This window comes from Schistocerca gregaria, chromosome 3 (genome assembly GCF_023897955.1).
Source record: "Schistocerca gregaria isolate iqSchGreg1 chromosome 3, iqSchGreg1.2, whole genome shotgun sequence".
NCBI classification, from domain to species: Eukaryota; Metazoa; Arthropoda; class Insecta; order Orthoptera; family Acrididae; genus Schistocerca; species Schistocerca gregaria.
In genome coordinates, this window is record NC_064922.1 from 371039704 (window position 1) to 371111792 (window position 72089).

The window sequence follows — 72089 nt, forward strand, 5'->3', positions numbered from 1 at the left end:
TTTCCTGATGGATTAAAGCAGGAAATGAATACATGAGGAATTCCACAAGCCTTCATTGTTTCCTTCCACGCTTTATTTCGAGATTATGATGCATTATCTGATATGTCCGCGATGGCCGAACGGTTCTAGGCGCTACAGTCTGGAACCGCGCGACGGCTATGGTCGCCGGTTCGAATCCTGTCTCGGGCATAGGTGAGTGTGATGTCCTTAGGTTAGTTAGGTTTAAGTAGTTCTAAGTTCTAGGGGACTGATGACCTCAGAAATTAAGTCCCATAGTGTTCAGAGCCATTTTAACCATTGTCTGAAATAAGTAATCCAGGTTTTCCTACATTCATCAAATAATCATCCATAATCTTTCTCAGCATCAGTTTTACATTGGTTGTTCGCAAAACGCAAAGTCATACATACTTCGTGAATAGATCATACGTTGCAAATATATATTTAAAATTTCTTTTAGCTATGGGAAACAGCCCACATATATCACATGAGTCGATACTCAGTGATTACATTGGTATTATAGGACGTAATACACCTTTAATACAATAATTAACCGGCTTTGTTCTTTGACAAATTTTACATCTCTTGTGTATCTCCTGAGCTCTCCTTAATAAACCCAGATAAAAACACAATTGTTGTAATTGCATCAGGTATTTGTGAGCTCCAAAATGTCCCCCTCTTGCATGTGTAAACCACAATAATATTTCAACACATCGTGAGGGAATGTATATCTTCCACTCATCCTCCTCGGTTTTATGATAAAATAATACATCTGCTTGCAATTGGTAATGGGCTTGAACGTTACTATGAGTTCCTTCTCTTAATTCACTCCTAAGTTTTTCCCATTTACTATATGATTTTTGCATTTATCTTATTCGCGAACACATTTCTTTAACTTCTCTCCTATAAGGAAGCGTTCCGAACATCATCACTTTGAAATCCGTTACCCTTTCTTCTTCGAACTCATCTACCTTTTTAGTTGGTAACCTTGACAAAGCGTCATCGGCAACATTATCCCCTCCTTTGACATCCTTAACGGTTGTGTTATATTCTTGTAGCGACAATGCCCAACGTGTTAGTCGGCCATGCAGCATCCTGCTTGTCATTAAAAACGTCACCGCTTTATAGTCACAATAAATTACAATTAGTTTCCCATATACGAAATATCGGAACTTTTTAAGCGTCCAGACAATTGCCAGCATTTCCAGTTCAGTCGTGATGTACGATCTCTTGTAACCTGATAAGGTTCTGCTAGCAAAGGCGATAATTTTTATTGTTTCTACATTATTCTCGTCACCCTTTTGGAATAGTGTACCACGTAATCCTGTTTCAGCCGCATCTGTCGCTACATAGAAGTCTTTATTCATTTGGCAATGGTGTAACAATGAAGCATTTATCAAAGCAATTCCAATATCATCGAAAGCTTTACTACACGCTTCCGTCCATTGCCCTGGAATATTTTTCCTTAACAGATGTAACAGACAATCTTTATTTAATAACAGCTGCGGTACAAACCTTCTAAAGAAAGATGCCAGACATAAAAATAACTTTACTTGTTTTTTATTTTGTGAATGCGGACAATTTTTAATGGCATCCATATTTTTAAGGTTCGGTTCAATTCCTTCTGGAGTCATAATATGCCCTAAGAATATTATTTGATTTCTACCAAATTTGGATTTCGTTAAATTGACCGTACCCCATACTCAAGAAATTTATAAAATATACGAGCAATTAATTGGACATGTTCGCTCCAGGTCTCTGTGGCGATCTGTAGATCGTCTACAAATTCAGTGACACGTTCTAATAAATCAGGTCCGAGCACCATATCTAAAGCGGTTATGAAAACACCACCGCTAATATTAAGACCAAACGGCATTACCTTAAACTGGTAACTCCGTCCCAGAAACATGAATGCCGTATATTTTCTCGATACCTTTGATAATTTGGTTTGCCAGTAGGAACTTCGGAGGTCGAGGGAAGACAAAAATTTCACACTATGAAATTTCTGTAATAGCTCTTCTAAGTTTTCAGGGCGAGTTCTTACTGGTTTGATAATTTTGTAATGTCACGCGCATCAAGAACGAGCCGAATAGCACCGTTCGGTTTAGTCACAGCTACCATTGGACTTCAGTATTTAAAAACTGAAGTCTCAATTATTCCCCAATCTATCATCTTTTTTATTTCTTTGGCCACGACTTCTCTTTTTGACCAGGGAACTGAATAAGTGATTTTACAAAACGTAGAGTGTGGATAAGTTTGAATACCATATTCAAAATCTTTAATCACACCTGGTTTTTCTATTAAATTCAGGCAAATATCGTTGTAAAACTTTAACCAGCACATCTTGTTGTTCTATTGATAGACATTCCAATTCGCGTACTTTTTCTATGGTGCTTGATACATCTATCTCAGCATCATTTCGCCCTACACAATCAATACTTTTCAAATGCTAAGCATTTACAACCAGACGGTTAACTGTTACATTTTGGCAATATTTCCCCAAAACAATCTTCCTTTTTAGTAAGGTTACCCTTAATGGCTTAGTTTTAACTATGAAAGTACATACACCCTCCTTAAAAATCTGTCACTGCACTGTAGCCCCACAACAAATGCGTTCCCCAAATACACAGCGTTGACATTCAAGATACTACTAAGGAAGTGCATTCAATGGATACACCTTGTAGTTGTACCGTCACTTTTATCTGTTTAATGATGCGTTGCGCTTTTGCTCTAAACGCCCCTGACACAGTGCAACCCGTTACCGGTAAGGTGAGTACCTTTCGTTGCTTACTAACCACATTTAGACAACTCATCGTCATCACATTAACTGTCGCTCCTGTGTCTATCAGCACGTCATTAATTTTTTCTTCGACAATTGCTTGCAAAATATATCCACTCTTATTTGTTTCCTTTTCCGGTTCTAACATTAGGTCCTCACGAATATCACATTCCTGATTATAGTCCAGTATATTTTATTAACTTGCGACGTTTGCCTTCCCCCTCAATACTAGCCATCCGAGAAAGACCTAAAATGAGTAACATTAGTTTGACCGTCCATCCTTTAGGTCCCTCGGCTGTTCATGCACCTCAACTATATGAATTTCAGAATGAGATTTTCACTCTGCAGCGGAGTGTGCGCTGATATGAAACTTCCTGGCAGATTAAAACTGTGTGCCGGACCGAGACTCGAACTCGGGACCTCGCAAGAGAGCTTATGTAAAGTCTGGAAGGTAGGAGACGAGGTACTGGCAGAAGAAAAGCTGTGAGGACTGGGTGTGAGTCGTGCTTGGGTAGCTCAGGTGGTAGAACACTTGCCAGCGGAAGGCAAAGGTCCCGAGTTCGAGTCTCGGTCCGGCACAGTTTTAATCTGCCGGAAGTTTTATATGAATTTCGTTTCCCGTTTGTGGATACAAATTATCCACGACTACACATCTTTCATCTGACAAAGGTGCAGGTCTATTGGACCCGTAAGATGCACTTGTAGTGTTTGAATTTACCCAACCTACATTGTACATTGGACAATTTCCCCAGTTCGATTTATTCTGTGGATTTATAGGAACACAATTGTTACTACTGCCATCATTACACTATTAAGGGTCCCCCGTACTTCCTCTTCCTGTTAGTGGTTACAACATTAATTCGTTGAGAACTTCCCGTTCCAGGCACTTTGTTGTTGTTTCCCACAAGATTCCCTTTTGAATACTGATAATTCGTATTCCAAATCTGATCCTTCTTTTGCGAGCGATCATAATGATCATTGCCGTTCTTAGAATTACCGTTATTTCGGTTAAATTCTCCAGAATGACTATTAATTTGATTACCACTATTCCACGCGTTATTACTAGCGTTGTTCTTAGCATAATAATGGTTGTTGTTATTATTATGCCATTGTTTTGCATCCTCTATGAGCATATCGATTGAATCGACCACGGATAAGAACTGTTCGTCAGAATCGGGAACATGAATTAATTTCTCTCGAATATTTATAGGTAGCCTACCTTTCAATATTCGAATCACTTCTCAACTTGATATTGGTTCTGTCCAATAACGAGTTTTGTTCAAGTAGCGTTCAAAATACTGCCTAAGGGTTTCCTTTTTCGAATTAGAAAATTATGGTTTATACTTCGTTAGGCAGTTTATCTTGTTTACTTAACGACCAATATTTAGCTAGAAATAATCTCTCACATTCAGAACATTTGTTACAGGTTTCGCTAACTTCAGCGGCTCATAACGCAGCTTCTTCTTCAATCTTTGACGCTATAAACTGAATTTATCAAATTCCATCCAACTACGGGTAAACTGATATTATTCTTTTCATTTGATAATGTGGGAAACTGTCGACTTTTGAAAATACTATGTTCGACTTTTAACGCCGACAAAAATCCTCTCTGAACGTAGGGATCGTCCTCCTCCTCTGATTGACTATTCGTTTCCCACGGTTCACCTACACACGTGCTACGTTGCATTCGCGTACGTTTTACGTCGCAGTTAGATTTTACGTTGTTGCGTATTTCATCGTTTTACTGCTTGGTAATGTTCTCCGACTGTTGCTCAAAGCACAGGGCGTTATTAACTGCTAATTTATAACCCTTTGAAAATTCGTCATATATTTTATCTTTAATTAGATGACATTCACTAACAAATGTCTCTATCAATGGATTATTGTTTTGTCGCCTGTCCTTTAACTTGATTTTGCATACTCCCAATAGCCGAAACTTACCTTTCTGTTAATTTCTACTGTTTTGTTTCCTATCAGTTCGGATGGATCCCTGTCCAGTTTCTTAGTTTGATCTAGCACTTTACACAACGAATTTTTCTCCAAATCATTTATACAATCTGACAGTCCCTCTACTCTTTCCGTGATACAAATGTTATTCTCAGCCAAGGCATTAACCTTTTCAGACATAACCCCAAATTGTTCTGAAAAAGTATTGACATTTCCATTGATTTCATCGACACGATCAATAATCCTCCTTTTCTCGGTTTGCTAAACTTGACTCAAACTTGTCAAACGTATAAACGACTTTGGCCTGTTGTTCGGCTAGTTTAGCCTCCCAAATTGCAATTAAATTACCCTGTTCTTCAGCAAACTTACTTTCAAAAGGCTGTTGTTGAGCAATAAATTGAGCATCTATAGATGCTTGCTGTGCAGTTAACTTAGCACATATGTTAGCAAACTTACTGTCCATAACAGAAAACTTTATATTTAAGGTTACTTGCTGTTCAGCGAACTTACTGTCATTTCAGACAATTTAACATTTAATCATCGAAGTCAGTCAATTTGGCTAATATAGCACTAAGGATATCTATATTTCCTGATCCCGCTGGTGTAACATTCGTCATGTATTCATTGACGGCTTTATCCTTAGGATCGGAAGTATTATCATCAGCTATCTTTTCCTTACTTTCTAGCACCTTGTCAGATACATTAGGGACGTTAATTTTGTCTGACTAGGCAAAAGATTCTACTTCCACATTGAGAATCGTCCTTTTGATATCCTCATGGTCTGATACTTCACTTTATTCATCACAAGATTCGGGAAGAATTTTGTCGAAATCGCTACGCAATCTTCTCCCTCTTCTTGACATGATTTAAAATCTTGTTAAACACTTTTACTAGTACCCACACTATGGTCATAGTCGTCGCACAGTATTAATCTTACTCTCTATGTGACACCAGCAAAATGAAATTCTTACAACTACCAATTTGGTAAAGCAATAAAATCTACCGTACCTGGGTAATCACTTATTTTGAGTAGTGACTACTATTTATCGTCTGCTTGCGTGCTGTTGCAGTCTCGCTCACGTCACTGCCGGCAGCCGATGTCGCTGTCTCGACCAACGCTCTGCTCTGGTACAATTCTCCGACGTGTTGCGTCGCTCCCTCTGCAGATGGCTCGTGTGGGTCATAGTCGCGAAGCGTAAACCGGCACGTTGCAGTCCTTGTGGCGTCGAACTCCGCACGTTGTGGCACCAAATAATGTGACGTCTCGTTTTTTCTCAGCTCGATGATGATGATGATGATGATGATGATGATAATGGTGAAGATGATGGTTGTCCCAAGCGAGATGACGTGGAACGGCGCCCGTCGATCACGACAACACCAATCTGCAACTATTATAAAAGCAAATTCCTCGCGCGGTTTAGTTATTTTTCAGATACTGTCTGTCAATACCGATATCAACGTCTCGATGGAGCAGCACGCCGGAGTGTGTGCGCCGCCCTTGCTTGTAATTAAAGCAGTGGTTCGATGTCTATCGATCTTCTCCACTTAATATAACGATTGCACCACTCGATAACGCGATGACTCCCGTTATCTGAAGTGATAACCAAAAGTCCTTTGGGAGTTCGCGACAGACTTTTCAGTTTACATGAACTTGCTAACTGTAGATCTCATTCCCGATTTGTGAATGGGTATTCAAACGTTGAAAATATAATGCCTTGAATCATCAATCCATCACCCAAGCCGATGCCACATCATGATTTTGTAAGGATATTGAGTTGTTAATTACTACTCCGTCGTCAAGGCGTTGCTACGTCACGTATTCAACAACTACACGTCGTAATTCCAGAGATAACATACCCTTGAGCAATGTTCAGAATGCGTCGTATTGCGATGTTAACGTATTTCTGCTTACAGTTAAATTGTCAATAAATCACTTTTCACTTTTATGTTATCCGAGGACTCAGTTAATTCCACAAATACACTTTAAGTGTCCATTAAATGATCTATGAGACACGAAGAATTAAAGTTGGATTAAAGTTTATCGTTCTTCGTAGTTTTTTGTCCCTACACTGAGCGCACACAGCGATTTTTCATTCAGGGAATTGCGTCTGTTAGCATAAGCAATTCTAGCTTTGACGATAGCTTCTGTCAACACGGCGAAATTGTAAGTTCTTCGCGATTGCACCTACTCGAGTCTAATAATTGAGTTTATGTCGACGATCAGTCTCTTTCCGTGTCCTTTGATGTTCGTGACTATTAAGTATCACGAAGGCTAAGCCCCATCACAAATAAGGAATCACATGAGTTATTTTTGTGTCACATATATCAACTATCCCGTTATCTGTGTAAACGGTAAAGATCATTTTACTTCAGTCCGACTTCTGAGTAATACTTCCAACTCCAAAACTTTTAAACTTCAAATCGGTTTTAAAACAATCTAGTAGCGCTTAATATGCGTACTACTATTGCAAGAATACAAGAGAGAAGTGAAGTTATCATCTCCATTGTCGAGTTACATTAGAGTCACAGCGAACTTACAGCTCGATGCGGCTACAGCTCTCTTCTAGGATGAATGTTATCTTTGGTCAGTTTATGGTCTGGGCTTTAGTCTTCGTAAATAATAATTTTTTGAACTCTTTCTTTAAAGCTTCTGTTTTGTATCATATGGTATTCTTTCATTCAGCCCTTTCCTTAAGATAAGCATTAGTATTTACATAACATTCTTGTTAATCAAACTGTCAAGAGTGTACATTTTGTTGTCGGTAGCTGAATCACTGTCAGGACGACTGATTGTTCTATTTCTTTTCGCAACAAAAAGGAGTTCATTATGGGTTCTATAATTGGTGTGTTACATATCGTTAGGCAATTTTCAAGTACTTAGGGACTATTTTTGACCGCACAAACAAAAAGAATCTGCGCTGCGAAATATTGCCACACTCGTCTCTTGCACGTTAATCGAGACTTAAGAAACATGAAGATGCGTTCATAGGATTTGTCATCTTTGAAGAAACACTCGACGATGTAAAATGATACGTGTCATAAAGTCTGAGAAAAATAGGAATACGTTATAGCCAAAGATGAATAACACAGCGCCGAAGAAAAACAACACCCTCAAGAACTGTGTTCGGCAACAGGAGGGAATAATATATACTCAGAGAGGGATTGTAGCGTTAGTGATCGATTTATCATTGTCGTCACCTACATGTACAACGTACTCTACAAGTTAGCTAGTGGTATGTGGCGGAGGGTACTTCTGGTACAACTAACTGATCGCTTCCTACCATGTTCCACTCGCAAATGGTACGTGGGAAGAATAATTGTCGTCGAGGCTCTGTACTGGCTCTATTTTTTCGAATTTTCTCGGCCTAGTCATTGTGCAGGATGTGTATGAAAGGAAGTAATATGTTGTCCGACTCTTCTCATCTCAATAGCAAACCTCTCCGTGGAGCACAACGCCTTTCTTCTTGTAATGTCTGCCAATGGAGTTTATTTAGCATCTCGGTAAGGGTCGTGCCCCCACTAAACGTTCCTGTGACGAAACGCGCCGCTCTTCATTGGATCTTCTCTATCTCTTCTACCAGCCCTACCTGTTAAGGATCCCATGTTGATGAACAACACTTAGGAATCGGACGAATCAGCGCCTTGTAAGCCAATTCCTACTTGAATGAGTTACATTTCCATAAGATTCTTCTATGAATGTCAGGCTGGCATCCACTTTACCTACTACACTGCCGGGAAAAAAAATAATCACTCTTTTAGAGGTTTCCAATTCACTCCAGATTTATTGTTGCGACAGAGCCCATAGAGTATATGAAATGATTACATTTACACATCAGTAGCACAAGCGTTTCTGACGTACAAAGTATGGATCCAAACTGAAACACCCTTATTAGTATGTGTGTGTAGACTCTGGCATCCAGTCAATCGTACAGATAGCGAATAATATGCCAGGATACGTTATGCTACCCCAGCTCGACCTATTCACGTAATTCTGTAAGAATTGTTGCTTAACAGGTCGGATGACTCAGTTCTTGTCCTAGGATATCCCACACTTGCTCGACTGTAGACAAGTCCGGAGATCGTGCTGGCCAGGGAAGTTGCTGCATGTTCTGAAGGGCATGTTGGACTTCACGGGCCTGTGTGGATAGGCATTATTATTTTTGAAAACAAAAAAATTACCTGCCTGTTGCAAGAACGTCAAAAGAACGATGTAACAACATTCTGCACATATCGAGCTCTGGATTAGCGTCCGCTCCAGAAACAGGGAAGGCGGAAGAGAGTTGTAGCTTATCGCGCCCCAGAACATAAGGCCAGTGTGCCTTGCGCTCCAAGAACTGCGCTCTACGTTTTACGCCCCATCACTTCCGTGCAGGCAGAATCTGCGTTCATCGCTGCAGGCCACGGCACGCCATTCCATCTTCCAAGTGATCCTCTGGCGGCATGGGTTGAGCCGTACAAGTCTATGTTGTGGCGTGAATGGACAGGCTAGAGGTGTCCCACAGCTAACAACCGTTTTGACCAATCTGGGCTGTTGTAGCTGTAGGAACTGCCACTGCTGCCCTTACAATAAGGCGATCCTGGCGGGCGTCTGTGTTACGTGGACATTCAGAACCTCGTGTATGAGTGTGAGGATGTTCACGTGACCAATGATACCAGCATCGTTGGACAGCTGGTGCGGCACGTCCAACTTGTGCGGTAATTCTCCGAAAGGACCATCCTGCCACCCGGAAGGCCACAATTTGACCCCTCTGAACCTTCTTTAGTTGGCTGTTGGAAGCACGAGTGCGTGTCCACGGCATGGATACCTGCTTGGTTTACATGTTTGCATCACACTGAGTCTTCTGGCTTTGAGCGTTCCCTATTAAAGAGAGACACCGACGGCTCTCTGGAGGCTGCACCACTACGCTATCTATTGGCGTATGACGTTTAGACCATTATCAGCACAGTTATTTTGCGCCGGGTGGCATACGCTGTCATCAGATCAAAATCGACGTCGTCTTTCCAGATAGACAGTACTATTTTCTTCCTGCAGTTTATTTGTTTTCTGAGGCATCAAGGGATCACAAATTTAGAATTGAGGGTAGCGTGGAGGGTAAAATTCGTAGAGGGAGACTAAGAGATGAATACACTAAGCAGATTCAGAAGGATGTAGGATGCAATAAGTACTGGGAGATGAATAAGCTTGCACAGGATAGTGTAGCATGGAGAGATGCATCAAACCAGTCTCAGGACTGAAGACCACAACAACATATGGGCTTTCCAGTTAGGCTCGTTCTGGATATTTACTCCTAGATACTGTTTCCAGTAATTTCTCATCAACAGTGAGTTGTACAATAGTGACTTCCTTTCCCTGTGTAAGCGCAGTATGTTACATTTATTTACGTTCAGGGGTAACTGCCGAAGCCTGCACCACTGATCAACCGGCCGTACGTTATTTTACAAACTGTTACTGTCTTCAGGTGCTGCTTCTTTTTTGTAGACGACCACAGTCGGCTTTCGGCCGTGGTCGCGTGCGGACCGGCTCCGCGCGCCGGACAGCGCACCGTAGTTTGTTTACTTCCGCGTCGCGGTATTTCGTGTTGTGTAGCGTCCATTTCTATTGCACCTCATGGCGCACTGTTACCGCCGAGCGACAGTTAAAGTAACATTCCAAGCCGAACATGCTAGACCACGCGCTTTTGAAATTGAGCAATTCATTCGCGAAGAGCTACGTCTGGACCCTCAGGAAGTGGTAGGTATTCATTTCTCTATCACTAGCAGCATCGTCTATATTAAGATGACGACGGAGGAAGCGTGTGCTAACGTAGTTCGACAACACGCACGCGGACTCAAGTTCAAACATTCTGACGGGCATATTGGAGAGGTGACGGTCGATCACGCTGGTTTCGGACTTCGAACAATCCGGGTTTTTGAGCTCCCTTTCGAAGTGCCGCAAGATGTGGTCGTCGAAGCTTTCCGACCCTATGGCAATGTTGTGGGGCACATCGCGGAGAAATGGCAGACATTCACGACATACAACGTGTTGAATGGTGTCCGCCAAATCAAAATCGAACTCTCCAAACATGTACCATCCTATCTGCTGATAGGTGGCGTGCGAGCCATCGTTATGTATGATGGCCTTCCGCGGACGTGTGCCGGTTGCGGACAGGAGGGCCATGTTCGGTCAGAATGTCTCCGCCGACGTTTGCTCCAGGTCCCGACCAGTGACTCAGCTCCCAAAGTGACGGCCGCTTCTTTACCAGATAGCTACGCCACAGCCGTACGCAGCCCCGATGCGTCACTTCAGGAAGCACCTCTTCTCCACCCGGCACTCCCCACTGGAAATGACGGTGCTGCCATGGCCTCACCGGCACCATCTCCTCTGACGGCTACGACACCACCAACTCTCCAGAGCTCGATGGACATCGACGCGAATGCGGTGCCTACCTCTGCCTTTCTTCAGACTGGCGCGACCTCGCACATCGAACATCCACATTCTGATTCAGAACAGCACCTCCGAAAGCAACGGTCGCCCAGAAAACGGAAGAAGAGGAGTCAAACGCCATCTGACGACACACTTCTTCATGTGGCATCACAGGCAGTGGAGCTGATACACGACAGTGATCTCCCTTCGAGCGTTCTGACGACAGGAGAGGCTGCTCCTGATGTCCCATCTGAAGAACGATCTCACACGAATATGACGGATTCCAAGGAGGGTGCCTCCCTGGACCCCACTACAGCAGCGTCGCTACAACTCGCCCTCGAGGAGTTTGACAGTCGCTCACCGTCTGTTCCAGTCTCCTGGGCTGATGATATCGACGAAGGAGCAGTTCGAGATGGTGGTCCTCCCATCAGGCAGTGCCCCATGGAGGTGCCTGACCCACCTTCCAGCCAGTGATTACGACAACGGTGACTACGTCAGATGTTACACGCCAGCCAGACATCTCTGCCGGAACATCTGTGCCAATGGTGGGAGCACGCCCCCAACATTACCGCATAGCGACGATGAATCTGGCCACCATTCGGGCCCCCCATAAACTGGCAATGTTCCGTGAGACCATTTATGCTGCTGATGTCGACATTGCCCTCCTCCAAGAAGTGTTTGTCGCCGATTTCCATGCCCCCACTGGCTACGTGGCACACATCTCCCATGCTTCTGACAACGGTAGTGGAGTTGCCATCCTCCTCCGTTCTGGACTCCCTGCTGAAGATGTAGTGTACCTTGCTAATGCTAGGGGTATGGCTCTCACGCTGTTCGGCGTCCGTATCCTCAATGTATATGCGCCGTCCGGCTCCAGTCGACGTCATGATCGACACACTTTCTTTGCTGACGAGGTAACGCCGCTGTTTGAGGGTCCCCTAGATGATATGGTCCTCGGTGGCGATTTCAACTCCACGCAAAGGCCTGAAGATCAATTACCGCATCATTCCCCTTGTGCGGCCCTCTCCGTCATCATCGACAGACTCCAGCTTGTTGACACATGGACAAAGGTGCATGGCACCCGTGCAGGTTTCACATATTATACGGCGCATTCATCTAGTCGTCTCGATCGTATATACCTCACACGTTCCCTTGCTGCCGACACTCGACATGCCGAAGTATGGCCTCTGGCTTTCTCTGACCATGACGCCTACATCTGCGATGTCGTCCTCGCCCGCCAACAAGTGTGGCACAGCCGCGGCTTGTGGAAATTCAACGTTTCCCACCTGACTGTCCCTGACTGCCGACGAATCGTTGAGGATGCGTGGGCCCTCTGTCATCGTCGTCGCCCCGCCTACGCATCCACCTTTTCGTGGTGGGTATCATGCGCGAAACCAGCTCTGCGCAGGGCGCTGATAGGATATGGCAAAGACTTCAAAGCCTGGCAAGCGAGCACCATGGACTTTTATTATGCAGTCCTTCGTGACTGCACTTCGATGGCCTTCTCTCCTGATCGTCAGATGATGGTGCATCGTGCTAAAGCGCAGATCACTTCCCTCACGCGACGGCGCTTAGAAGGGACTCTTGTCCGATCCTGCACCCGTGACCATAAGCCTCATGAAACGCCATCGATGTACCACCTTCTCAGGGAACGCCGACGTCGTCGTCGAACCCTCATCCACGATCTCACAGATGCGGAAGGACGACGACACACTACGCAATGCGACATTGGTCACGCTTTCTATTCTCATTTCCGTCAACTGTTCGCTGTCGTCCCTCATCCCCCGACCTTAATTGAGGAGGTGGCAGCAATGACTGTCAACACCATGCCAGAGGATGTGGCTCAAGAACTTCAGGAACAAGTGACCTCTGATGAAGTCCTAGATGCAATCAAGGTGGGAGCTGCCAACAAGTCCCCTGGACCTGACGGCCTCCCCCTCGACTTTTACAAGTATTTTAGCTACCTTTTGTTACCTGCTTGGACGTCCATCTGTCGTGAATTGATGTCACCCACAACGATGATCCCAGCCACCTTCCTTGATGGGGTCATCATCCTGGTCCCTAAGCCACATGGGCGATCACGGATCTGTGATTACCGGCCCATCACTCTACTCAACAGTGACATGAAAATTTTCACCCGTTTGTTGGCCTCACGCCTCAAGAAGGCAGCAAGATCCGTCACCTCCCTTGATCAGACTTCGTTGGGCGGTGACAACAACATCCATACGGCCCTTTGCCGTTATAGGGACATGATTGCGCTCACGCGCTCGCGACTTTTACCTGGCGCATTGGCATCGCTTGACTTCCGTCAAGCTTTCGACCGTGTCGACCATACTTTTCTGAAATCGGTCCTCCAACACATGGGTTTTCCGGTTCGTACAATCACCGTGGTAATGCGGCTCTTGAGCGGCGCAACTTCAAGAATACTCTGTAATGGTCGCCTCACCGCGCCTCTAGCGATCGAGCGCTCTGTCCGACAGGGATGCCCACTTTCCACGATACTGTATGCTTTGGCATTAGAGCCCCTCCTACAGGGGCTTCGCCAACGCCTGGTGTGGGCCTGACATTGCATGGGCACCGCTTCTGTTGTACAGCCTATGCTGACGATCTAGTCCTCTACCTCCGCAATGAAGACGATGTTCGCGCTGCTCTGACTTGGGTGACGACTTATGGGGAGGCATCGGGCAGTTCTCTTAACATTTCCAAATCGAAGGTTCTGCTCATTGGTGAGGGTCTACCAGAAAGATCTGTCGCTCCTCTAAGTGTGGCCACCAGCGTCCGCTGTTTGGGCATTGATTTTATGAATGACCTCCGTCGCTCAGCGGCAACCAACGGTCGACGTCTCCTACAAACGATCAGGGCTGGCCTTGTGGACCACCGGCTTCGATCCCTCGACATTATACAGCGCGCGCAATACGTGAATGTTTATCACGCCTCACGCATCCCCCATGTGGCACAAGTGTTCCCGGTTCCGATTACCCTCGCACGTCGTATGTTGATGGCGATGGGATCCTTTGTCTGTGCCGGGATGTTATTTAAAGTTCAATATTCCTCCCTTGCCCTCCCGCGGGAGCGTGGTGGAGTGGGCTTATTCCATGTGCCAGACAGAGTTACCGCACTTTTTGTTAGCTCCCAACTGAAAGTCTGGCGTCGCTGCCCGACGAGCCTGACCGGACTGCTTTTGCGTGAATACGCACCAGTCTCCATGTCAGCCCCGGTCATGTTATCCGACATTCCACCCCCCTTTTATCACTTTCGGTACTTCTTCTTTGAAATCAGTTACATTCTGCACTCCTTACCCCTTCTCCGTATACTCCAGACAAAGACTGTATACGACACCTTACAAATGTGTCAAACCCCCAACCCCATCGAACACAAGTTTCCCCAGATCAAATGGCGCCGTGTGTGGAAAGCAGTGCATGCTGGTTACCTCGACACCAGCGTTCAGTCCACCTGGTATATCACCGTCAATGGCAAACAGGTCAACCAGTCTCGTTTGCACCGCATCCGCCTTGCTGACACACCACTCTGTGTTCACTGTGGTGTAGAGGACACGGACGCTCATCGGTTCTCATGTGGTCCGTCTGCTGACGTCTGGAGGCTCGCGCAGCGTATCCTGGCTTTCCTCACCCGACAGCCGCCTGCTCAGATTATTTTCCTGACGCTTCTATTCCCGGATGTGATTCATTACCCCACAACAAAAACTAATGCCGTGAATTGGATACGCGGTCATACAGTCCGCTACCTTTTTGGGCCCGATGTGAAATCAGAACTAGGTTATTGGACGTACCTTAACGATCGACATTGTGCACTTGTTCGCAACCCCAGATACAAGCAGTTCTTTTCCAATTTTCTACGGAGCGCCTTTCATGACCCGCCTTCCAGCTGGAACGTCCAAGCCATGAGATGCTGATGCTTTTTTGCCGATATGATGTTCTGAACGTACTACACACGGAATCCCCACTAAAATTTCGAGAAGACACGTTTGGATGTTCCGCCAATCAGACGGCGCAAGCGACTCCTAGAATTCTGGTGCAACGACTGCCATAATACAAAAAAATGAATAAATAAAAACATACATACAAAAAAAAAAACGGGGGTAACTGCCGAAGCCTGCACCACTGATCAACCGGCCGTACGTTATTTTACAAACTGTTACTGTCTTCAGGTGCTGCTTCTTTTTTGTAGACGACCGCGTCATTTGTGAGCACTCTTAAAGAGCATCCGACGCCATCTACGAGATCACATAGATATGTTGTGAACAATAACGGTCCTATCACACTTCCTTTTTTTGTGGCAGTGTGTACGATATATACAACAACGTAGAGGGAAGAATAAGAATTGAAGAACAAGAACGAAGTGTTGGGATTAAAAAAGAAACATAACACAGGGGATCAGTCTGTTACCCCGCACTGTTCAATCCGTACGTCGAAGAGGCAATTACGCAAACAAAAGAAACTTTCAAGAGTGGAATTAAAATACAAGGTGAAAGGATATCAATGATAAGATTCGCTTATGACATCGCTATCGTCAGTGAAAGTGAAGACAGGACATGAGGAATACAATGGTCTAATATGTACAGAATATGAGTTTAGTGTGAACCTAAGAAAGAGGAAGGTAATGATTTGTTGCAGGAATGAGATTAGCGGCAAACTTGACATAAATTTTGGTGAAAACAAGGTAGATGAAAGGAATGAATTCTTTAAGGAATATAACACGTGACGAACTAAGCGAAGACTATATACAAGCAGAAAAACGGAGGAAAGTAGGGCATTTCTGGCTAAAGCAGGCTAACATTATCTTAGGAGGAGGAATAATGTTCTTGAAGTTGTACGTTCAGAACACAGCATTCTATGGTAGTGACTCATGGACTGTGGGAAATCAGGAAAAAGAAGGAAATCCAAGCGTTTCAGATGCGGTGCTACAGAATAATGCTGAAAATGGTGGGCTTATAAGAAATAAATAGGTTCTCCGCAGAATAGGTGAAGAGGAATATGTGGAAAACAATAACAAAAGAGGTACAGGGTAAGATACGTCTTAAGGTATCAGTAAATAACTTACATTATACCAGAATGGACGCCAACAACTATAGGGGAATGCAGATTCCACAAGACAGGAATTCCTGGTGGGCCGCATCAAACAAGTCAAACGACTGACGACTCATAAAAGGTCAATTTCTGAGTTGCCAAACAATAAGAACTGACAAATTTTAAACAGTAAAACATTGGATGGCGACTACCATGAAGATGAAAGTAAGCTGATGTCTGTGGCACACCGCTGACTCCGTCGCGCCTCGGACGTCGCATTTATGGCTCTAGTTGAGAGTACATAGTTGGCGAACCGTTATTCGAGGGCGTTGCCGCGACCTCCTGTGCTGCGTGCGTCGCGTGTCGCTGGAGAGGGCGTGGCAGCCTACGCTCGCTGTCAACTCCTGGGCAGCGAAGCGGTCACCACCAGCCGTGACCGCCATAGGCCGCACCACACAGCTGCCGCAGGCGGGGCGCGACGTGTAAGACGCCATTCCATCTCTCAAGCAGTAATGTACTGCACGGGTCAAGTCGCCTGTCGAATCCACGATACTGGAAAAAAACGAATAATCTAAGGACCATCATGATCCGACCGTCAGTCAATGAAAATGTGTCGACTCAGAGAATCATATTTTTGCTACACTTGTTCGCCGTTCATCTCCACAAACGCTGCCAACGAGGTGAACAGCGGCTCGGAATGTGCAGCGCACCATGGACGCCGGCTGGTGGGAGCTGTATTATGCTATGAGAAAATCATCTTGCACTTGTATCGGACGTGTGGTAGTAATTGAAGAGCGCTGACGGGTGCGAACTACACGTATCCCTTCTTGCTTGATGTCTTCCCCTACTACGATGTCATCTTTCAGCAGTATTCTTGTTCGTGTCTCGAACAGTGTACTGTGCGCTGAGGAGCATTATAGCGAACCCACTTCGATGTCTCGGCGACCAAATTTGCGTGATGTAAATCCTATGGAACCCACGTGGGTCGCTACCGGGTGCCATACCCGCGTACGTAAATCAGCGACCTGTGTGTAGACATCTAATGCCACATATCTCAACAAACTGTCGGATTCCTGATACGCAGATCAGCGACGTATTTCGTCCCAGAGACGGACAAACAACCTATTAAGCAGGTGGTCATAGTGTTTTCGATCATCAGTGTATAACGAGGTGGGGTTGTTTGCGTGCATCAGCGACGTACAACATCAGCACGGTATTGTGCTCCTAAAGAGCAGCAGTAGTCTTTCCCGTATTAATTGCAGGATGATTGACTAATATTACCTTGTAACATTAGCCAGCAAGGGTTTGCTATCTTGGTACCGCGGCACAGCTCAAAGCGAAGTGCAACTACAGCTGTTAAGTTTCTTTCTGCTGAGACCAGCGTCACACCAGTCTGCGACCTGAAACAGGAACCGCACAGGCATTGTGATATAATTTCTTTGTTATTAATAAAAATAACTTCGAAGGAAAGATCGTTTGGCAGTGTACAGCTACCTAGTATGTTTTAGTTAGTAGATATTGCCATCGTTCACTTAACGAGATTTTCTTGGCCAACAGCCACACTAACAGCAAAATCATCTATTATAGAAGGTACGTAAATGATTAAGTAATTCTCTTAAATGACACAAATATTGAAGTTGAGATACTAGCAGCTAATGTCTGGATGGTACATAAAGTCATGGATAACGATCGGGACATGGTATGGTTTCTGTCTTATAGCTCCTCCGACGATACATGTTATACAGGGTGGTCTATTGATCGTGATCGGGTCAAATACCTCACGAAATAAGCGTCAAACGAAAAAAAAAAAACTACAAAGAACGAAACTTGTCTAGCTTGAAGGGGGAAACCAGATGGCAATATGGTTGGCCCGCTAGATGGCGCTGCCGTTGGTCAAACGGATATCAACTACGTTTATCGAATAGCAGCACCCATTTTTATTACATATTCGTGTAGTACGTAAAGAAATATGAATCTTTTAGTAGGACCATTTTTTTCTCTTTGTCATAGATGGCGCTGTAATAGTCACAAACAAATGACTCACAATTTTAACTAACAGTTGGTGACAGGTAGGTTTTTTAAATTAAAATACTGAACGTAGGTACGTTTGAACAGTTTATTTCGGTTGTTCCAATGTGATACATGTACCTTTGTGAACTTATCATTTCTGAGAACGCATGCTGTTACAGCGTGATTACCTGTAAATACCACATTAATGCAATAAATACTCAAAATGATGTCCGTGAACGTCAATGGATTTGGCAATACGTGTAACGAGTAGTTCGGATTCCGTAATGTTCGCACATGCCTTGAGAATGCAGTTGATCACGATAGTAAATATCATTCAACTTTCCGCACAGAAAGATATCCGGGGACGTCAGACCGGGTGAACGTGCGGGCCATAATATGGTGCTTCGACGACCAATCCACATGTCATAAAATATGCTATTCAATACTGCTTCAACAGCACGCGAGCTATGTGCCGGACACCCATCATGTTGGAAGTACATCGCCATTCTGTCATGCAGTGAAACGTAGTAACATCGGGAGAACATTACGTAGGAAATCAGCATACATTGCACCATTTAGATTGCCATCGATAAAATGGGGGCCAATTATTCTTCTTCAAATAACGCCGCATCATACATTAAACCACCAAGGTTGCTGATGTTCCACTTATCGCAGCCATCGTGGATTTTACGTTCCCCAGTAGTGCATATTATGCCGATTTACGTTACCGCTGTTGGTGAATGACTCTTCGTCGCTAAATAGAACGCGTGCAAAAAATCTGTCATCGTCCCGTAATTTCTCTTGTGCCCAGTGGCAGAACTGTATACGACGTTCAAAGTCGTCGCCATGCAATTCCTAGTGCATAGAAATATGGTACGGGAGCAATTGATGTTGATGTAGCAGCCGGCCGCGGTGGTCTAGCGGTTCTAGGCGCTCAGTCCGGAATCGCGCGACTGCTACGGTCGCAGGTTCGAATCCTGCCACGGTCATGGATGTGTGTGATGGCCTTACGTTAGTTAGGTTTAAGTAGTTCTAAGTTCTAGGGGAATGATGACCTCTGCTGTTAAGTCCCATAATGCTCAGAGTAATTTGAACCATTTTTGTGATGTAGCATTCTCAACACCGACATTTTTGAGATTCTCGGTACTCGTGCAATTTGTCTGCTACTGATGTGCTGATTAGCCGCGACGGCAGCCAAAACACCTACTTGGGCATCATAATTTTTTGCAGATCGTGGTTGACGTTTCACACGTGGCTGAACACTTTCTGTTTCCTTAAATAAAGGAACTATCCGGCGAACGGTCCGGACACTTGGATGATGTCGTCCAGGATACCGAGCAGCATACATAGCACACGCCCGTTGGGCATTTTGATCACAATAGCGATACATCAACACGATAACGACCTTTTCCGCGATTGGTAAACGGTCCATTTTAACACGGGTAATGTATCACGAAGCAAATACCGTCCACACTGGCGGAATGTTACGTGATACTACGTACTGATACGTTTGTGACTATTCCAGCGCCATCTATCACAAAGCGAAAAAAGTGGTCCAACTAAAACATTCCAATTTCTTTACGTACTGCACGAATATGTAATAAAAAATGGGGGTTTCTATTTAAAAAAAAAAAAACGCAGTTGATAACCGTTTGACCTATGACAGGGCCATCTAGCGGGCCAACCTTAGCGCCATCTGGTTTCCCCCTTCAAACTAGACAAGTTGCGTTCTTTGTAATTTTTTCGATTGACTCTTATTTCGTGAGATATTTGGCCCGGTCACGATCAATGGACCACCCTGTATATTGATTGCAGAATTACGCTCACACTGAGCGATCGGTAGTCGGGCCCTTCTCTTCCGTATCAGTCTCGATGTCAATTGCAAATCTGTCGCACGCCCATGCTCTGGTAGTTACCTGCGGTCCCTTGTGAAAGGAGTGTGACGAGACAAAGCCTTCACGACCTGCAGTGCTTATCTGGCATGCGGTATCTCCACTGCAGCGGCGTAAACAAAAGACGCCAGCGGCTGTGGCGCAAGGAGAGCGGCAGCTAAAGGTCTCGTGTGGTTCGTCGTTCTTTGTAGGGCCAGTTTTTCTGCATACCGCTGCCAGCTGCTTCACTACGAAACCTAAGTGTTGATTGGGTTTATGTACTGTATTTAAATACACTACTGGCCATTAAAATTATTACACCAAGAAGAAATGCAGATGATAAACGGGTATTCATTGGACAAATATATTGTACTAGAACTGACATGTGATTACATTTTCACGCAATTTGTGTGCATAGATCCTGAAAAATCAGTACCCAGAACAACCACCTCTGACCGTAATAATGGCCTTGATACGCCTAGGCATTGAGTCAAACAGAGCATGGATGGCGTGTACATGGACACCTGCCCATGCAACTTCAACACGATACCACAGTTCATCAAGAGTAGTGACTGCCGTATTGTGTGACGAGCCAGTTGCTCGGTCACCATTGACCAGACATTTTGAATTGGTGAGTGATCTGGAGAATGTGGTGGCCAGGGCAGGAGTCGAACATTTACTGTATCCATAAAGGCCCGTACAGGACCTGCAACATTCGGTCGTGCATTATCCTGCAGAAATGTAGGGTTTCGCAGCGATCGAATGAAGGGTAGAGCCACGGGTCGTAACATATCTGAAATGTGACGTCCACTGTTTCAAGGGCGTCCAATGCGAACAAAAGGTGACCGAGACATGTAACCAATGGCACCCCATACCATTACGCCGGTTGATACACCAGTATGGCCACGACGAATACACGCTTCCGATGTGCGTTCACCGCGATGCCGCCAAACACGGATTCGACCATCATGATGCTGTAAACGGAACATGCATTCATTCGAAAAAATGACGTTTTGTCATCCGTGCACCCAGGTCCGTCGTTGAGTACACCATCGCAGGCGCTCCTGTCTGTGATGCAGCGTCAAGCGTAACCGCAGCCATGGTCTCTGAGCTGATAGTCCTTTATGCTGGAAACGTCGTCGAACTGTTCGTTCAGAGGGTTGTTGTCTTGCACACGTCCCCATCTGCTGACTCAGGGATCGAGACGTGCATGCACGATCCGTTACAGCCATGCGGATAAGATGCCTGTCATCTCGACTGCTGGTGATACGAGGCTGCTGGGATCCAGCACGGCGTTCCTCCTGAACCCACCGATTACATATTCTGCTAACAGTCATTGGATCTCGACCAATGCGAGCAGCAATGTAGCGATATGATAAACCGCAATCGCGATAGACTACAGTCCGACCTTTGTCAAAGTCGGAACCGTGATGATACGCATTTCTCCTCCTTACACGAGGCATCACAACAACGTTTCACCAGGCACGCCAGTCAACTTCTGTTCGTGTATGACAAGTCGGTTGGAAACTTTCCTCATGTCAGCACGTTGTAGGTGTTGCTATCGGCGCCAACTTTGTGTGAATGCTCTGAAAAGCTAATCATTTGCATATCACAGCATCTTCTTGCTGTCGGTTAAATTTCGCGTCTGTAACACGTCGTCTTCGTGATGTAGCAATTTTAATGGCCAGTAGTGTATTAAGGTCATTTTATTTTGCAAATTCTATACTTGCTTTACGAGTCTTAAGAACGTAGTGGTAACTTTATTAAGTTCGTTAAATGTATTCGCAATTGTGAATAAGGACAACCATCAGTTGTAGAAAGGAATGTCGACAGTAAAAATTTGTTCAGGATCGGGACTCGAACACGGATTTGCCCGTTATCGCGAGCGGTCGCCTTACCATATTCGTGCACGACTCAGGACCACACAGAAACTTCCATACGTCGTCAACACTGCATCTACGGCCTGTACTCGTACATTTATTATGCACATCCCCGTACTGGTCAGATGATGTACTTGAAAGTCGCTTGCCCGGTACCGGCTGATAAATACGATATTGTAGCGCTTGTGTTATTATGATTGAGATGCAAAGTTCCTTTGGACATGCATCCATGTCAAAAGGAGTTTTCCATCGTAATCAGAATAACACAGACACTGCAGAATCGTATTATTAAGATCTGGTGTAAATTTGTGTGGATTGAACTGGAGTGCCTACACAGTCAGCACGCGCACCGGGATACTGACACTTAGTGATCTGAGTACGGTAGATCAGTTTTCGACTGAGTGCAGGCTCTTCGCCATTGGCTCAGGTTCTGTCCACTTCTCTGCTGTTATTCCTGAAACTGATAAAGGCGTACAATAATGATGGAAGTTGATTAAATGAATTAAAATTTGTACAATAGCCGGGACTTGAACAAGCGTCTCCTTGCTTACTAATCAGAAATGCTGACTTAATCCCACACGAGAGCCGACATAAGGCAAGAAGAAAAATAAGAAAAAGAAAAAAGAGACACAGTTGGACCCGAACATACGACTACAAGTTCAGAATACAGGACGATTACCACTTTTTGTTTTCTCCATGCAAACACACGTGGTTTTCTAAATTGTACTTCCCCTCAAGTGTCATATCAATTAAATAAGATGACCAATGACGAAAAAAATATAGATGGAAAATTTTGTTGGTGTGGGGAGCTGAACCATCGTTCATACATGTTTGATCTTTCACTACTCGAACGCTATCCGCTTTTTTCCCCTCCAAAGCACTTATTTAAGGCAACCGATTAAAATGAAACAAAAGAAGTCATTTCGACAAAAACACAAATGGTTAAATCAGAAAAAGGTATGTGAAGGAATATTGCGTTAATTTTAATGTGCTCACACCTTTCCTCCGTCATTTCTACATCGTGGAACATCTAAATCCAAACAAGGGTAACCTAGAAAAAGGGGGGGGGGGGGGAGCGGGGGGAGATCTCAACTCATCTAACTCCTTGTCGATGAAAAACGAGACACAGCACATTAGAAAGAAAAAAACTCACGATAACGTGGCATACTGAGCCACGTCCAGTGGGCTGTCACCATATATTGCGAAAAGGACACGGTACTGCGTCATATCCACTCACCATCACGTAGTGGACATAATGGCCAACAAGCCACATGATGGCATTGTTCTTCGATCGGGGAAAGAAGGTTGAATCGGGTCGCACGAGAACCTCTCCCGAGATAGCCGCCTCCGACATCCTAAGGAGAAAAGCCATCTCCAATGGTCATGACTTCAGGAGATCAATCCATGATATAATGTATCAGCTTCTTGGCAATGATGGCAACGATGGCAACGATCCGTCACATTTAGAACAATACGAAAAAGTCGCACGTTGATAGGTACAATATATTGAACAACTTGGTACTACGAGGACGCCACTTCCATCGGAAAAATCGGGAAGCTAATGTTAGACCAAACAATCTTCCAATTCGTTTCTGGCGATAGGGCTTCCACAAAGGGAATACTTTGAGGAATTGGCCAGCGGCTTAATAGCTATTTTAGAGAGAGATTCACTTGGGGAAGGAAATTCACTGCTAAATGACTGACCTCAAGAAAAATTCCTTAACGTGCCGTAGTTTATAACTAATCCTACCAATAGCTACTGGAGGTGCTAAACTCGCAGGTCGGGCACAGTCATAAAGGCGTGCTGTAAGTGACTGGGGGGGGGGGGGGGGGGGGGGGGGAGGGGCGTTGACATGCTAAAACGGTGCGACGGATGAATAAGGCAGAAGCCTTAACCCGAATGTCAGGGTGGTCCAAACCTCCCAGCAGACGGGTACGCGCCATGACACCATAACGCTAGCGAAATATAGAGTTGCGCCAGATAAACCTGCAGTCAAACGTTGCAACTTGTGGTAAATCATCGCAGGAAGTGGAAAGATTTGTGCAATAAAATAAGCCTTACTTAATGCGTACCTTTCCATGGCCCGGACCTTATGAAGCAGTGAGAGGGAGCGACGCTCGTGTTTAATGATTGCTCCCTGAATCTTATCCCTGACAGATTTCCAGTTTATCTTAGCCATCTTTAGCGGACAACTGTCAATTATAACACCCAACCATCCATATCGGGTGACCTTCACAGCCCATGGAATTTCAACAGCGTCAAATCATCACAGACTGAGTAAGCGACATTTCTGCTCATTAACCTGCGCTCCTGTAAGACGACAAAAGGCATCCAAAACTTCCTACAGCAGTGGTATATCGGAGAAGAACCATAACGTCATCAGCATATGCACGAATGGTAAACCTTTCTCCCAACAGTGACCAGCCACCCAAACGAGCAGCTATAGTTAGCAATAAGGGTACCAGAAACAGCACATAGAGCGACATAGATAATGGACTCCCTTGAAGGACGCCCTGACACACCGCAATGGGGGAAGTAAGACGGCCATTTATGTCAATGGACGCCCGAATACCAGTGGTTAGAGAGCTAAAAAGCCATCGTGCACCATCGTTAAAACCAACAGTTATCAATACTCGCATAAGGAAACCATGATTAACGCGGTCGAACACTTTGTGAAAATCAATGGAAAGCAAAGCGCTTGGCACGGGAATGGTGGAAGCAATCAAAATTATATCACGACATTCAGCAAGGGAGTCAGGACAGTACGACCCGGAGGACAACTTTGATGGCTTGCGATAATAGTAGCCAACAATACCGATAGTCGGCTATTTACCGCTCGCCCTACTAAATGGTTCAAATGGCTCTGTGCACCATGGGAATTAACTTCTGAGAGCATCAATCCCACGAACGTAGAACTGCTTAAACCTAACTTACCTAAGGACATCACACACATCCATGCCTGAGGCAGGATTCGAACCTGCGACCATAGCGGAAGGGCGGTTCCAGACTATAGTGCCTAGAACCGCACGGCCACTCAGGCCGGCTCGCGCTTCTATTTTATAATCATAGTTGAAGAGGGTTATCGGGCGGAACTGATCCACACGCAAAGGTCCCGGTTTTTTGAGGATCAGGAAAATTTTAGCAACCTTAAAGTCGGGTGGGAGAAGGTCTTCGTGGAATACTTCGTTCACCATGGAAGTTACCGTATCTTCTATCAGGGGCCAAAATCGAATATAAAATTCTTTGGGAAGGCCATTGGGGCCAGGGGATTTGTGGGAGGGAGAACGAGCCACAATATCAAATATTTCACCGCTATGTAATACAGAGAAAAACTCTTCCTGGAGAGCTGTCGTAACAACACTATCAAGGTGGGAGGATAAATCAACAGATGGTGGACCGTCTGAATCCAATTCAGTCTAAAGTTCGGAATAGTACTGGTAAAGTTCACGCATTATATCAGATTGGGAGGACCAGTCACCCCAATCTAGAGAACGATTGGTAGAGACACACATCCTTTGAGACCGCTTGTGAAGCCGGAGAAGATTATAGAGAGAGGTGAAGTCATCCCGTACGACTGAACGAGACTGGGAACGCAATCGGAACCATCCATTTGCCTACGTTTGAGTTGTAGAAGTTTCGCATTCACACTGTGGACTCCGACGACTCTCAAGGGGGCATCACGACCATTATCGTAAAGATCCGAAGGACAGTATGATAAAATTCCCTAGTTCGCAATATTTCAGACGCTTTTTTAGTCTTAAAATGCTTAAGTGTGTTTCGAATCCTGCGCTTAGCAAAGGTAACCCACCATTCTAGAAGTGAGGAATAAGAGAGATACGCTAAGAACTCGGTGGGCATGAGATCGACCGTACATGCAATGTCGCCATAACATCAACCCTTAAAACGTATGTGTCTGCATCGCCCTCAAATTTGTATGGTTTAGAAAATTCAGGATGGTTCATAGATGATATGGAGGATAAACAATTGTAGAGTGAGCCGAGCATCCCATTTATTGTTTGTCATCTTCTATCACGGTACTGCCGCCTCGTTTTCTTATTCAATTTACTTGCGTCACTAACTTCCTGCCTTACTTGCCCGTGAGCGGCAGTAGCAGCGCCTACCGAGAAGTGCACTCATACCATCTGTGGAGCGACCGATAGTATTTCCGGGTCGTCGTGTGGCTGGCAGTCAGTTTGGGGCGGATCAGCGTTGCAGTCGGGATGCAGCAGCAGTGAAATCGGATTCGGAGCGCCGATGAGGTGCTCGCCGACCGCTGGCGACACAAATGAACTGTCCGACGGAGGGAGATTGGAGCGGGACGACCGTTGGTTGGTGGTTCGGTTGGTCGTCTCATCGGCCGACCTATATTTGGTCAAATGTTTTTTATTTTAGTCTTTGATCATCTTATGAATTCTTTAGACAATGACCGGTTTCAGTCCGTGATGACCATCCTCAGATCTTTTTTACACTATGTCCTAAAGTGATTAGGCCATAATGGCCTGGGTAGTCGGTCGGTTGGCGTGGAGCAGCGAGGAATCCTCCGCGGGACCTAGTTTAGCCAGGACCGCTGGCGGTCTCTACGCGGTTTCCGAGCATGTGGGGCTGTTGCCATTGCTACGAGGTCCGTGGATCACCGACCCTGGGCACGAAAGTTGAGTTTTGATTTAATCTACCACCAAGTCAAGACTGTTCACATTGTGTTGTTTGGAGTTCGTTGTCAGCTGTTGGGATATTCCGGCGAGGAACAACGTGTTTTCAAGTTGGCTAATTCTAGCCACCCTCTGGTGGAATTTCACTGTATTTGTTTATTTGAATTGAAGTGCACCAGCAGAATCCTCGGGTTTGTGGCCGTTAACGTTCCGGTTACCTGCCCTGGTCGTTGACGTAAGTTTCAGGCATCGTAGTTTCCTCATCATGTTGTTGCTGCCCAGCACAGTGTGTAGTTTGACAGCTCCATGTATGATTGGTTGTGGGCGCCAATATCTTCTACGTTGTTCTGTTGAACTCCCTGTTGTGCCCTGGTCGGGTTAAGCGGAAGTTATCTTATTGGTGGTCCGTTGACTGTCGATCAGTTGGGTTGTCGTCAGATCGTGAATGGTTGGCCCGACTGCCGGTCTCACCTAAGCGAGCGTTAGTGCTAGAATTCCAGGCCGACCCTCCGAACATCTGACCGACCTTGTGTTTACTGCCTTTTTTTATTTGTTCTTGTTGTTTGTACTTGTATGGCTTGTAACGTTCCCTGGCAGCACACACAATATTAATAAAATGAAATGACATTTAATTCTACTATGTACGCCGCTATGAAGCAATTCGAATGTACTGTAATTGTTTAACAAAAAAATGTTATTTAATTTTGTGTAAAGGACGTTGGTTATTATTGTAATATTTTTTGTAATAATATTCTCGATGTATTTACGATTGTAATATTTCTATACTCATAATGTAATTACGAAATATGTTAATATCTGCGATGGAAAAATGTAAAATATAGCCACAGATGAAAATAATGTTGTAAGATTACAAAGAGATATTCAAAATCAGCAATAGTATAAAAAGCGCTACACAATGTGTATTCTTTGTCGTCTTCCTCTAGAGCTGAGAGAGAGAGAGGAACCTGTGACGTAGCACTATATGAATGAGTAGACTTCGTTCGTCTGTATCTTTCTTTAGCCGCCATTAGAGGAGAAATTGTACAGGAGTGTAATTTAAATTATTGTTGTGGTCTAAATACATCATAATTTAACAATATTGTGTATTACTAATGTAAATTAGCTTGCCCATGTCATCTATAATATTTCTTTAAAGAATTTTCAGCACTTTTAGCGATTATCGTTGGTGTTGCTGGGCTGTGCCGCGACCGAACGATTTGCAGCGGCGGCACATTTAAAAAATTGTTCCGCTATAAAATTAACCAAACCCCTAAATCGGGAGCAGGTAAAATTAGCAGTGAATTACGAAATATTTTTCTTTTACAGCGATCCTGAGGTTGACTGAATTTATTACTGGTTTTACATTTGTGCATTCATAGGCGGATAATTAACGTTGAAGTTGTTAATCTGTTGGTTCTTTCCATTTCTAATGCAAATAACTAAAAACGTATAGTGAAGTGTGTTTTGTCAATGATAATTAAACGTTCAGGTCGGCTTGGCAATATTTAACCATTTTATGCTAACAGAGACAGTCTTGTGTTCCATAGCTAACGCCGCGAAGAATTCAGTAAGTATTTAAAAACCCACTGCATCTAAAAAATGTGTGCCAAGGCCGAAATACGTAAAAAACTTTAGTTTAAATAAGTTTCAAATAAATTTTATTAATCAGTTAGTTTGAATTTATCAGCATGAGAGGGTTGCTAAGGTTCACGTAATTTTAAATGTGCTTAATTCTGTCTAAATGAATTTTTATTACCACACGTAAATAAGGGGTTCTCCAACAAAGTTCGTACTGAAAGAGTAAATAACATAAATATTTGAAGCCATTTCTTCCCTATTTTCATTTTTTACATAATAAAAATATTTCTTTTATTTTTTTTATCAAAGGCTTCTAGTCGACTTTTTAAAAAAATTAAAGTTGTTTTGCCCTTAATGCGTAAGATTCTTTAGGCTTTCAGCCTAGTTCAAAGAACTGTTTCACGCAAGGCCTTTGGCATTTTAAAAATTTTAATGCTGTTGAATTTTAACTGTTGAGCTTCCAGCCTATTTTGAATTCAAATTGTTTGGTCTGGAAATCTCACATTCTTTGGACCTTCAGCCTAAATAAAGAACTGTTCTAAGATAAGGCTTGCCTTTAAAAATTTCTTGCGTTTTAAGTTATTGGCCTTCACCGATTTTTAAATTAAAGTGACTTTCAGCCGGTAATTAAGTCCCAAAGATTAAAGCTGTGTGTTTAAAAAAATATATTTTTTGGGCTCTTGCAATGTTTGATCAAATAATAAAGTTATATGTTCGAGTGTGAGTGACAGCCCCTTATTTTGGCCCCTTTCCACAATTTAAACTACCTGTCCTGTCCTGCGGGTTAGGCAGGGCGTATCACAGAGTACAAGCGATTTATTGCACGCATACATCTAAAAATACTTATGGGCTACTTTGAGGACATGAAGTAGATTATTATGAATGCTAAGCACGAACTCATTCTCGTATCGAGTGCAACGGATAATAACTCGTACATTCAAGGAGCTCAAGAGGAGAATATGATAACAATCAGCAAGATAATATGGAAAATGCCGAGGAGGGTTTGAAGCTTCTAGAAGTCCCGAATTTTGGTACATTTGTATCACTAACATTTGTATCACTAACATTTGTATCACTAACATTTCACTTATGGGCAGTTACCGAGTAACCAGTGCTACTGACTGCAAGCAGACAAACATGGCCTATTAAAACTCCTTCGCAGCTAGAGACACCTAGATTCATCATACTTGCGTTTCAGACTGATAAAAGAGGGAATATAGCAAAATGATTCCTATGTGTTCGACAACTGCGAGTTAACTTACGTCAAAGTCTACCTGCACTGAGATTTCTACCCATACGACAGTTTACACCTACAATGGTACGAAAATGTATAAAAGCTAATAAAGACTAAACTCCTCCAGAACAGGTCATGAAGGCCCAATGGTACCGACCGGCCGCCGTGTCATCCTCAGACCATAGGCGTCTCTGGATGCCGATATCGAGGGGCATGTGGTCAGCACAATGCTCTCCCGGCCATATGACAGTTTCGATATCATAGTCGCTACTTCCCTATCAAGTAGCTCCTCAATCTGCCTCACAAGGGCTGAGTGCACTCCGCTTGGCAATAGCGCTCGGCAGACCAGATGGTCACCCGTCCAAGTGCTAGCACAGCCCGACAGCACTTAACTGCGGTTATCTGACGGGAACTGGTTTTACCACTGGGGCAACGCCATTGGCTGATGAAAATGTATAAATTCTAGCATATGACATGTATGAGAGGTTTCGTGCTCCTTTTTATGAGAGTGCTGAAGGAGGAGGGGGGGGGGGTATCCACTCAGTCCACAAAGTTCAAGGAGCTATAACCGATCATTGTAGTAAACTACTCGACACAGAAGGAGATAATTAAGTCTGGACCTATAGGCTTGCAAACTGAATTTGAATCTTCGACAAATTTCCCAGAAAACATTGCCACATATGCTCCAGTTATACATGACCGCGTGATCAACTACTGCCCTCTCACCGGTGTTGTGCAATGAGCTATATATATGAACAGGTGCCGCGCCATACCGTGACCATTCCACAATGGCATCTCAAGGTGCGACGCATTGCAGACGCTCAGGGTTTCTATTATGGTGATCGTAGACAGTTCGTATTTAAACACGTTGCATTTGTAGCATACATAGTAGATACAGGAATAATAGAGACATTCTCAGCAAACATTGCATCACTGAGGTATTTCAAGTATATGCTAACAAATGGAAGAGCCAGCCGCAGTGGCCGAGCGGTTCTAGGCGCTTCAGTCTGGAACCGCGCGACCGCTACGGTCGCAGTTTCGAATCCTGCCTCGGGCATGGATGTGTGTGATGTTCTTAGGTTAGTTAGGTTTTAGTAGTTCTAAGTTCTAAGGTACTGATGACCTCAGATGTTAAGTCCCATAGTGCTCAGAGCCATTTGAACCATTTGAACAAATGGAACAGTACAAAGTTATTAACACATTTCTACCACGTAATTCACTGGAACTATTCTGGCACACGCTGTAAAGATATGGCGAGGTCGCTTAAATTACTCGACTACACGGATACAGTCATGTATGTGAAGGGCATGGCGAAGATCTCATGGATGTGTCAAATCTTCAAGTTTGCTGCTACTCAAGATCTGAAATTCTATGGGTGTGCTGCTCTCCATCGTCTCAAGAAGAAGGAGGTGTGAAAATAGTGTTGCTATGCCTGCTTAGAAAATGTAAAATTACTTTTAAGTTGGATGAGGAATAAACGAATTTTTGCCTCACAGCTTCTGTGTTCTTTATTTTTTTTTTTCAACCCCGTTCCCGCTTTTGCAGTGTACAGTTTTAACCAGATGCTTTGTCTGTGGTTTTCTTCATGCACAGGAGATGTGATTTTAGACAAGTCTGCTATATGTCTTTGGAAGTGGACATACTCATGTGCCACCTGCTCCCACAACCCAATTCGTGCTGCATGATAGTTTTAATTCCATGCAACCATTCTTTATATTTTATCTTGCCTCTTAAACTTCACCTCCTTAATAGCACTCATTTTCAGCAAAACTAACGCAATTTGTCACCTGCACTGGAAGTATATCCGATGCAATAGCCGATAAGTTTTTTTTGTAAATAACAACAACAAAGACGTATGGTGATGAATTTCTTTTTCTTCGTTTATTCAGTTCACACAAATACAACATAGTTCTTAAGGTACAATATAATTCTTGACGTACAAGTATCCTTGACATACAATTTGACTCTCCTATTCCAATGCAGAAATACTTTTAACTTAGACGTTACAACAGTAACACATGTCGAGAATTTTTTTTTACGGTTTTTGTCCCTGTAGAACTGGAATTTTTTCTTATAAATCTACACTAAAAACTAATGCAGGGATGCTTTCTTTACTACAGATAAATTCCACAGTCCCAGTAGCATAGCTTTTACAATAATTCTGATGAACTGTGCAACTTAGAATCTAATTTCAAAAGCACCAATAGCAAAGGTTTTTACAGTAACAATTCTGATGGACATATATAACTATTCTCACTTGGATGGCTATTGGCAGGTGAAAAATTTAAAAGCTATTCTATTTATAAGATACATATGTTGCATATATACACATACAGTATATATTTATACACTGGACGTACATTGCATATTAACGAATAAATAAATATACAAATTTTTTTACTATTTATACTTTTTAATATTTTTTGTTTATGCTTTTCAAACTTTCTTCTTTCACATGCATTGTGTATAAATACACATTTTTTCTATTTTTTTATCTTTTTTCTTTACATGTGCTATGTGTGTGTAATACATTGTACATAAATATTTACATCACACACACATACACACACACACACACACACACACACACAAAATTACTTACGCTATGATGAAAGGGTCGTACTATTACTCTGCAGACACTTTCTCTCTCCGTCACCCCCCCCCCCCTCCCCTCTCTCTTTCTCTCTCTCTCACACATTATCTCACTCTCACTCTATCAGTGTTTCCACCCATTCTCCCGCTACAAGTAAGTAGCATGAGTATGGCAGAGTTTGAATCCTGTCATCACAAATGAACCTTTCAGCATCATAAGGCGACAGGTCGATTTGCCCTCTCGGCCAAATGCTGGTATGCCATACTATATGCAGTGGCTGCAGTGCATCACTGTGAACGCCACTGTACAGACACCAGAAAAGTATTCGATAGAGAGGGCTCTCAATGCCATATGAAGCACACCCATAGCCCACGTCTGGGTGGCACCTTCCAATGTGTAATACATACACATTTTTAGAGTAGACCTACAAACTCCACAATCAGCAGTCCATTCGCCTCATCCTTCATAAGACCACCAACCTTGTTGTTGTGTGGAACAATACCATAAGGATTATCGGTCGTGTATAAGGATGTGTCGAATTCATTACTGTGGCACGTTATTACATATTTCATATGGACTGCAGTTCTTCACCCAATAGATGAAGCTATCTGTATCCATATAAAGTAATTCAGGATCTGCAAAATAAGTTTTCACAAACTCATAATGAAAGAGGTACATGTGGAGTTTGGATAGGTCTAGTAACAAGGTTCTTATAGAATATGGTGACCCACTTAAAATTGGTCTAGAAATGCATTTACGTATGCCATAACGCCAATCCCATTTGGTTCTAATCAAAATTTCACGTCTCCATTGTTTTACCGAAAACTGAATTATTCATAATTTGTAAAAATCTTTCTCAAAGTCACAAGTCATGGGAGCTCTCTGTCTCATCTTACTATCAATATACTCCTTTAGCCAGGGGGACTTCTAGAAGGAGTTAGCCCAGTGATCCTGACCAGCTCCATACCCAGGCCGAGACACTGCTGGAGATTACAATAATGAATAATTTATCTCCACTTGTTCTGCAGCGTTGTCATCACTTTGCAGTAGAGCCTCCTTGCAGAACTAATTGCTCTGGACAGAGCAGCAGATCAGCGTGTCCATCAAGCAAGCTAATAGGGTATGTGAATTCTGCCTCCGCTACATACCCTACATCACTATCAGCTGCCATACCCCTCTTGATTTTTCCACCTAATCCCTTGCATTCATCTTTGGGTACCCATAGAAACTCACCATTCGGCAGTGATTGCTGCTTGGTGTGCCTGTATAAGCTGTTTACATCCAGGTACAATATGAAACTCGAATCAAGGGATGTGTTGAACCTGTCACCCATCTGTGGGTAACTTGCTTTTGCATGCCTATGGACACATTGGCAAAGTCCCCCATGGATCCCTTGCTCAAACAAAAGAAGCATGTCAGCATCGGTCAATAATCCAATGCTGCACTTCGTTTTCTTGAGCATTGCGTCCCAACGCAACCCAGGAGATGTGTAAGAAAATGCAGGATCCTGAGAATATGTGGGCATGCATAAACGCTAGAATTTCTCAAAAATGTCCGCAAGCAAGTGCATTTCTCTGTCCATGTAAAGCCGTGCGTATTCTCCTGAAGTGGAGAGGCTACATCATCACCAGATATTCACAGCATGCTCATACAATGTAGGCGTTATGGCATAGTTTGTATGGTTCCTTCAGAATGCAGTAATGTTGGGTAGGCTGGTTTGATTGAGTTTCGCCATGCTACCCACATACACATATGGGAAAAACCCCTTCCTACTCATGAATTGAAAATTTTCCTCGTCGGGAAATATAACTCGAGTGATATGGATATCGCCCAGAGGTAGAACTTCAAGTTTCTGGAGTGGCGTCTGCATAAAACGTAGCGTATCAAGAAAGCGGAGCATAGTTTTTAGCGTCATTCGCTAGGAGACTGAAATGTATTTCTCGACGCTCTTAGGTAGGACACTGACCTGATCTTTCTCCATGCTGAAATCAACCAACTGTTCAACTAGCAAGTGGGAGGAATACCCGCTTAAATTATGGAAGAAAACAAGTATGTGCCTTCGTAGCTGGTATTTCAAATTGAGCGTATTGTGAGCTGCACCACGGAACTTCCCTGTAAGATTATAGTGGTCCCTACGAGGAGTTTCCGTTTTTCTGTCTAACGGCAGCCCACAGATATGACAGTCAACAGCATTATTGAACAAATCTTCATTCTCTTTCGATTTGGTCATGGGAACATTGTCGCTGTAAAGCTTACGAACTTCCCCTGAAACTTTTTCAAGGTCAGTCAGTAACCAAACCGCAGGATTATTGTAGTGGTTAAGACTGGAATCACGGGATGATACAATTTGTTACTTCAAGCTTGGCCCAGTAACTTGAGGGGTGGTAGCTTGTTGCTCAGGCCACGGACGCCAGAGTGGCGGTGCCAGAGTGCCTATCGGTGCCCTTGTAGGCGATGCATGCCTTACCGGACGCCACTTTGGAGAGGAAGGTTTAGCCACCACCACTGCTGGTACGTGTGCCGCGCTGTGTAACAGCTGCGGAGATGCAAGCGCTACAGAAGAAGACATAAAAAGGTAATAGTTAAGTACATTGCTTACTGCTGCTGGCGTAGTGAAAGAAAGAATACTGACGATAACAATCACTTTTTTCGCTCTGGCTCCAAGGTATTAAGACTTCATAAGGGGACTCCACCACACCCCCAAAGAAGTCATCATCATCATCATCATCATCCAACAGGGCCAAATCAGACGCCTTTTCACCTCTATTTCAGCAGCCTTTTGCCTGACCCATTCAGGTATGTCATTATCCTCATCAGAATCGGCATCTAGCAATTGGTCAGTCTCGCCTACAGCAACAACAAAGACGATATATAAACCGATTTTCTAGTGAAAAAAAAGATGCACCTAAAAACGGAATTTTTTTTTTCAACTTAAAAGTATGCAGCTCGGACATGTCGTTTTTGCTGGAAGCTGTTGCTGAATCTGCTGTTGAAAAACTTGGAGTTGTCTGTCCAACAAATCTAACTCCTCCTCTGGAGCCGTTCCTGTAACAGGACAAGACATAATTTTTATTTATTTTGAATGTCGAGATAAACAGAAAGATCACACATGAATATATTTTTTCTATACTTGCTTGAGTGTTGCTGTTGGTTATCCACAACTGGAGGCTGTTCCACATAACATTGTTGCCGCTGCAGCAATACAGCTTTTTAGCCTCCAGCCCTGCCTGCAGCTTGATTTGCATTTGCATGAAGTGAGCTAGAAAAAAAAAGAATTAAACAAGAATTTTTTTTTTCGAAATAACAAGAATGCTTTTATGATTAATGGTGTTTTCACAAGCATGCACAGGCATGATGAAGGCTTTTAGCGGTGAGAACGTTTATCATTTCTAAGATGTTTGTTGAAAGCAGGACATTACGATTTCTGGGCAGGGTAACATGTAATGGATGGGGTGCCTCATCAGGACTATAAGGAAGAATGCATCCTGTGTTACTATGGGATATTTTCGTAAACAGTTTCTGAAAGCGTTGCAAAAGATTTCTATACTGCATCCAGATGGAGATTTGAGACATCATTACAGCACTGACATCCAATTAGCTGCACCTTTTAGGGTGGGTCGCTAGGAAAGCATCTCACTCGCCAATTAGGCAGGTGTTGCACCCAAAAGTACAAAGGAGATGCGTCAGAGCAGCAGCCATGGTGACTAGTAAACACCTCACTACCCTCTCCAGGCACGCCTATAGTATGTGTCTGTCCAGAGGGAGATTGAGCTGCCATCAGAGAATAATTACTGTTTGTGAGACATATGTTGAAAGCAGGACGTTATGCTTTCTGGGAAGGGATTGATATGTAATGGATGAGCTGTACCATTACGGTCGCTTGGAAGAATGTGTCTTGTGTTATTCTGGTATATTTACATAAACAGTTTCTGAAAGCATTGCAAAATATTTCTATAACATGTTCAGATGGAGATTTACACTAACATGAGACGTCAGTATAACACTGATAACCTTTTAGCTGCATGTGCAAGGGTGAGTCGCTTGGTAAACACCTCACTCAGCAATTAGGATGGCACTGAACCCAAGGCATTGTTTGAAAGCGTTTTTACATGCAATGAGCGTTTGTGCACTGCATTATTTCGGATAGTTAAGTGTCGTGAGTGTGTTTGCAGATTGTCATACATGCATGATTTTGCGTTTTCCACATAGTGAACGTGTCAGTACATCAGCGTAATGCGTTATTTTGTGAACATGTCTGTATCCGGTGCAATGCATTATTTCGACAGTTTACAGTTAGTGAGTGTGTTTTCAGAGCGTTTTACATGCATTATTTTGACAATCTACGAGTTGTTTGCGTATCTTAAAATCAGTGTACGGCATTATTTTGGTAATTTATGAGTGGTTTGCAGGTCTGTAGGCTACTTATTGTGACCCCAAGCACAACAGGGCGAGTGAAATCTGTCCCACTGAAAACCTGTTCCCACTGAAAATAAATACACTCCTTTCTCTCCAGCAGCTGGACAGAGATAGCATCCTTTTCCCGCCATTTCCCCCCCACACCGCCATCTTGGACTACATCAGGGGAGGGACAAGAGCACCCTCTGGTGGTGGTACTGTGTACTAGGTCAGTTGGACTCCGGACCTCATGTTGAACACACTAGATGGAGCTATTGCCTATGACAACTCAGATTGTTTAAATAAACAATGTATGCAAAATAAAGACTTATGTCCATCCTATCCAGCAGCGCAGTATACTCAGTATTTTACCTGCCAATCCCAAGATAGAGGTGGTGACTGGATGACTTAAATTAGTGGAGGTAGCCTGCAAAAAATTTTCCTACCACTTTTTTAGGTTAGTGGAGGTAGCCGAAGTGACCTTTTTTGCAGCATTTATTTCCCACTAAAATTATGCCGCCATTTTCTTGAGGAGGGAAGGGGGAGGGGAGGGCATTAGATTAGTGGCAGTAGCCCAATTGACCTATTTTCACGCCGAAAATTTGAACTTCCTACCATGACATCATTGTGATGTTGTCACATCAATGGCCACCATCTCATATCCGCCATCTTGAATAAATTTGGCAACAATGCAGAGTGGGGTAGAACGAACTTTGTCCCACTACTAGTGCCTACCGCTAACATTGCCAAATCCAGATTAACACGCCGACCCCGTGCAGATAGAGTCAGGACAAGAACAAGAAATAATGTTTTGGGAACCTCAAAATAAAAGTTGATACCTGATGACAAGTTCACCTATGAATTAGTTAATAGGAATGGGTTCGGAATCTGCAAAGAGATGTACTGGTTATTAATTATCTGGCGTTTCTTTCTTTGTTGGTGGCCTCTTGCAAACAGACATTTGTGCATTCTGGCATGTGATGTGCATGGCTAGAGTCACTGTGTTACATGGTGACACAAATAATTATAAATTCATCTACGTCTATTGTTTTTGTTGGTAGCTACAGGATTAACACTTAACACCACAACACACAAATAATTCAAGAAAAGGAAAGTAGGGTTTATCGTTCTGTCGTCAACTAAGAGGAAGTGCAAACTCAGACTGAGGAAGAATAAGGAACAAAACTGTCCATACACTTTCACAGGAATCATCCCAGCATTTGTCTTAAGCGATTTAGGAAAATTACAAAAACCTTAATCTGGGGAGCCATAATGGGATTCGAACTGATGCCCTCTCGACTGAGAGTCCAGTATGTTTCCACAGAGCCACCTAGCAGAGGCGATAACTGTGTTTAGTTCCTATGAGGTCACAGACGTCTGCTGATCTCCGTGATCCCAAGTTTCGTTAGCACGAGACTGTGGTTAACATAAATAGTCACCGTTTCGTACATCGCATATGGGTGTTAGAGCTAATGACTGGTCTCGTGGTCTTAGCAATCTGCTTATTATGGATGCTTGTGGTGACAGTTTACTTGCGCTACTTTTTCGTTAATTTCTGAGCGGGAAAGTGGCCATTAACGTTTTCATCACTTGTATACGCATTTCAATGAGTGACGAGCCTGGCTGGGATCGTTGTGTTATTTCCGTTGATCTGAAATGAGAGTGCAGAGATAACTCGCTCAGAGACGATGGTATGACGAATTCAGCTGGAATGATACGTTATTAACGCTTTCGCAATGTTGCAAAGTCAACGTTGTCTCTATTAGATTACTTTTTATCTGTTATACTGCTGTTGGTTGCCCATATTCGCATTTGCGAATACATTTAACGAACTTTTTATCGTTGTTATTTTTTTCAGTAGAAATGTTTGATGATAAATCAGATTGTGAAAATAATGTAAACATTGAAGTATTGTACGCCGTATCAGGTGATAATTTTATACAATTACTCACACATGGCATTTCAAACTTAGGAACTCTTGGTGTACCTTATGATCGAATACTTTTCGCGAAAACCTTTACGTGCGCTACTTTATTGAGTTTAAGCACGTTGAGGTGCACACTTTTTCCCACATTATGTTTTTCTAGCTTAAGGATGGCCACCTCATGAAATAGTGATCCAAAATTCCAGGAAAGGCTTTCGCTCTGATATTGTTGTGCTTTCTTAGAGATTTTGATGCGCATTTTAGCAGGTAGACACTTCAATCATAATACTTGCGCTTTCGCTTTGCGAAATGTCAGCTAAATAAGATTTTCTCAGTACTGAAACCTAAATGGGTGTTCATTCGTGAACATGGGTTGTCCGTTCGAGTTTCAAGGCTGATTGCGATAAATTTCGTCTTCACGAGTGGCTTTTTCGTTACAAACCAACCAAATAACATCCATTAAAAGTAAAACTGCATAAAACAGTATTTACGCAGACAGGTGTGTTACGAGACAGTGGTTCAGTATTAGGTGCTAAAATGAAACAGATAGTTTCTGGTTGCACCATTGTACACTGCCTGACAAAAAAATCATCCAAAAGGGCAACAGGTTCGAAACGAAGCTCTACGGCTTGAGAGGATACATGATGTTATTTCAGTGACCACAATATCAAACCAAATTTTCATCATGAATTTTCATATACTTGCGTTTACCATGCTAACACAGTGGGACAAAACGAACGTATTTTGTAAAGAACACAGCGAAGAAAACATGAAGGTTGTTTCGTTACCGCTAGCGGCAACAAAAAATGGTTCAAATGGCTCTGAGCACTATGGGACTCAACTTCTGAGGTCATTAGTCCCCTAGAACTTAGAAGTAGTTAAACCGAATCAACCTAAGGACATCACACACATCCATGCCCGAGGCAGGATTCGAACCTGCGACCGTAGCGGTCTCGCGGTTCCAGACTGCAGCGCCTAGAACCGCACGGCCACTTCGGCCGGCTCGCGGCAACAAATGAGGTCATTGTATAAGGGACGATCAAAAACTTTCCGTTTGGGAGCGATCCTGTAGCATATATGCAACGTAACGCAACTTCGATGTGGGTGTATAAGCACCGACATACAGGCTTACCAGTGCAGCATTCGTGTCTTTCCGTTGTAAGTGCGGAAACGTAAACTATGGCGACGTTCTTACTAAATGCACCCAAATAGGATCAATCTGCTGTTATTTCTTCCTTCGCTGCGGAATGACACACACGGGTAAACATCCATCGTAGATTGAAGAACTGTATGGGCCAGCATGTTTGTCGAAGACCAGCGTTGTGAATAGTGCTCGACAAGGGGTGCTGCTGCTTCATAGTAACTCACGCCCCTGCATCGCAAATGTGGTAACGCAGAATTTACACCAACTAAAGTGGGAGACACTCGAGCGCTCGCCCTACATCTTTATCTACGCCACGCGATTATCAAGCCTTCGGGCCCGTAAAAGAGGGCATGGAAGGGCTGACGATACCTGTTGGACAAGGATGTGCAGCAGCCAGTTACAGACTTCTTCACGCAGCAGGAAGGGTGTTTTACCAAAGGGATATCTTTAGCATGGTGCGTCGGTAAGATGATTGCCTCGATGATCACGACGATTTTACCTCATTGGCATACCGATTTTGGGCTGTACGGTCTTCGAATGGAAAGTTTTTGATCTCCCCTTACAAGTAAAGTGCGTTATATAAGCTGGGCCGCCAAAGAAACTGGTATAGGCTTGCGTATTCAAATACAGAGGTACACTATGTGATAAAAAGTATCCGGCCGCTGGCTGAAAATGACGTATAAGTTCGTAACGCCCTGCGTCGGTAATGCTGGAATTCATTATGGTATTTGCCCACCCTTAGCCTTGATGACATTTTCCACTCACGCAGGCATACGTTCAATGAGGCGTTCGGAGATTTTTTGGGGAGTGCTGCACTGAGGAGCAGCCTAGCACGAAGTCGGTGTTCCAAAACATCCGAAAGGTGTTTTATAGGATTCAGGTCAGGACTCTGTACAGGCCAGTCCACTACAGGGATGTTAAGGTCGTGTAACCACTCCGCCACAGGCTGTGCATTACAAACAGGTGCTCGAACGTGTTGAAAGATGCAATCGCCATCCCCTAATTGCTCATCAACAGTGGGAAGCGAGAAAGTGCTTAAAACGTCAGTGATGGCCTGTGCTGTGATAGTGCAACGCAAAACAACGAAGGGCAAGCCCCCTCCATGAAAAACACGACAACACCTTAACACCACTGCCTCCAAATTGTACTGTTGGTACTACACACGCAAGCAGACGACGTTCATCGGGCATTCGCGATATCCACACCTTGCCATCGGATCGCCACTTTGTGTACTGTGATTCGTCACTCCATATAACGTTTTTCCACTGTTAAATCGTCCAATGTTTACGCTCCTTACACCAAGCGAGGCATCGCTTGGCATTTACCGACGAGATGTGTGCTTTATGAGCAGCGGCTCGACAATGAAATCCAAGTTTTCTCACCTCCTGCATATCTGTCATAGTACTTGCAGTGGATCCTGATGCAGTTTGGAATTCCTGTGTGATGGTCTGGATAGATGCCTATTACACATTACGCCCCTCTTCAATTGTCGGTGGTCTCTGTCAGTAAACAGACGAGGTCGAACAGTACGTTTTTTTGCTTCACGTTTGCACTTCACTATCACCCTGGAAACAGTGGATATAGTGATGTTTAGAAGTGTGGAAATCTCGCGCACAGACGTATGACACAAGTGACACCCGATCACCTGACCACGGTCGAAGTCGGTGTGTTCCGCGGAGCTGTCTCACGATCTCTAATGACTACTGAGGCCAGTGGTATGGAGTACCTGGCACTAGGTGGCAGCACAATCCACCTAATATGAAAAACGTATGTTTTTAGGGGTGTCACATAGAGCATGTAGACAGGTAGAATATGGCGCTGTGGTCGGAAATGTGTATATAAGACATTAAGTGTCTGGGGCAGTTGTTAGATCGGTTACTGCTGCTACAATGGCAGGTTATCAAGATTTAAGTGAGTTTGAACGTGATGCTATAGCCGGCACACGAACGATGGTACACATCATCTCCGAGGTAGCGATGAAGTGCGGATTTTCCCATACGTCCATTTCACGAGTGTACCCCGAACATCAGGAAACCGGCAAGACTGAAGAGAATCGTTCAACTTGACAGAAATGTAACCCTTCCGCAAACTGCTGCACGTTTCGGTGGTGGGCCATCAAAAAGTATCAGCGTGCGAACCATTCAACGAAACATCAGAGATACGGGCTTCCGGAGCCGAAGGCCAACTCATGTATCCTTGATGACTGCACGACACAAAGCTTTACGCATCGCTTTGGCCCGTCAACACTGACATTGAACTACTGATGAAATATGTTGCCTTGCCGGACGAGTCCCGTTTCCAGTTGTATCGAGGGGATGGACGTGTATGTCTACGGAGACAACCTCAGGAATCCATGGACCCTGCATGTCATCAAGGAACTATTTAGGCTGGTGGAGGCTCCATAATGGTATGGGGCGTGTGCAGTTAAGTCATATGGGACCCCTGGTACGTCTAGATACGACTCTGACAGGTGACACATACATCAGCACCCTGTCTGATCACATGAATCCATTCATGTTCATTGAGCATTCCGACGGACTTGGTCACCCCAGCAGGACCATGAAACACCTTCACACGTCCAGAATTGTTACAGAGTGGCTCCAGGAAAACCTTTCCGAGTTTAAATACTTCCGGTGGCCACTAAACGCCCCAGACATGAACATTATTGCGCGCGTGTGGGATGCCGTGCAACGCGCTATTCAGAAATCTCCACGCCCTCTTACTCTTACTGATTTGTGGACAGCCCTACAGGGTTTATGGTGTCAACTCCCTCCACTCCAGCACTACTTCAGACATTAGTCTAGTCCATGCCACGTTGTGCTGCAGCACTTCTGCGTGCTTGCGGGGGCCCTGTACGATGTTAGGCAGGTGTACTAGTTTCTTTTGCTCTTCAGTGTAAGAACATATGAAAGTAGATATGGGCCAAGACCTCGAGGGTCCGCCATCGTTATATCCTAACATGAAGAGGGTCATTTCTTTGACAACCTCCTCTCTACATGAAAAGCATTCGTGTTTCCCTTTGAACACTGTATGAATATTGGCAAACCCAAAGTAGACGATAGTGTAAGAATCTGTAGTAAACGTAACTACCTAGTGTTTGCGTCACATTGCTTCACTGTTAAAACAATAATGTGAATTGGCATTGATTCTGGACAAATTATATACAACGAAAATATACGTTCGGTTCTGTGCAATACTGAATTTTCTTTGACGAACTCTGGGGACATTTTTTTAATACATACCTGTAGATAGAACATGGCATAGACTAAATACTCTTCCATCACGACTTCTAGAACGTGGTAAACACTCAGGTGTTGCAGAGAATACAAACTACTGATAACTGCAGTGGGTGTTACTCTTTACATAGAGTGTTAACCGCACCAATAAATATTCTTTTATATTTAAGGAATTCCACATCAGAAAGAAACTAATATAAAGATAGCCTTCAAAATGAACTGCTTATCAGTTCTCTAACGATGAAAATGGTTCAAATGGCTCTGAGCACTATGGGACTCAACTTCTGAGGTGATCAGTCCCCTAGAATTGAGAACTACTTAAACCGAACTAACCTAAGGACAACACACACATCCATGCCCGAGGCAGGATTTGAACCTGCGACCGTAGCGGTCGCGCGGTTCCAGACTGTACTAACGATAACGATGCTATTTATAAAGACAGTTTTAAGATTCCATCTTGTCTTCGACTATCACAGCGATCGATAGTAGTTTGGTTATTAAAATAGGGAACTTTGCACCCTCACGCCCCTTTCCTCTCTACTCCCTTCCGTTCGCCCCCTCCCTCCCTCCTTTCCCCCATCTGCCTCTCTCTTTCCGTACATTTGTCTCAAAATGTTTTCCTTGGTAATACACACAGAAAGTCACAAGACGAATGGTCAGTATTCAGGAACATGACAGGAATCATCATGTGAAACAGAAAAAACCGTATGTACAAATGTACTATTCCGAATGGTTCCCGAGATAGAACGGATTTCACGTACATTGTTATTTATTCTCTGTATTATTCAATACATTGTCAGGTTTGTAAAAGTACACATTAACAACAAATAGTAAACATTACAACACGCTTTTTACGAAGTGCCAATTGAAAAAATACGTTTTTAACTCATTCACCTCTAAGCATTGTCATACACGTCAGGAAACAGCTGACAGTAGGACCATGTTGCACTGTTTCAAAAAGGTGTTGCTGTTCCTGTACAGGTTGTTGAACTTCACGTTCAGTAGAAAAATGGGAACTTGGAAGAATAGTTGTTTCACGCAATCTGCTGATAACTCTGTCAAAAAACTACGATCAGTAATGACGAGTCGGAAAGCGTCGACAGTTCTTTTTTTTTCTTTTTTTTTTTTTTTTACAGCAGAAGCCCTACCATCGCAGCAGCAGTAAACGTACACCATACCTGCATATTCTTCTTTAGTACAGAGGTGTGGCGGTTTAGCCAGTGCGTCTACAAATACAATTAACCTATGGTGTCGTCTGATACACACTCGATCCCTCGTACTACTTTACCAGCAACAAGCCATGGACTATTGTGCGTTCAACGGGCTAGTTTAATGGCAGAAGACATCCCGAGGGAAGAGGTTGAAAGCAACGAGGTAGACTGGGCGAGAATAAAACGTCAAAGAGGTTGGGCTGGTAAAACAAACACGAGCCCAAAAATAAATTTACGTTAAGTGTGTTGCAACTCAGAAACCGTTCGGAATAGAACACGAGTCCATATGAAGTTTTTTGCTTCAAATCAGTGTTCCTGACATATTCCTGAATGCTGACCATTCCTCCTGGCACACTTTGCTTATCGCAATTTGAAATATTCTCCCATTTATTCCTGTTAGGGACCCTTTATCCCCACTCGCTGTAAGTCTTTGCGATGAATTTTTCTGGTAACATTGGTCCAGGAATAGCGTCTTTGACTATTGATCGAAACATCCTGGGCTCCGACCTCGATCTCAAGCAGTCCTAGGATTCTGAATAAAAAGCATACAGGAACAACGACCGAATACTTCAACTATTAGGACTCGTCCTCCTTCTTCAAAGAACTTTGACAGAAGAAGGTGAAGGAGTGGATGGAAGTTCAGGGTATCCTCCTCCAATTGACAAAAGATTTCCTATTACTTACACCTGCTCTTCCCCCTATCACCACCATCGTTTCCACCTTCTGGATCTTCGGAGGGGACTGTCAATGGCAGTGTACCAAGAGATCATCCAAGTAAATGGTGAGGTTGTTCTAGTTGGGACGTGGGACGCCAGAAGTCAGAGTGTGATAGGAAACGGAAAGAGGATATTTATGTCCAGATGATTAGAGGATAATATCAACAGTAGCAGGAAGTTTTCTAATGCGAGTAGGAAGGTAGAGCAGGCAGTGTGTTACAGTAAACAGTTCAATGATATGATTATTCTCATCAGACTGGACAGCACATCAGCGTAAACAGCAACAACTCAGATGTAGATGTCGACTTCACAGGCAGAAGTCGAAGTGATAGTAGTTGACAGTGGTGGACGATTAACTAAGTATGTAAATGCAGATACAAATGCAATAATCATGAGGGAATAGTTCGCTGTGATAGAGGAAAAAGTGAATGCATAGTAACTCGAGAATATGGAATCAGTAGAAAGAGTGAAAGAGGAGAAATAAAATGCTCTTTGAGTTCTGCAATAAATTTCAACGAGTAATAACAAATACATTGTTCAAGGATCACAAGAGAAAGAGTTATACTTACAAAATGCCTAGGGATATAAGAAGGTACCAGCTGGATCATACATCACGGTGAGACAGACATTCCGAAATAGGATATTATATTGTAAAGCGTATCCTGAACAATAAAGAATCAAGTCACAATTTAGTAGTGTTGAACACTAGAATGGACGTTAAGAGAATAATTTAGAGGAATCAGTGTATAAAGAAGTGGGAGGCTAGAGTGCTGAGTTGTGTTGAAATGTACTTGAGGTCCAATGGCACAATGATTATCACAGTGGATAGTTGGGCTGAAGAAGAATGTATATCACTAGAAATGGCAGTCACAGAATTTGAAACAAATACGATATAAGAAGCAGACCAGCACAGCCAAAGAGGGGATTCCTTAGTGAGGGAATTTTACTAGTCTCAAATATAGGCTATAAAGTCTTGAAAAGCCTGAGGATTTACGCCTGCAGTCTGCACTGCATGGAAGTGAGTCGTGGACTGTTGATAGGAAACTGGGAAAGAAGAGAATCTAAGTATTTCAGATATAGTGGATGGGTTTCATAAAACCACCCAGCTGCTATTAATAACAAATTAATGATTTTTAAGCTACGACTCTCTGTATCTAACTGAATTAGCCAATATATGTTTTGACAGACGCGTTGCGATGCAGTCTGTTTGCGCATCATCAGTGGCATAATATACGTGTACACTTTCATTTGTATGCTGTGTTTAAATTTACAGTTTCTGCTATTGTACATTTAAGTTACGTAAAATATATTTTGAGCAAAAGGTGCCTAAGTCATTACTGTTTGCAACTTGAAGGCGCAATAGCGGAATACGTAATTTGAAAACGCTACATAAAAATGAAACTGCATATGTATTTCAGGTCATGGACGACAGATCAATAACTTCACACGAAACGCATCTAGAGAGACAATTATTGTCTTCATTCGTTTCCACACATACGATGCTAAACGTAATACTCATTAATATATCTGTGGAATGATGCTACGAGGTCGATATTCTGCAATGTTCGCTAGCAACGACTCCTTCGGTGATGCGTAAGAAGCATAAGCGATTCGTGTCATGACCCTGGCAGCTGCCGTCAGGCCTGAGATAAAACTAGACCGCTGGACACCTGCGAGACAGTTCATGTCGTGCTGTAGTAACCTCTATACCTAGCTTACACCGTACTTTCATGACCTGGCTGTTTACTGGTCTTCTGGGACTGCTGTCCTACTTGTTGCCGACAGATTTGCTTGACCCTGAAGTATGGAATATCTGTATTACTCTCTTGGCATATTCTAAAATTTACGACGACCCGACATGGATTGGAAATATCCACAATCAAGTGATTACATTGCATCCGTATTTTCTGAGTGATAAAGAATGCGTTTCAGGAGTAATAAGAAGCCTGGTAAAAAAAAAAGAAAGGAAAAAAAATGGAAACGGACGAGAGCGAATAGGACTCGTCGCCTGAGAGTTCTGTAAAGAGTTAATTATGTATGTAAAGAGAGTTTTGGAGTATCATAATATATCACATAAATGGCCATATGTTTTTCTGCATTGATTTAGAAGGTTAAATTTTTAGCACCGCAAAGGGACCGTAGACCTTAGTATTTGACATAAATTTGTGACATCTCGTGACAAACACAGATATGTTCCGCTGAGCGACGCCAAGTTGATAGGAATAAATATTATAATTTTTATTACAGACTTTATATGAGTTAATGTACTGAAAATGTTTGTTTTGTTTTTGTTTCTTAAACAACTTTCGAATTCGACAACGAGTTCCTGCGCCGTTCTGAAGACGCGGCAGCGGGTGTACCGGGCGGGCGCTATTGGGGTCCAACCGACCGCCAGCGGGCGGCAGACGACCTGGAAACATTGTTGACATTAATTTGTAATTGTTAAAAATGTCTTGCTAATAAATTGCATACGTTTCTGTATCTGATATTCGACAGTTAACATTAAAATATTTTGACAGATCTTTAGATGATGGTGATCGTTGACGTCTGAGAGGACATATTAAGATAGTTTAGTTCAATGAATCGATTAATATGTTAAAGATTTGTAATATGGAAATCTTTAATTTTGAGATTTTCTAGTTGTAGGAAGGTTGACCAGACATCTTTAAATTATTCTTATAGCTCAGTGGACGTTATTAGAAGATTAAATTGACACTTAGAAGATTAAATTGACAGTTAAATGGCAGAAAGTGTTCTTACTCACAGATTAGGATCGGAAGTGTAGCAATATATCTGTTAATATTGCGAAGAGTTAGACTGATTATTTTGCACTACAGTGTACAAAGGGTACTGAACTCTAATAACATTTTTAAAAATTTTAATGCTTGTTTAACCAGCTTAATAGTAATCTGATGGTTAAAGGAAAATCAATGAACGATATTACGACGATTTTGAATTAAACGTATGTGAATTACGACGAGTCAACCGAGCAGATTTATCAACAATACTTACGCTTTGTTGAACAACTTGTGCGGTCTAACTGTGGCTTTCGGTAGACTGCAGGTGCCTTGAAAACCAGTCAGAGTTAATGTCGGAGCGATATATGAACAAGAGCTATTCCGATAAACAACAAGAATGTTGTCTTTGCCTGCGATTCATAGCTGATGTGACCATTCATATTCAAACTGTATGGACGAAGTGCAGTTCATTGTATCATTTGAAGTGAGTTATTTAAACGCTTACGTGCTCAATAAAAGGCGTATCGTTGAATGCTTCCATTACAAAAATACATGAAAGAGGACGCTGACACCAGAGATTATTGTGTTGTTGAAGTATCGATATGTGGAATCTTCGTTTGTTTCACAAAATCGTGAAGTGTTCTTAAGAACGTTATCCAAAATTACACGTCCACATTGCCCGTGAGACTATTGCTTGTTAGCGAAAAGGATCTGCTGTAGAAGAAGCGCATTTAAAAACACTGAAGAGCCAAAGGAACTGGTACGTCGTGCTTAATATCGTGTAGAGCCCTCTTGAGTACGCAGAAGTGCAGCACCACGACGTGGCATTGACTCGACTAATGTCTGAAGTAATGCTGGAGGGAAATGCATCATGAATCCTGCAGATCTGTCCATAAATCCGTAAGAGTACGAGGGCTAGGAGATCTCTTCTAAATACCACGGTACAAGGCATCCCAGATATGCTCAATAACGTTCATGTATGGGGAGTTCGGTGGCTAGCGATAGTCTTTGAACTCGGAAGAGTGTTCCAGGAGCCACTCTGCAGCAATTCTGAACGTGTGATATGTTGCATTGTCCTGCTGGAGTTGTCCTAATCCGTCGGAATGCACAATGGATATGAATGGATCCAGGAGATCAGACAGGATGCTTACGTACGTGTCACCTGTCAGAGTCGTATCTACACGTATCAGGGGTCCCATATCACTCCAACTGAACACGCCCCACACCATTACATGACCTCCAACAGCTTAAACAGTCCCCTGCTGACCTACAGGATCCATGGATTCATGAGGATGTCTCCATACTTGTAGATCTCCATCCACTCAATACAATCTGAAACGAGAGTCGTCCGACCAGGCGACATATTTCCAGTCATCAACAGTCCAATGTCGGTGTTGAAGGGACCACCCGAGGCGTAAAATTTGTTGACGTGCAGTCATCAAGGATACACGAGTGTGTTTTTGGCTTCGAGAGCCCAAAGCGATGATATTTCGTTGAATGGTTCGTAGGCTGACATGTTGATGGCCCAGCAATGAAATCTGTCACGTTCAACGATTCTATTCAGTCGGCGTTGGTCCTGTTCTTACAGAACCTTTTCTAGCCGCAGCGATCTTGGAGATATGATGTTTTACCTTATTCCTGATATTCATGATAAACTCGTGAATGGTCGTACAAGAAAATCCCCACTTCATCGTTACTCCGGAGGTGCTGTCTCGCAACGCTCGTGCGCCGACTATAACACCACGTTCAAACTCTTAACTCTTGATAACCTGTTGCTGTAGCAGCAGTAACCTCTCTAATAACTGCGTCAGACGCTTGCCGTATAATGAAATGATAATTAAATCAAGACTCTAAGCCGTCGACAGGCGTTGATATAGATCAACGGGGACAGTTGAAAATGTGTTCCCCGACCGGGACTCGAACTCGGGATCTCCTACTTATATGCCAGACGCTCTAGCCATCTGATCCACCGAGGGCACAGAGGTTACTGCGACTGCAGGGATTCATTCCTTTGCACCGTCCCCGTGAGACCCACATTCCCAACTTAACGTTGACACACTACATTCGTAGTGCCCCTGCTCATTATACTCATTATTCGTGGCAGACAATCTTACCGAGTCCCTTAAGAATTCCGGTAATGCGTGTACGCCCTGCACATATCGTCGATACAGTCATTATTATGGCTGTGCGGGCGATGTAGCCTATTCTACACCTTTTTAGATCTATGTGTCGATGCTGTGCTGCCTATGTTTTGAAGGTGCCATTATGGCTGTATCACTTTAGGACATGGTGTAGAAAAGATCTGAGGATGCTCATCACGGATTGAAACCGGTCATCGTTAAAAAAAATTGATATTGTGATCAAAGACTTGAAAAAAAAAAAAAAACATTTGACAGTATTGGATCACTGTTCGTATACGGGACTACATCGCAGCTGGTGAAATTAAATTTATTCTTAAAACTAGGTAGTTGTCTTGTAAACACCCTGTGTTTTGCTTGGCGGGCGATGGTGCGGAACTGTAACCTCCAGGCACGCTTGCCAGTAGCGTAACGCTGCAGTTCCAGCGTGCGCTCGCTCGCTCGCTCGCCAGTCCCGGCTAGACGGTAGGCGAAGACACAGGTAAGCCGCTGCGCCCGGCCAGGGCAACCTTGGCGGCGGCGCGAGGCCGGCAGCGGCTGACATTTGAGCGTTGCGCAAGGCGCGGCGTGGGAGGCGGCGCCCAGCGGCCCCTCACGTGCAGCCTACGGTCCCGTTGCACGCGCACTACCGAAACGCGACGACGCCCCGCCAGCCGGGCCAAGGCGTACGCGTTCATCGACCGGGCCGCTACGCCAGATCGCGGCCTCGGGGTCACTGTTTACCCACCCACGATATAGTGGTCAGCTGGATAAGGGGAGGCAGGCGGGCGTTGCCTCACCGTGGAACCCTCCCAACCGTTATTACAAATTAAGATCACTGGGCATCATGTCAGTCACCCCACTTAAAACAGCACACTGGTCGCTTTGGAGCAATGTGGAACTGAAGGTATCGGCGCAAGAAAACGCTAAGCTTCAGTTTAATTAGAATTCGTCTGGTCACAAAATGTCTTCTCTTTTCGAATGCACTACGTTCTGGGAATACATAGCTCCTTATGCAGCGATAGGAAACGCTGCAGCCTATATACACTGTAATTTACCGTCTAGTAAGGTCATCCGAAGACCAGTATCAGCTGCAAAGCGATTTAGAAAAGATTGCTGTATGGTGTGTCAGGTGGCAGTTGACGCTAAATAACGAAAAGTGTGAGATGATCCACATGAGTTCCAAAAGAAATCCGTTGGAATTCGATTACTCGATAAATAGTACAATTCTCAAGGCTGTCAATTCAACTAAGTACCTGGGTGTTAAAATTACGAACAACTTCAGTTGGAAGGACCACATAGATAATATTGTCGGGAAGGCGAGCCAAAGGTTGCGTTTCATTGGCAGGACACTTAGCAGATGCAACAAGTCCACTAAAGAGACAGCTTACACTACACTCGTTCGTCCTCTGTTAGAATATTGCTGCGCGGTGTGGGATCCTTACCAGGTGGGATTGACGGAGGACATCGAAAGGGTGCAAAAAAGGGCAGCTCGTTTTGTATTATCGCGTTATAGGGGAGAGAGTGTGGCAGATATGATACACGAGTTGGGATGGAAGTCATTACAGCATAGACGTTTTTCGTCGCGGCGAGAACTTTTTACGAAATTTCAGTCACCAACTTTCTCTTCCGAATGCGAAAATATTTTGTTGAGCCCAACCTACATAGGTAGGAATGATCATCAAAATAAAATAAGAGAAATCAGAGCTCGAACAGAAAGGTTTAGGTGTTCGTTTTTCCCGCTCGCTGTTCGGGAGTGGAATAGTAGAGAGATAGTATGATTGTGGTTCGATGAACCCTCTGCCAAGCACTTAAATGTGAATTGCAGAGTAGTCATGTAGATGTAGAAACTGGTATAGGTATGCGTATTCAGATACAGAGATATGTAAACGGGTAGAATACGGCTTTGCGGTCGGCAACGCCTGCATAAGACAAAAAATGCCTGCTACAATGGCAGGTTATCAAGAGTTGAGTGAGTTCGAGCGTGGTGGTATAGTCCGCGCACTAGCGATGGGACACAGCATCTCAGAGGTACGATGAAGTGAGGATTTTCCCGTACAACTATTTCACGAGCGTACCATGAATATCAGGAGTCCCGTAAAACAAATATCCGACATCGCTGCAGCCGGACAAAGATCCTGCAAGAACGGCACCAACGACGACTGAAGAGAATCGTTCAACGTGGCACAAGTGTAACCTTTCCGTATACTGCTGCATTGATATCGGCTTCCGGGGCCGACGGCCCTCTGGTGTACCCTCTGCACCCTCGATGACGGCACGACACAAAGCTCTACCCCTCGCCTGCTCCCATAAGACCTTACCACAAATTTCCAAATTGTCGTCGACATTGCACTGTCTATAACTGGAAACAGGTTGCCTGGTAGGACGAGTCTCTTACAAATCGTATCGAGGGAATGCGCGTGTACGGGTATGCAGAGAGCCTCATAAATCCATAGGCCTTGCATATGAGCAGCGGACGTTTCATGCTGGTGGAGGTCCAGTAATGATGTGGGGCATGTGCAGTTGCGCTCCTGATATGTCTAGATACGAATCTGACAGCTGACACATACGTAAGCATCCCGCCCGATCACCTGCATCCATTCATGTCCATTGTGCTTTCCGACGGACTTGAGCAATTCCAGCAGGACAATACACCTCACACGCCCAGAACTTCTGCAGAAAGGCTCTAGGAATACTGTTCTGAGTTTAAACACTTCCACTGGCTACCAGAGTCCCCAGAAATGAACATCACTGAACATTTGGGATGCCTTGCAACGTGCTATTCAGAAGATATCTCCACCCCCTCATACTCTCACGAATTTATGGATAGTCCTACACGATTGGTTCAAATGGCTCTGAGCACTATGGGACTTAACATGTGAGGTCATCAGTCCCCTAGAACTTAGAACTACTTAAAACTAACTAACCTAAGGACATGACACACATCCATGCCTGAGGCATGTTTCGAACCTGCGACTGTAGCGGTCGCGCGGTTCCAGACTGTGGCTCCTAGAACCGCTCGGGCACCCTTGCCGGCGTAGGCATGTCTACCAATTCGTTTGGCTCTTCAGTGTATAATGGTATGCAAAATTTAAGGACGAAAGCAGCTTTCTCATGATGGGTGTCTGCCAAGTAACAACATAGTTCAATGAAATATAGTACAGGAGGTAACTAAAAGAAATACACCATGAGACGAACAGAAACATTTTTGTTCAAAGCAATAATTACACTGAGGTCACCGCGATTTATGATGGTCCACTGCACATTGCGAAAGGCGAGCCACGATTTGTAATAGAGTGAGTGATCACCACAGGCTACGAAGTTACTAAGGAGTTCTTGTGGTGTGGCATATCGTTTCTTTCAAATGGTTCCAATGGCTCTGAGCACTATGCGACTTAACTTCTGAAGCAATCAGTCGCCTAGAACTTAGAACTAATTTAACCTAACTAACCTAAGGGCATCACACACATCCATGCCCGAGGCAGGATTCGAACCTGCGACCGTAGCGTTCGCGTGGCTCCAGACTGAAGCGCCTAGAACCGCTCGGCCACTCTGGCCGGCGTTCATCAGTAATGGCCATCTTCAAATCTACATTATAAAAAATACACAATCAGTGGCCGACCTATCTTTCAAAACAATACAGTATTTCGAATAGACAGATAAAATAAGGTGAAGCGTAGCTGTTCTACACCATGTCTTAAAGAGATAAAGCCGTAATGACGTCGTCAAAACATATAAATACACTCAGGAAAGCAGCGTCACGTAGAACTAAAATATGGTCTAAAATAAGCCATATATTCCACACAGTCATTTTGCAACTGGAGTTACTGTACAAAACATAATGAAGTGCAGTAGGTACCAGAAATATGTTTTCCTACCTGGTTCAAAGACGTCTTTACTGTGGGCTTAGATGTATTCTTCATTTACATAAGAACCATAAAATCATGAAAATACATCAAGTAAAATACATGTAACAGACTTTTAAAATTTGATAACTATTATAGAAACCAATTGTGATCAAACAAAAGACGAATTCAGTTAACCATATAAAATTATTTAAAGGAAATAAAGATAGTAGGTCTCACACTTTTACGGAGAATTTTCGGTCAAAAAATAAATATACGTAAAACACTGCCTTTAGCAACCTATAAATAACCTATGAAAGATAAAATAATTACACGACAAAGTAACTGTACGGAAGAAGAGACAGAACAATGATCAGTACCCTCTGTTGGCTCGGCTGCCAGATGTTACGTAGGCGCGCAGCGATCGTAAGAACTTAACCACTGGACTGCTTTTCGTACATCGTGATATATCTCCCACAGAAAAAGTTTATACAACATACTAAAAGTCAATAAATAAGATTACATAGACCGGCCATACAATCCATCAATAGATAGGATATAATCAGTTACAGGATTAGAGCGACGAATGTATGGAAGTAAGGCAAATGCATACTGTCCTCGACATAAATCAGCAACAAGGCGAGGCATTAAGTGACTAGTGTAATATGTTATCAAACAAAGCAAACTAGGAGTTGGGCATAGAATCGCTTTGCCAATTGAGTATTCCTGTGGGCTCATGCTTTTTGGCTTTGTAAATCTCCAACAAATCGAGACTTCTTTTCAAATGAGGCACGTGTCGAGTTCAAGTGCCCGAACGAAGTTGTATGACCCACAGCGTGCAATGGGGAGCAGTTCATATCAGCGGAAATTCTGTGAAACTTTTGGCATTCTTAGCAGGATGTTTATTTGAACATTCTTTGTGGCCAAGTACAAGATCATGTGTGTGTTCACAGGATTACACGTACACGTTGTTAGTTTGACGAAGACTCAGGAATCTTATCGTGCCTCAAATGCCTGCTAAATCACTCGATCCGAAATAACGGGTAACGCGTAGCAATTAATATCCCACCAATCCGGTTGCGCTAGAGGATAGGATCATCAGTCTGTGGTTTCATCTAGCGACGGCATAATTTTACAACATTTGTAGTTGTTGCGGATTCCTTTCGATTTCTTTTAACAGAAACAACGTGGCGATAAAGATGGTAGAAATTAAAAAGGTTGCCTGATAACCGATCACCGTTTACAGGTACGTTTGCCTTATCTGATAATCTTCTGCTGTCTTGATCGTGGCCAGTATCAGCACTCATCTCTTCTAGCAGGGGTTACTGATTATTGATTAAAGGTTTGTAGGAGGCGTCAGAGGAATTTTACAGGCCAGGAGTCAGACAGATCTGTTAAATACATGAAATGTATTCGCAGTTGTAAATATGGACATCCACCAACCGCATAATGGAATGACGACAATGTAAACGTGTGCTCAAAAGTTCATAACGGGTGGCAGGGACAAAGAATCCAGTGACATTTTTTTTAGTGCTTTATCTGAAAACTACCTTGAGCAGTTAAACAGAGAACCGACTCGTGGCGATAACATATTAGACGTTCTGGTGACAAACAGACCCGAACTATTTGAATCAGTTAATGCAGAACAGGGAATCAGCGATCATAAAGCGGTTACTGCATCGATGATTTCAGCCGTAAATAGAAATATTAAAAGAGGTAGGAAGATTTTTCTGTTTAGCAAAAGTGACAAAAAGCAGATTTCAGAGTACTTGATGGCTCAACACAAAAGTTTTGTCTCAAGTACAGATAGTGTTGAGGATCAGTGGACAAAGTTCAAAAGCATCGTACAATATGCGTTAGTTGAGTATGTGCCAAGCAAGATCGTAATGGATGGAAAAGAGCCACCGTGGTACAACAACCGAGTTAGAAAACTGCTGCGGAACCAAAGGGAACTTCACAGCAAACATAAACATAGCCAAAGCCTTGCACACAAACAAAAATTACGTGAAGCGAAATGTAGTGTGAGGAGGGCTATGCGAGAGGCTTTCAATGAATTCGAAAGTAAAGTTATATGTAATGACTTGTCAGAAAATCCTAAGAAATTTTGGTCCTATGTCAAAGCGGTAGGTGGATCAAAACAAAATGTCCAGACACTCTGTGACCAAAATGGTACTGAAACAGAGGATGAAAGACTAAAGGCCGAAATACTAAATGTCTTCTTCCAAAGCTGTTTCACAGAGGAAGACTGCACTGTGCTTCCTTCTCTAGATTGTCGCACAGTTGACAAAATGGTAGATATCGAAATAGACGACAGAGGGATAGAGAAACAATTAAAATCGCTCAAAAGAGGAAAGGCCGCTGCTCCTGATGGGATACCAGTTCGATTTTACACAGAGTAAGCGAAGGAACTTGCCCCCCTTCTTGCAGCGGTATACCGTAGGTCTCTAGAAGAACGAAGCGTTCCAAAGGATTGGAAAAGGGTACAGGTCATCCCCATTTTCAAGAAGGGACGTCGAACGGATGTGCAGAACTATAGACCTATATCTCTAACGTCGATCAGTTGTAGAATTTTGGAACACGTATTATGTTCGAGTATAATGTCTTATCTGGAGACTAGAAATCTACTCTGTAGGAATCAGCATGGGTTTCGAAAAAGACGGTCGTGTGAAACCCAGCTCGCGCTATTCGTCCACGAGACTCAGAGGGCCTTAGACACGGGTTCACAGGTAGATGCCGTGTTTCTTGACTTCCGCAAGGCGTTTGACATAGTTCCCCACAGTCGTTTAATGAACAAAGTAAGAGCATACGGACTATCAGATCAATTCTGTGATTGGATTGAGGAGTTCCTAGATAACAGAACGCAGGATGTTATTCTCAATGGAGAGAAGTCTTCCGAAGTAAGAGTAATTTCAGGTGTGCCGCAGGGGAGTGTCATAGGACCGTTGCTATTCACAATATACATAAATGACCTGGTGGATGACATCGGAAGTTCACTGAGGCTTTTTGCACATGATTCTGCGGTGTATCGAGAGGTTGCAACAATGGAAAATTGTACTGAAATGCAGGAGGATCTGCAGCGAATTGACGCATGGTGCACGGAATGGCAATTGAATCTCAATGTAGACAAGTGTAATGTGATGCGAATACATAGAAAGATAGGTCCCTTATCATTTAGCTACAAAATAGCAGGTCAGCAACTGGAAGCAGTTAATTCCATAAATTATCTGGGAGTACGCATTAGGAGTGATTTAAAATGGAATGATCATGTAAAGTTGACCGTCGGTAAAGCAGATGCCAGAGTGAGATTCATTGGAAGAATCCTAAGGAAATGCAATCCGAAAACAAAGTAAGTAGGTTACAGTACGCTTGTTCGACCACTGCTTGAATACTGCTCAGCAGTGTGGGATCCGTACCAGACAGGGTTGATAGAAGAGATGGAGAAAATCCAACGGAGAGCAGCGCGCTTCGTTACAGGATCATTTAGTAATCGCGAAAGCGTTACGGAGATGATAGATAAACTCCAGTGGAAGACTCTGCAGGAGAGACGCTCAGTAGCTCGGTACGGGCTTTTGTTAAAGCTCCGTGAACATACCTTCACCGAAGAGTCAAGCAGTATATTGCTCCCTCCTACGTATATCTCGCGAAGAGACCATGAGGATAAAATCAGAGAGATTAGAGCCCACACAGAAGCATACCGACAATCCTTCTTTCCACGTACAATATGAGACTGGAATAGAAGGGAGAACCGATAGAGGTACTCAGGGTACCCTGCGCCACACACCGTCAGGTGGCTTGCGGAGTATGAATGTAGATGTAGATGTAGATGCTGGATCGGAATTCTAACCCGGATTTCCTACTTATCGCGAGCGATCGCCTTACCATTAGACTATCCGAGTACGATCCACAGCCAGAACCAAACGTCCATACGTTGTCAACGATCGACATAAACGTTTTCTGGGTACGGTCATAATGTAAAAAACTACTGCTGCTGGAGAAAAACCAACGTTTCGGCCACGGCTGCAGTGGCCTTCTTCTGGGCCTAATGGTGGTGACCATTATATATGTCGTCAACGACGTTTCTACAACCTGCACTGGTACATCCTATATGTATATTCCTGTACAGGGGAGACTGTCTGAGTGAAAGTCACTTGCACAGTTTTGGCGGATGAACACGATATTGCAGCGCCTGTTTTGTTCAGAAGTACGATGCAAAGTTTCATCGGTCATGTACGTATGTTGAACATGAAAAATATTGAAATATTAATTTAATATACAGGGTATTACAAAAAGGTACGGCCAAACTTTCAGGAAACGTTCCTCACACACACAGGAAGAAAATATGTTATGTGGAGATGTGTCCGGAAACGTTTACTTTCCATATTAGAGCTCATTTTATTACTTCTTTTCAAATCACATTAATCATGGAATGGAAACACACAGCAACAGAACGTACCAGCGTGACTTCAAACACTTTGTTACAGGAAATGTTCAAAATGTCCTCCGTCAGCGAGGATACATGCATCCACCCTCCGTCGCATGGAATCCCTGATGCCCTGATGCAGCCCTGGTGAATGGCGTATTGTATCACAGCCGTCCACAATACGAGCACGAAGAATCTCTACATTTGGTACCGGGGTTGTGTAGACAAGAGCTTTCAAATGCCCCCATAAATGAAAGTCAAGAGGGTTGAGGTCAGGAGAGCGTGGAGGCCATGGAAGTGGTCAGCCTCTACCAATCCACTGGTCACCGAATCTGTTGTTGAGAAGCGTACGAACACTTCGACTTAAATGTGGTGGAGCTCCATCGTGCATGAACTACATGTTGTGTCGTACTTGTAAAGGCACAAGTTCTAGCAGCACAGGTAGAGTATCCCGTATGAAATCATGATAACGTTCTCCACTGAGCGTAGGTGGAAGAACATGGGGCCCAATCAAGACATCACCAACAATGCCTGCCCAAACGTTCACAGAAAATCTGAGTTGATGATGTGATTCCACAATTGCGTGCGGATTCTCGTCAGCCCACACATGTTGATTGTGAAAATTTACAATTTGATCACGTTGGAATGAAGCCTCATCCGTAAAGAGAGCATTTGCACTGAAATGAGGATTGACACCTTGTTGGATGAACCATTCGCAGAAGTGTACCCGTGGAGTCCAATCAGCTGCTGACAGTGCCTGCACACGCTGTACATGGTGCGGAAGCAACTGGTTCTCCCGTAGCACTCTCCGTACTGCGACGTGGTCAGCGTTACCTTGTACAGCAGCAACTTCTCTGACGCTGACATTAGGGTTATCGTCAACTGCGCGAAGAATTGCCTCGTCCATTGCAGGTGTCCTCGTCGTTCTAAGTTTTTCCCCAGTCGCGAGTCATAGGCAGGATTGTTCCGTTCTCCCTAAGACGCCGATCAATTGTTTCGAACGTCTTCCTGTCGGGAAACCTTCGTTCTGGAAATCTGTCTCAATACAAACGTACCGCGCCGCGGCTATTGCCCCGTGCTAATCCATACATCAAATGGGCATCTACCAACTCCGCATTTGTAAACATTGCACTGACTGCAAAACCACGTTCGTGATGAACACTAACCTGTTGATGCTACGTACTGATGTACTGTATAGCAATGGGTCGCATGTCAACACAAGCACCGAAGTCAACATTACTTTCCTTCAATTGGGCAACTGGTGGTGAATCGAGGAAGTACAGTACATACTGACGAAACTAAAATGATCTCTAATATGGAAATTAAGCGTTTCCGGACACATGTCCACATAACATCTTTTCTTTGTTTGTGTGTGAGGATTGTTTTCTGAAAGTTTGGCCGTATCTTTTTGTAACACTCTGTATAAGAAACTATCCGCCTCGATTGCGGTAATGAAACCAACCTTTACCTAGGTTTCAGCCCAAGTAATTGAGCCTTTTTCAGAAGATATGCCTGATTCTATAATATGTCTACGAGGGCATGGTCTACAAATAAAACTAAAACAGCCTGAATAAGCGTGTTCAAATTTTAAAAATGCGGTACATAGGTACAAAGTCACCGCCAAGATTTAACTTAAGCTTCGGCGAGCGCCCCGTCTCCATGGACGCCATGCAGTAGGCCTCGGAAGTTCTCTTGAAACTCACGTGTCTTGATAACCTGCCACTATAGCAGCAGTAACCCATCCAGCAACCGCGCCAGACACTTGTCTTCTGTAGGCGCTGCCGACCGCCAGCGCCGTATTCTATCTGTTTACATATCTCTGTATTTCAATACGCATGCCTATATCAGTTTCTCTGGCGCTGCAGTGTGGTTTTTCCGTTCTCGAGGAATTCGTTGGGGATTGGACCTCGGACTTGAGGAATACATTGAGCATCACCTTGCCTGCTGAGGACACATGTACGCCTATACCAGTTTCCTTGTCGCTTCAGTGTATACAAACATTGTTTTTCACTTGGTATTCTCATTCGATTCGACGCTGTTCTTTTCGCACGCTGGCTTCTGCCCACAGCGCTGCAAGCTTTTGCCCGCATTACTGCTGCAAGGACGTTTGGCCCCGTTTGCCTGCAGCACGAAGAGACAGCAGCAGGATGTGAAGAATGGCCGGGAACAAAGGGAGCGTCTGCAGTCGCGAAATGCCGCTTTTTAACGGCTTTAATTAAAACTTGTGTCCGGTCGTTACCGTGTGCGAGCGAATGCGCGCTTCTGATTGTTTCGCAATTACACAATAAGACAGCAGCTACCACAGTTAAATACTTTGCAGACCGCTCTGTGCCGGCAGACTAGCAGAAATTCGCCGCCTTCTATTCAGATCTTAATTGGATTCCTTGGGTGCTCTCTGCCCCCAGTCATAAAGTGACTGGAATGCGTCCTTCTAATCACTTTTCCTCCTCGTAACATAAAGACAAGCCATTTCACATTTATCACGTCTCCATACAGGAGGAGAATGCAAGAAACGACGCCAGCAAGCTTTCACGATTTGGCTCTGCGCAGCTCGTGAAGCTCTTTGTCGTGTCACTAATGTAAAATGTACTGTGAATGCTTGTCATCTCGGATTTTGATGCCACTGGAGGTAATGGTTTGCATGAGGTAATTCAGAATTCGTAATCACTTTCTCGAACTCCAACGGAAGTTCCTTTCGTACAACTAACCTACGATTAATAATGGAAGTGCCCTTTTTTTTAGTGAACGGTCTTTTGATAGGTTTGATGCGGCCAGCCACGATTTCCTTTCTTGCGCCAAACTCTTCACCACAGATTAGCACTTGCAACCGTCGTCCAGAATTATTTGCTAGATCCGAATCTATGTCTTCCTTTGCAGTTTCTACGCTCTACAGCTCCTCTACTACCACAGAAGTTATTCCCTCATGTCTTAACGTATGTGCTATCATCCTTTCCCTTCTCCTTTCAGTGTTCACCATATAATCATTTTTTTGTCGATTCTGCGGAGAACCTCCTTATTCTTTATCTTATCAGTCCTCATAATTGTCAACGTTCTCCTGGCACCACATCCCAAATGATTCTATTCTCTTCTGTTTCGGTTTTCCCACAGTCCATGTTCCACTACCATACAATGCTGTGCTCCAAAAGTACATTCTCAGAAATTTCTTCCTCACATTAAGGCCTATGTTTGATGCTAGTTAGCCCAGCGGTGTAAGGCGCTGCAGTCATGGACTGTGCGGCTAGTTCCGGTGGAGTTCGAGTCCTCCCTCGGGCATGGGTGTGCCTGTTTGTCCTTAGGATAAATTAGGTTAAGTAGTGTGTAAGCTTAGGGACTGATGACCTTAGCAGTTAAGTCCCATAAAATTTCACACACATTTGAACATTTTGTTTTAATACTAGTATACTTTTCTTGGCCGGAAATGTCCTTTTTACAGTGCTACTCTGGTTTTGATGTTCTCCTTGCTTTATCCGGCATGGGTTATTTTGCCTCCCTAGGTAGAAGAATTCCTTATCTTTGTCTACTTCGCGAAAAGCAGTTCTGATGTTAAGTTCATCGCTGTTCTCATTTCTACTACTTCTCATTACATTCGTTTTTCTCCGATTTACCCTCGGTCCATATTCTAAGCGCATTAAACCATTACATTCAACAGATCCTGAAATTCTTCTTCACTTTCACTGAGAGCAGAAATGCCATCAGCGAATCTTAAACTTGATACACTTTCACTCTGAATTTTAATTCCACTTTTGAATCTTTCGTTTCCTTCTGTCTTTGCTTCTTCGATGTACGGTTAGAACAGTAGGGACGAAGGACTACCTCTTTGCATTAAAACGTACACTTTATTCTTGATTGTACCGTCTTATTTTTATCTCTTATTTCTTGGACATACTGAATTGTATATTACCTGTCTTTCCCTACTGCTTACCCCTAGTTTTCTCAGAATTCTCTTGCTCAATTTTAAATAGTCGAACGCTCCTTTGAGGTCGACAAATCCAATGAATGCATCTTGATTTTTCTTTAGTCTTGCTTTGATTATCAACCGAAACTGCACAACTGCCTCTCTGGTCTCTTTACCTTTCCTAAAACCAAACTGGCTGTCATCTGACAGCACTTCAAGCTTCTTTCCCATTCTTCCGCATATTATTCTTGTCAGCGACTTGGTTGAATGGGCTGTTAAGCTGATTCTGCGATTATTCTCGCACTTGTCGGCTCTTCATTCTTCGAAATTGTGTGGACCATATTCTCCCGAAAGTCGGATGGTATGTCATACACTCTACGCACCAACGTGAATAGTCGTTTTGTTGCCGGTTCCCCCAATCATTTTAGAAATTGTGATGGAATGTTATCTATCCTCCTGCCTTATTGGATCGTAAGTCTTCCAAAGCTAAGTCTGATTCTAATACTGGATCTATCTCTTCCGTATCAACTCCTGTTTCTTCTTCTATCAGATCAGACATTTCTTCATCGTCTATAGAGGCGTTATGTACTCTTTCCACCTATCCTCTCTCTACCCTGCATTTAACAGTCCAATTCCCGTTGCATTTTTAATATTACCGCCCTTGCTATTAATTTCACCGAAGGTTGTTTTGACTTTTCTATATGCTGAGTCAGTCCTTCCGACAATCATTTCTTTTTCGATTTCATAGCATTTTTCATGCATCCTTTTCGCTTAGTTTCCCTGTGCTTCCCATTTATTTCATTCCTAAGCGATTCTTGAACTGAACATATTTGCACTTCCTACCTATGTGCGTAGCATGTAAATATTTTCAGGTACTGAGAGGGCTAGCAGAGCTTAAAGACAAGTTTGGCAATCAGGGTGATATGTCTCAGAGAGGGATTTTCTGGACATTGTTGAATAGGACAGAACTGAGAGGGAATGCGACGCTCTGCTGTGAATGTTTTAGTGCTACGAATATTTAGATTCGTCATTATGCAGCTGAATTTGTTGTACTGAGACCATATGGTCGTTTAGAGTTTTCGCTTCCTGGAGTCACTGCTGCTAAGTGAGGCAGCATCTTTGTTGGCATCAGAAGGCTGAGTGTAGCCCGTTCAAGTCCACCCACCAGCGAAAACCCTTTGACAGTCCCACTGAACCTTGTAATCTGCATGACAGTTAGTCGCACTGACCACTCAGCTTCGGAGGACTACGAAAAACAAAAAATGTACCAACAAGGACTGTGTTCAGTGGCACCGCGTTATTATTTGTGCATACTGAGGGACTTTAGAGCTAGTGATTCATCTGTCCCGGTCATCTGCTATCAGATGGCGCTCAGTAAGCATGTTTGCACCCTACATGTCGACTGTGTACGCAGTAAACGCTCTGAGTTTAGGGTACTACCGTGATAAGCAATTGAATGGCCCGTAATGTGAGGCTTCGGTAAGCTGGATGGACTTACCAACGGACTGCTGCAGATGTTGGGCACAATATTTCGGTAGTTTGCCGCTGTTTTCAGCAATGGTCTGCTGATCATTCCCACACGCGTAGGTGGAGATCGACGCATTGGCCAGTGGTGGTGGAACCGAACATCATCCAGGGACGAAACATGGAAACATATTGCGCCTGCTGCATGAGGAGGGACTATTGGGAACCGTCTGCATACAGTAAGATTAAGATCACATTTACCTCTGGTCAGGGTGACACTGAGGCCACGACACCGCCTAGCGTAGCGAATCAGGTGTGGTGAAAGAGTTGACTGCGCAGTGTAATGGTGCTGTGGTAGTAAGCTCTGTCTGTATCCGAGTGATGGACATACACGTGTATGGAGTAGCATGCTCCAGAGATCACTCCTTCCAAGACTCACCGGTACCATCTCAGGCTTCTTAGTGTGGGGGGATCATCAGTTACAGTTCGCGGTCACATTTGTTGTTTCTGCAGGATAAAGTAACCAGTGCCCGTTACACTGCACAGACTCCTTTCCACGTGCTACCGTTGTTTCTTCGACAGAAGGGTGACGTGTTTTATCAGCAGAACAATGCACCTCCATACACGGTTGCAGCTTGCTCCTCGTGGTGTTCAACAACTGCCCTGGCCAGCGAGGTCACCAGATCTCTCGTCAGTTTAATACGTGTGGAACATGATGAAGCAGCAACTTACTCTTCCTCCAGGGCCTGCAAGAACCATTTCCGAACTACAACAAAAGACACAAGACCTTCGTGACAATCTATCGCAGGATGCCGTTCGTCACCTTTATGATCACACAAGGGTGCGCAGATGTTCAAGTGTCGGCCTGTAATTCAAACACTAACGCTCGCTTAGGTGAGACAGATAGTAGGGCCAATCATTCAGGATCCGACGACAACCCAATCGACCGACAGTCAGCGACCCCACCGACAAGATAACTTCCACTTCACCCGACCAGGGGATAATAGGGAGTTCAACAGAACAACGTAGAAGATATTGGCGCCCACAACCAATCATACACGGAGCTGTCAAACTACACACTGTGCTGGACAGCAACAACACGATGAGGAAACTACACTGCCCGGAATTTACGTCAACGCTCAGGAGAGGTAACCGAAACGTTAACGGCCACAAGGCAGAAGATTCCGCTGGTGCACTTCAAATAACCAAAAACAGCGAAACTCCACCGGAGGGTGGCTAGAATTTTCCAACTTGTAAACCACGTTGTTGCTCGCGGGAATATCCCAACAGCCGACAACGAACTCCACACGACACAAAATGAACAGTCTTGACTTTCGTGTCCAGGGTCGGTGAGCCACGGATCTCGTAACAATGGGAACAGCGCCACACTCTCCGACACCGCGTAGAGACAGCCAGTGGGCCCCGGCCAAACTACGCCCCGCCGAGAATTCCTCCCTGCTCCACGCCAAATGACCGACTCCCACACATCAGCCCGGAGACAGCACTAAAATAACTGATCAGTCGACATCACAAGCTACACACAGTTTCACGAACACTTGCACGAAGGACCAGACAACACTAACGGCAGCGACTGTGCAGTAACAAAAACGGATCACGTGTCGGCACACGCAGGCAACCCATAAGCTATCGCCGGCCAACATACACGCTGTCCGACAAGGCGACCGACCGACTACCAACCAAGATGGTCCGCACTCAAGTAACATGTATTGACAACCGGCGGGCGAGTCACGGCTGTCCGGACCTCACTGCAGCCGCGCCCCGACTGAACTTCTGCCGCGTCCTAAGTCAAACACTGCCAGGTACGAACTGCTATGCTAGCGACTCCCAACTCACTGGCAGATCCGAATTAACTCAGAGCACACGACAGCCGGAAAGTAATAGCAGCCAGCAATGATAAGATGCCAGGGCTTATATCGATAAGCGCCGCTGCTGCCGCTCGCGGGCAGGTAAGGCGGCAACTCAGAGACACCAGTAATTGAAATATTCATAACGAGGTGGTCGTACAGTAAAAACAGGATGTCAATTGAGATATGGCACGAACACGAGCCACTCACGGCTCGACATTATACTCTCTTCATCATAAGAATAAACCTGATGTAAACATCACGCCATGTATTCTACCGCGTTTGTTTGAATCTCATTGGATTTCGTTTCACGTGGAGTGGAAGCCAAGTTGCTATCAGTACAGTCAAGTTCGATGATAAATATACGTTTTTTGCTCTGTTTCACGCTCATAGCTTGAGCGATAATGTGCGGAACAACAGCCTTACCGGCGCATTAAACTTGGACAACACCGACAAATCAGCGGTCCAGCTAGCCTGCAATGATGTGCAGTCAGACGTAAAAAGAGGCGGCAAAGAAAGAATATAGCTTCCAATGTAGTTTAATTTTTAAAAAGAATGAAATATTATTCGGCAAAACTCCAGCATTAGTGCGCGCTTCCCAGGTGACCAGACGGAAAGCATGAAATGCTCTCCTTCTAACTTGACGTAGTATTATAATCACAAACAAGACTGCTAAAAATTCTTAACTTAAACACAGAGTAATTTTTCTGAGCGAGCCATGTGTGATGCAAAAGTACACTACAGTGATTTCACCGTACTGTTGAATACTGGAGCCACTCAAGGTATTAATTACAGACACTCGTTCGGTAATCTCTTAGCTCCTCCTTATCCTAATCCGTGAACACATTTCAGTTCTGGAACTGTCTTCTGCTACGTTGACAGCGAGTCGATCAACAACAGAATCCACGATGCCACCCAGGCGCTGCATTTTCTCCTTTTATGACTTGTCATTATATCTCCCGCAAACGTTCGGCAGTGGCATGAAAAACCTGCTTGCATTAGATCCAGTACGTCTGACAGCATGAGTCTTGTTATTTCTCAGGCCAAATCCCTTAACTTGGCTCCAGATCAGTTCTGTTGGGCTCATATTGCAATGGTAGAGTCCAAGTGTAAAAATGCAGCATTTGTATAGTTTGCTCGATGCTGTGAAAATGGTTGTTTTTCATGTTTCTACGACACATCTGTGGTATAAAACAATGGACATAGTCCAAATAATTATTTAGTTTTTCATTTTTGCCTTAAAAATTTAAATTGTTATGTTTTCTTAATTTAAGTAACTTTTGTTAACAGTCGAGAATTTATATTTGAAATGAAAACAGGAATTCTGGGTGAAATATGTAATTAAAAACAATAAGACGTGCATTATTCATAAAATATGATGATGAATTTTACAATTACGAGATGTTGGTAATTTAAATTGAACAAGAAAAAAATTGACTCTGGCAAGACATTAACCAGCGAAACATGCGCTGCAGTAAGCTACAAAGATAATACGCTACCCAGTCCACTGTACATCGACTTGAGTTTGTGTTTTAATTGCATCTAATTCACTCACTCGGAAAACTTCAAAGCCGATTAACTCTGTAAATTTATGACAAACATTAAGAACAACCTATTTCTCGGCACTTTTTAACCGTGTTCTACACGCGTGTTTCACTACGGAACAGGAAGCAGCCTCAACTACTTCCCTACTACGTATTAAGAGTGCGACAATCAGAGCACAAGAGTGCACAGGCTGTGACTATGCACGACTTTGGAAATAAAAAGTACATAACCAAAGCGTAATTAAGAAAAACATTGATGGCTGTCAATACATTTGAATATCTTAAAGTTTCGTTTAACGTAACTTACTAACAATATATCTAATACATTAGTAAGACCTACTTCTAAGAGTGCAACAACACCAATGTACGTGTACTGCTGTTTCTGACCAATCGTCACGTTTGTGTTTGTTTACAACAGGTTTATCAAATGGTTCAATTGGCTCTGAGCACTATGGGACTTAACAACTGAGGTCATCAGTCCCCTAGAACTTAAAACTATTTAAACCGAACTATCCTAAGGACATCACACACATCCATGCCCGAGGCAGGATTCGAACCTGCGACCACACGGTCTCGCGGTTCTAGACTGTAGCGCCTACAACCGCTCATCCATCCCGGCCGGCCCATCAGGTTTATTCTTATGACGAACGGAGTATACAGTGGCGTAGGTGAAGTCGAGATGATGAATTTTATGTAGGACACGTGTGGTCTATCCATCAAAGAAACAACCTCAACAACAAAATTCTTTTGACAGGACGTGAGAGCGAGAATGTTAAGTTCAAACTCTATGGAGAAGTCAAAGACATTGTTAGTCATAATCGTACTCCAAAGTCGGCCTCACCAAGAAACTGAAGAGAGAATGGTTCTTCGGTCGTTCGTGTGGGAAGAGAATACATCCGAGACCAATTCGGTTCGCACCCTGGTAGGAGCCAGTACAAAAGGAGAAAGGGCTATAATTTTCGTGGGAGAACGTGGTCACTTGTAGACTTGAGTAGAGGCGTGTCCTGCAGCCGCGTTGCTTCCGATGACTGATCAGTGGGCCACTGAGGTCGCTATTGGCATAGTAAACCACTTGCACTCTACAGACAAACTCTCCGCAAGTAGCAAAATCCTACCAATTAGGTTCCTTTCAGAGTATGCTGATGCAATAGCACCATACTGCAAAATCATATACAAACGTTCCCTCGACGAAAGATCCGTACCCAAAGACTGGAAAGTTACACAGGCCACACCAATATTCAACAAAGATATTAAGAGTAATCTACGAAATTACAGGCCCATATCAATAGTGTCTATATGCAGCAGGATTATGGAGCATATGTTGTATTCGAACATTATGAATTACCTCAAAGGAAACGGTCTATTGTCACACAGTCTACACGGATTTAAAAAAAAAAAACATCGTTCTTGTGAAACACAACTCGCTCTTTGCTCGCATTAAGTGTTGAGTGGTATTGAGAAGGGATTTCAGATCGATTCCGTATTTCTGGTTTTCCGAAGGCTTTTGACACTGTACCTCTCAAGCGCCTTGTAGAGAAATTGCATGTTTGAGGAATATCGTCTCAGTTACGTGACTGGATTCATAATTTCCTGTCAGAGAGGTCACAGTTCGTAGTAATTTACGAAAAGTCATCGAGTAAAACAAAGGTAATTTATGTCGTTTCCCAAGGTAGTGTTATAGGCCATTTGCTGTTCCTTATCTATATAAACAATTTAGTAGACAATCTGAGCAGCCGTCAGCTTGTTTACAGATGACTCTGTCGTTTATCGACTAATTAAGTCACCAGAATGTCAAAAAAAATTGCAAAACGATTTCTAAAAGATATCTGCATGGTGCGAAAATTGATAATTGACCCTAAATAACGAAAAGTGTGAGGTCGGTAACCTGTTGATGTTGTTGTGGTCTTCAGTCCTGAGACTGGTTTGATGCAGCTCTCCATGCTACTCTATCCTGTGCAAGCTTCTTCATCTCCCAATACCTACTGCAACCTACATCCTTCTGAATCTGCTTAGTGTATTCATCTCTTGGTCTCTATCTACGATTTTTACCCTCCACGCTGCCCTCCAATGCTAAATTGGTGATCCCTAGATGCCTCAGAACATGTCCTACCAACCGATCCCTTCTTCTGGTCAAGTTGTGCCACAAACTTCTCTTCTCCCCAATCCTATTCAATACTTCCTCATTAGTTATGTGATCCACCCATCTATACTTCAGCATTCTTCTATAGCACCACATTTCGAAAGCTTCTATTCTCTTCTTGTCCGAACTATTTATCGTCCATGTTTCACTTCCATACATGGCTACATTCCATACAAATACTTTCAGAAACGACTTCCTGACACTTAAATCTATGCTCGATTTTAACAAATTTCTCTTCTTCAGAAACGCTTTTCTTGCCATTGCAATTCTACATTTTATAGCCTCTCTACTTCGGCCATCATCAGTTATTTTGCTCCCCAAATAGCAAAACTCCTTTACTACTTTAAGTATCTCATTTCCTAATCTAATTCCCTCAGCATCACTCGACTTAATTCGACTACATTCCATTATCCACGTTTTGCTTTTGTTGATGTTCATCTTATACCCTCCTTTCAAGACACTGTCCATTCCGTTCAACTGCTCTTCTAAGTCCATTGCTGTCTCTGACAGAATTACGATGTCATCGGCAAACCTCAAAGTTTTTATTTCTTCTCCGTGGATTTTAATACCTACTCCGAATTTTTCTTTTGTTTCCTTCACTGCTTGCTCAATATACAGATTGAATAACATCGGGGAGAGACTACAACCCTGTCTGACTCCCTTCCCAACCACTGCTCGCCTTTCATGTCCCTCGACTCTAATAACTGCCATCTGGTTTCTGTACAAATTGTAAATAGTCTTTCGCTCCCTGTATTTTACCCCTGCCACCTTTAGAATTTGAAAGAGAGTAGTCCGGTCAACGTTGTCAAAAGCTTTCTCTAAGTCTACAAATGCTAGAAACGTAGGTTTGCCCTTTCTCAATCTAGCTTCTAAGATAAGTCGTAGGGTCAGTACTGCCTCATGTGTTCCAACATTTCTACGGAATCCAAACTGATCTTCCCCGAGGTCGGCTTCTACTATTTTTTCCATTCGTCTGTAAAGAATTCGCGTTAGTATTTTGCAGCTGTGACTTATTAAACTGATAGTTCGGTTATTTTCACATCTGTCAACACCTGTTTTCTTTGGGATTGGAATAATTATATTGTTCTTGAAGTCTGAGGATATTTCGCCTGTCTCATACATCTTGCTCATCAGATGGTAGAGTTTTGTCAGGACTAGCTCTCCCAAGGCTGTCAGTAGTTCCAATGGAATGTTGTCTACTCCGGGGGCCTTGTTTCGACTCAGGACTTTCGGTGCTCTGTCAAACTCTTCACGCAGTATGGTATCTCCCATTTCATCTTCACCTACATCCTCTTCCATTTCCATAATATTGTCCTCAAGTACATCGCCCTTGTATAGACCCTCTATGTACTCCTTCCACCTTTCTGCTTTCCCTTCTTTGCTTAGAACTGGGTTCCCATCTGATCTCTTGATGTTCATACAAGTGGTTCTCTTATCTCCAAAGGTCTCTTTAATTTTCCTGTAGGCAGTATCTATTTTACCCCTAGTGAGATAAGCCTCTACATCCTTACATTTGTCCTCTAGCCATCCCTGCTTAGCCATTTTGCACTTCCTGTCGATATCATTTTTGAGACGTTTGTATTCCTTTTTGCCTGCTTCATTTACTGCATTTTTATATTTTCTCCTTTCATCAATTAAATTCAATATTTCTTCTGTTACCCAAGGATTTCTACTAGCCCTCGTCTTTTTACCTACTTGATCCTTTTCTGCCTTCACTACTTCATCCCTCAAAGCTACCCATTCTTCTTCTACTGTATTTCTTTCCCCCATTCCTGTCAATTGTTCCCTTATGCTCTCCCTGAAGCTCTGTACAACCTCTGGTTCTTTCAGTTTATCCAGGTCCTATCTCCTTAAATTGCCACCTCGGTGACCTAAAGGCCGTAAATTCAACTGAATACCTAAGAATTACAATTACGAACCACTTAAGTTGGAAGGAACATATAACAAATGTTGTGCTGAAGGCTAACCAAAGACTGCGTTTTATTGGCAGGACACTTAGAAAATGTAACAGATCTACTAAGGGGACTGCCTACACTACGTTTGTTCGTTCTCTTTTAGAGTAGTGGCGCGCGGTGTGGGATCCGTACCAGATACGATTGACGGAGCACATCGAGAAAGTTCAAAGAAGGGCAGCACGTTTTGTATTATCCCGAAATAGAGGAGAGGGTGTCACTGAAATGGTACAGGGTTTGGGATGGACATCATTAAAACAAAGGCGTTTTATTTTTTTGCTGCGGAATCTTCTCACGAAATTCCAATCACCAACTTTCTCCTCCGAATGCGAAAATACTTTGTTGACAACGACTTACATAGACAGAAACGGCCACCATATTAAAATAAGAGAAATGAGAGCTCGTACGGAAAAGATATAGGTGTTTGTTCTTCCACGCCCTATACGAGATTGGAATAATAGAGAATTGCGAAGATGGTTCAACGAACCCTCTGCCAGGCACTTAAATGTGATTTGCAGGGTACCCATGTAGATGTAGATAGCTTGTGCACTGAAAATGTTTACGAATATGTGCACTTTTTATCAGGATTTCTGCATTCATTAATCCTTTTACGTGACCAACTCAAAAAAGGGATCGTTTGTTTGTACACCACCCACCTTGCAACTCTGAAATCACTATTTTTGTGTCCAATGCTAAACAAGAATATAAATGATGCCCTCTGATTCAAAGAATTTCTTGTTAAATTAATATGGGTCTTCACTCTTTCACAGAAGGCGCTGAGTCACTTTCATCTGGAGGCCTTATATTATTCAGTGATTTCAGCTAGTCATATAGGCACACCTCATCTAACAATCAATGAGCCCTGTGCAATCAATTAATCTCGGATGCTGGCCCCTAGACATTACTTTCTCGGCACTTGCGATGGGTTTCCGTTGTAAGTGTCAAGAGACTTAAGTGAAATTAAATTATCTAGGTAATGAAAGTTAGAAAAAATTACACAGCAAGGGAAGTTAAACCAAATACTAATTTGTGTCAAATACAGTTTCATACTTCTCGCAATATTCTTGAGGTTTACAACGTATTGATCTCCACTTAGTTCTGCGGATGAAAGCGTCATATTCCTCACAACCGTAGCACAAATCGATATGACAATCAAAGTTAGCTACTATATGTTGATATTCCCGTTCCTTTTAGCATCCACACATAATCGCATTTTGTACCTAATTTCTATCACATTCAAGCATACATATTATTTAAACAAGTCCATTGAAAGTGGCCCGAAACTTAATCAGCGTCGCCATGAACGCATAACATTATTTATTTGGGCACATTATTTGATTAACTACAATCGTTTTTCATGAGAGGCTGTTTTTTTTTTCAACACAAGTGTTTTACACGCTATGACTTGATAATTTCAACGGAATGGCGATTTTGACGTGGACCATCATGCACGATGAAGTATGATGTTCCAGCAGATCACACGTACTATTAGATAGATGTTCAAAAATTAGTATTTC